This window comes from Bombina bombina, chromosome 1 (assembly GCF_027579735.1).
Source record: "Bombina bombina isolate aBomBom1 chromosome 1, aBomBom1.pri, whole genome shotgun sequence".
In the NCBI taxonomy this organism is placed as follows: Eukaryota; Metazoa; Chordata; class Amphibia; order Anura; family Bombinatoridae; genus Bombina; species Bombina bombina.
Window position 1 is genome coordinate 546973906 of NC_069499.1, and position 72089 is coordinate 547045994.

The following is a 72089-nucleotide window of genomic DNA, read 5'->3' on the forward strand; positions in this document are numbered from 1 at the left end:
ACTCCGTGTTTCCTTGCGGCACATGGCGTGGCAATCACTTCCCCCACCCAATTCATCTTAAGTTTTTTATTTTCTACTTCTGAAAAAACATAAAACCAAAGCCCCCCGCCCAACTCCACAACATACACTGTACATCTCTCATGCACAACATCATAGTGCTCATTAGAGACATAACAAATAACTAAAAATATTCGTACTGGCAGTGTCTACCTGAAGATCTTATCTGTAATCAGCTTTGTATTTAGCTAAAATTTTCATGGCTTCTTCTGGTGAGCCTAAATTAATTATCTAATTTTCTAGATAGATCTTAATCTTAGCTGCAGAGAGACCCAAGTTAATCAGGGTAGTACAATGAGGAGCCATATCTTTGCATTTGGCAGCTTTTTGTGCTGAAAAATCTTGAAATAACAGAATTGTATTATGCTCTATTTCTAGAGTTTGCATTTTCCTGTAGGCTCTTAAAATATTAAATTTATCCTGACAGATTAGGTATTTGATCATGATAGGTCTTTTTGGAACACTATTCTCAATAGAGTTTTTTACAATACCTATCCGGTATGCCCTTTTTTCCACCTGAATTGTATGCTCCTGTGGATTTAACCCAAGCAATTGGGGCAATAGGAAAGAGGCAAAATTAATTCAATCTTGATACTTAGAACTCTCTGGCAAGCCAATCACTTTCAAATTGTTTAGTCGAGACCTATCTTCTAGGTCCTCTAACTTATTAGTTAACTCTAGTAATTTGCTATTATGGTCTTGTAGAATTTGATCCTGTTTTATAGAAGAAATTTCAACATCTGAGATTCTAGACTCCACCTCAGATGACCTAGACATTTTTCATTTCAGCAGCTATTAAGGACAACTCGCTTTTAATTTGGACAAGTTGGGGCATAAGAGAACCAGCCACTTGTTTTGATTTTTCAGAGATATCCGAGTTGCTGATATAAACATTATTCGCCTCCATTTTAGCTTCAGAGCTAGATTCAAAGCTGTTCCTAACTGTTCTGTCTTTATTTTTGACTGGCATTGCTGGTGCTTTCTGTGACAAAAATCTTTCCATATACATACTTAGATATGAAGAAGACCAAAATGAAAAGCTTATGGCTAGATTACAAGTTTTTCGTTATGAGGGGTGCAGTAGTTACTTGTTCGTTATTTCCATTGTGTATCTTTTTATAACGTAGGTATTACGAGTCTCAAAACAACCTTATAACGGTAACACGACTACCGCGTTTATTTTTTACACGTAATCACGGCAGCGTTAAACATTCTCCTATAGAGATCAATGATAAACGAAAGAAGCACAGATTTTTAAGCTAACACTCGATCTCGCGAGAAATACACACTGCTCTGTCATATTACGTATACCACATAATGCACAACAAAAACACAGCTCAAATGTACAAACAACAATCACGCAACATAGCACATAAGCATTCAACATTCACAATCGGAAAAGAAAAAGAATGCACAACATTTACACTAAACAAGGAATACATAAATACGTTACGATCTTGCAACACGGAACAAAACAACACGAAAAAAGATTTGCACACTCATACACAAACAAAACATTCGCATTCAAGATTATGGAACATTAGTACAAAGAAACATTTACACCACTTCACAAATACGACACCATCACAAATATGTTTTTACATTTACAGATAATACTTTTGGACAATGTTATGCAAAACGATCACTATGACATCATCGAATTATACACATTCCACAAATTCACACAACTAATACACATTGCACACATACTAATTACAAACAAAACACACCTGAACATACTTTACTTTGCAAACCGGTACATCATTAAACATTTACATAGGGTATATAAGCACGCTACAAGCATGGCTTCTTTGACTGTGTTGCTGGAGGGTTTTGTGAGATTATAGAGATTTAGTGAGTTACTGTTATTGTGAGAGTTAGTGTTAGTGTGAGAGAGTGAGTTAGTGTTATTGTGAGAGCTAGTTAGTGGTAGTGTGAGATAGTGAGTTAGTGGTAGTGTGAGAGTTAGTTAGTGGTAGTGTGAGAGTTAGTTAGTGGTAGTGTGAGAGTTAGTTTGTGGTAGTGTGAGAGTTAGTTAGTGGTAGTGTGAGATAGTGCGTTAGTGAGCGAGAGTTTGTTTGGGTGAGTGTGCAAGTGGTTTTTCTGAATACTTATATTAATACATTTACACGCAAACACATTCAATACATACATACACTTATTAATAACACTATATACACTCCATACCCCATCACCTCTCATACTACACTCTATACCCCATTCCCTTCCATCACATATCCCATTCCCTTTAAGCCCATACCCCATTCCCTGTAAGCCCATACCCCATTCCCTGTAAGCCCATACCCATCCCACAGTTAGATTTTGTTTACATATCCTCATTTCAGTCTTTTTCTACATTTTTTACCCTTTTTTATTTATATCCCTTTCACACTTTTTCCACTTTTTACTGTTTGTTATTTATTTTGACCCCCTTTCATTTGAGCACATTCACTTTTGTTTGAGTATGTCGGGAGGGGGGGATAGGGGCATATTAGCCCGCAGCTATTAGAGTTCCTCAGGAATCAGTTTAGAGAAGAGATTATAGAGGAGGTCAGGCAGGAGGTTAGTCAGGAGAGAGGGAGGTGGAGAGGGAGAGGGAGAGGGAGAGGAACAGGACAGGAAGGGGGAGAGGAAGGGGGAGAGGAAGGGGGGGAGGAAGCGGTGGGTGGACCCGGCCCCTTTGTTCAAGATGAACAAGTGGCTGGGCCCAGTGGCGTGCAGTGTAGAGCTTCACAGTCCGGGAAACAGAGGCTCACATCACAGAGGAAGCCCAGGCAGAGGGAGGAGAGGTATACCATGGATGAGAAGGAGGCCCTCATAGAGGCTTATATGGAGAGGGCTAGGAGGCTGCAGGCTCAGAAGGCCACCTCTAAGGAGAAGAGGAAGCTATGGCTGGAGATCAGGGATGCCGTTAATGCAGTGGGGGTCCATAACAGGGATGTCAAGTCCATACAGCATCGCTACCGGGACTGCAAAATGGAACTCAAAAGAAAGCTCTCGAGGAAGAACCAATATCTAACAGGGACCGGTGGCGGTCCTGAAATTATCGTGGAATATTCCCGATAGGAGGAAATGTTGCGTCCCAGCATCTCCGAGGTGGCCATAGTCGGTATCGGAGGAGTCGATACCGGGAACCTGCCCCTCTCATCTGCCGGTTAGCTCATTTATTAATCTCTTTACATTAAAAATAAAGAATGTAGAATCATTAACGCAAGTACCCTTTTTTTAGACATTATTATGTAAACGCATTCACAATTACCTTGCGAAAGTTGCATTTCACGAAAAAGCCATCACATTAGTATCTAGTCTACAGATTAAACAGACTTAAACAAACGCAAAAACACATTTAGATTGACCATATAGATATCAGAAACACGGTTTGGAAAATGCGGAAATCGTATTGATTGCTTTTGCTTACAATAGAATTACAAAGGCATTTACATTTACATCTTTATTTGGAACTGTGCTAATATCTAAATTTCTTTCTTTTTACAATATACAGAGTCTAATCCCAGGGAGGAGGCAGCACAGCAACCACAGGCTCCTCCTTCACCCAGGTATGAGAGTGGTGCAGATGACTTGCCACCTCAGGGAGACATGGAAGACATCCCTCTACCCTCATCCTCTGAAGAAGCCCCCGCTGCAGAAGATATCCCTGCAGCAGCCCCTACTGCACCAGCAGCCCGCCGTGCACCAGCAGCATGCCGTGCACCAGCAGCTACTCAGGAGGAGATAGCAGAGCTGCAGATATTAAGAGATTTTCTTGAAGAGATGCGTGCCTCCCGGAGGGAGCAGGTGGAAAGCAGAATCCAGCTGACGGAAGCAATTAATGATATTCGACAAGACCAAAGAGAGCTTCGCCAAGACCAAAGAGAGATCTTGCATACTCTGAAAGATACATTGCAGGTCCTCCGGGAGGCGATTAATGGGCCATCTGCTGCTGGGCCATCTGATCCTGGGCCATCTGCTGCTGGACCATCTGCTCCTGGCCCTCCTCCATCTCATCCTCAATCTCCTCCTCAGCCGGGTGATCCCAGTACTCCTCCTTCCCCTCTTCCCCAAACATCTCAGATGAGAACTCGTCGGAGGGGGCAGTTGCCCCCCCAGAGCCTCAGTCTCGTGGGAAGAGGGGAAGGAAGAGGAAGTAATTTTATTTTTTATATATTTAGTTATTTAATGTGTAATAGATAGGTATGTGATGATGTGGTCTTCTTACACTTGTGGAGCACACTCTGTATATAATCTGCTTCTATGGGACCGGGTCCATGGAGGCAGATTGTTTGCAGAGTGTGTTTTACAAGTGTGTGGAGACCACATCATCACATACCTATCCTTGTTGATTACATTGATTGGTTTCTGTTATGTGATATCCAAACTGTTTCCCTAATCTCAAACAAAATGACCATTACAATTATACATAATGGCATATCACTGTTTTGATGCCAACAGCACAGCTTAAAGGGACAGTCATAACATTAATTATTGTTGGTTACAAAGAAAATACTTTATTACGCATTATCATGTTTGGAAAAACAAGACTTAGAGAAATACATGTTTTACTTCTAATAACATGTTTTACTTCTGTTATTAACCTTGTATCTATGCCTCTGAAAAATGACCACTTATTTCTGTTCTTTTGACAGACCAGCATTTCAGCCACTGATCAATCCAGGGTAACTATACTGCATGAGCTCAATGTTTTCTATATGAAACACAAAAAATAATGCCCTCTAGTGGTCAAAATGCATTCAGATTAGATGCATTCTTCAAGCTCTAAGAAATGAGCAGATGAACCTCCTAGGTTTAGCTATCAACTAAGAACACCAAGAGAACTAAGATAAATTGGTGATAAACATTTGAGATATATTTTAAAAAAAATGCATTTTTGGAGATTAAAATCATTACTGTTTTGCTTGACTTGACTGTCCTTAGGGATTGTTGGTATATCTACACGTACTTGTTCAAACAAGAAAATATTTGAATAGGATACTAAGCCTGTATGCCATATTTCTATCGACGTGTTAAATAAAGTCTATTTTCTTAAAGATACATTATAGTGTTTGAATTATTTAAGAAAGACATTTCATTTACTGTAGAAGGAATCTGGTTTCATGGCCTTTTAAGAGTTACATTAGAAATATATGCTCACAGTAATATATTTGGAGATTAACAATGTGGAAGTCATACATGATACAATACTGAGCATTTACATTAAAGGGACAATATACACTCATGTTCATAGAACTGCATGTAATAGACACTACTATAAACTAAGAACAAGATGCACAGATACTGATATAAAAATCCATGAGAAAATGTTTTAAAGACTTACTTAGAAACTCTCAGTTTAGACATGTTGAAAAGTTAGCTGGAAAGCCCATTGCAAGTGGGAAATAAGACACTCCCCACTCCTCATTCTTTTGCATATGAAAAGACACTTTACACCAACAGGAGCAAGCTGGAGAAGGTAGCTGATGGTACTCACATCAAACTTTGGGGCTTGGTTAGGAGTCAGAAAATCACAGCAACGGTATTTAAAAATAAGCAAAACTATACATTAAAAGAAAATTGGCCTATGGCCTATATAAATAGATCATCTACAAAACATATATGCTAAGAAAAAATGAGTGTATAATGTCCCTTTAAGAAAAAAGACCAGGACATAACATCTAGAATAAGTAGGCATCTCATATATTTATCATATGATAAAGGTCCATGCTTACGCCTAGATTTAGAGTTTGGCGTTAGAAGGGGTGTGTTAGCTACGCGTCTTTTTATTTTAACGCGCACTGTTTTGTTTGTTTTTTGTTTTGTTTTTTAAATGAGAGTAATTTATTACGGTGATAAGAATTTCACGACATTTTAGAAAGAAAATGTTAACATTAACAATAACAAGTGATATAACTAGTGAATGACTTAAGAACATTATACTCTGTTTTGTCCAAACTTGGGAGTCTTTGTTGCAAGATGTACAAATCATTAGAAATATAATTGAAATGAACAAGTTACCTAAGCCATAGAGCAAAATACCTGATCACGAATAGCCTCACCAACATCTGAACATATGCGGCCAAGAGACAAGACATATACAAAAAAAATATATGTAACACGCTGCACAATACTAAGTATAAACCAATGCTGAACTAATAACAAGGCATGTACAGTCCTTTATGGGTGACCTGTTGTTTCTTCAATGTGTGTAAGATGTTAGATGTGATGTCATGCAACATGGTATAAGTACTGTAAGCGGACGATTAACCAAAACCTCTATGGCAAAGTATGTCTCTTGGTGTAGCCTCAAAACTATTACGATCAGAAGATGCTGAGTCCAAAATGAGAAATGATGAGTGTAACAACCAAATGAATGTGTCACATATTCAGAACCACCAATTCTTTCCTTTAGCGTATATAAAATGAAACCCCTGTATGTGTGATGGGCCTTAAGACAAGCTGCTAAGTCAAGGGATATTTGCGCAGAAGAGTAACTATTCCAAGGTAAATGACAGTGAATCGCTGAGGACTCCAATTTAGTCTAGTAGTGTAACTAGCACTAACCAACACTGTCCCACACAAGGCTATCAGGTATTTCAGCAACAGAGGATGTCATTGATAAGAGCTGGTAAAGACTACAGAATGACAGTGCTTGGGATGTGTACATAGCTCCCATAAAACACCTTCAATGTGTAGTAAATGCAAGCAGTACCATGTGAGGCAGTATGGCTTTGAGTCAAAACAAAGGTCTCCATTAGATTTGTTTAATTTTTCAAGTCAAAGATGAGTTTGTAAGATGAAATTGCACACAAAGTATAGCTGGACCACAAGAGTAGATGGTTTTAAATTCAATAAATGATACTGGGACTCCGGGGTTTACAAGTTTGCACCAGGTTATAGTTGTCTAGCCAATATATGATACTGGGACTCCGGGGTTAACAAGTTTGTACCAGGTTATTGTTGTCTAGCCAATATATGATACTGTGTCTCTGGGGTTAGCAAGTTTACGCGCACTGTTTTTAACGCTGGTATTGCGAGTTTCAAAACAAGTTCCTAAAGCAACTCCTAACGCGTATATTTCAGATGCGTAATCACGCCCGCGTTAGACAGTCTCCCATAGAGATCAATGAGAAATCGGCGGAAGGAAGATTCAAGACCCGGCTTGGAAGATGACATCGCCCGGATAGAAGACCTCTTCAGCGCCTCTTTGAAGATGACATCGGCCGGATCGAAGACTTTTCTTCAGCGCCGCCTGGATGATGACTTCATCGGATGGAAGATTTCTTCAGCGCCGCTTGGAGGATTAACTTCTTCCGCTCCGGATGTCCACTTCGGTTCCATCGCTGCTCGGCTGAGTGAAGACAAGGTAGGATGATCTTCAGGGGATTAGTGTTAGGTTTTTGTAAGGGGGGTTTGGGTTAGATTAGGGGTATGTGGGTGGTGGGTTTTAATGTTGGGGGGGTTGTATTTTTCTTTTACAGGCAAAAGAGCTGTTTTCTTTGGGGCATGCCCCCACAAATGGCCCTTTTAAGGGCTGGTAAGGTAAAAGAGCTTTGAAGTTTATTTAATTTAGAATAGGGTAGGGCATTTTTTTATTTGGGGGGGGGGGGTTTGTTATTTTATTAGGGGGCTTAGATTAGGTGTAAGTAGCTTAAAATTGTTGTAATATTTTTAACATGTTTGTAACTTTTTTTTTTTTTTTTTGTAACTTAGCTTTTTTTATTTTTTGTACTTTAGTTAGTTTATGTAATTGTATTTAATTGTAGTTATTTGTAGGTAGTTTATTTAATTAATTTAATGATAGTGTAGTATTAGGTTTAATTGTAACTTAAGTTAGGATTTATTTTACAGGTAATTTTGTATTTCTTTTAGCTAGGTAGTTATTAAATAGTTAATAACTATTTAATAACTATTCTAACTAGCTAAAATAAATACAAAGTTACCTGTAAAATAAAGATAAATCCTAAGATAGCTACAATATAATTATTAATGATATTGTAGCTATCTTAGGGTTTATTTTACAGGTAAGTATTTAGTTTTAAATAGGAATAATTTATTAAAGTATAGTGTAGTGTTAGGTGTAATTGTAACTTAGGTTAGTTTTTATTTTACAGGTAAATTTCTCTTTATTTTAGCTAGGTAAGCTATTAAATAGTTAATAACTATTTAATAGCTATTGTACCTAGTTAAAATAAATTGAAAGGTGCCTGTAAAATAAAAATAAATCCTAAGATAGCTACAATATAATTATTATTTATATTGTAGCTATATTAGGGTATATTTTAAAGGTAAGTATTTAGTTTTAAATAGAATTCATTTAGTTAATATTTAAGTTAGGGGGGCGTTAGGGTTAGGGTTAGACTTAGGTTTAGGGGTTAATAATTTTATTACAGTGGCGGCGGTGTAGTGGGGGGCAGGATAGGGGTTAATAAATTTATTATAGGTGGCGACGGTGTAGGGGGGGCAGATTAGGGGTTATTAAATTTATTATAGGTGGCGACGGTGTAGGGGGGGCAGGATAGGGGTTAATACATTTAATATAGGTTGCGGCGGGTTCAGGGAGCGGCGGTTTAGGGGTTAATACATTTATTATAGTTGCGGTGGGCTCCGGGAGCGGCGGTTTAGGGGTTAATATGTATAGAGTAGCTTGCGGTGGGCTCCGGGAGCTGCGGTTTAGGGGGTAATAACTTTATTTAGTTGCAGCGGTGTAGGGGGGACAGATTAGTGGTGTTTAGACTCGGGGTACATGTTAGGGTGTTAGGTGTAGACAGCTCCCATAGGAATGAATGGGATGTCTGTCAGCAGCGAACTTGTACTTTCGCTTTGGTCAGACTCCCATTGATTCCTATGGGATCCGCCGCCTCCAGGGGTGGCGGTTTGAAAACCAGGTACGCTGGGCCGTAAAAGTGCCGAGCGTACCTGCTAGTTTTTTGATAACTAGCAAAAGTAGTGAGAATGTGCCGAACATCTGGAGTGACGTAAGAATCGATCTGTGTCGGACTGAGTCCGGCGGATCGATGCTTACGTCACAAAATTCTACTTTTGCCGGTCTCGAGCCTTTGATAACTAAGGCGTATCAGCCTCGCCACAAATACGCTGCGGAATTCCAGCGTATTTGAGGTTGACGGCTTGATAACTAGGCCCCATAATGTTATTGGACAATGTTATGGAAAACGATCACTATGACATCATCGCATTCTACACATTCCACAAACACTAACTCAATATTAGCATGCGCAAATTTACACAACTAATACACATTGCACACATACTAATTACTAACAAAGCACACCTGAACACAATTTACAAGGCAAACCGTGACATCATTAAACATTTACACAGGGTATATAAGCACGACACAAGCATGGCTTCTTTGACTGTGTTGCTGGTGGGTTTTTGGAGATTAGAGAGAGATTTAGTGCCTTATTGTGAGAGTTAGTTTGAGTTAGTGAGTTAGTGTTATTGTGAGTGAGTTAGTGTTATTGTGCAAGTTAGTTAGTGGTAGCATGAGTTAGTGGTAGCGTGAGTTAGTGTTAGAGTGAGTTAGTGTTAGAGTGAGTTAGTGTTAGAGTGAGTTAGTGGTGGCGTGAGTTAGTGGTAGCGTGAGTTAGTTAGTGGTGGTGTGAGTTAGTTATTTGTAGTGTGAGATAGTAAGAGAGCTGTAGTGAGCGAAAGTTGGTTTGGATGAGTGTGCGAGTGCTTTTTCTGTATACGTAACACATTTACACGCAAACACATTCAATACATACATACACTTATCAATACCACTACATACACTCCATACCCCATCCCCTCTCATACTACACTCCATACCCCGTTCCCTGTAATCCCATTCCCTTTCATCCCATACCCCATTCCCTTTCATCCCATACCCCATTCCCTGTAATCCCATACCCCATTCCCTGTAATCCCATACCCATCCCATAGTTACATTTAGTTTACATATCCTCCTTTTAGTCTTCTTATACATTTTTGTTTTTTAAATACTCCTTACCCTCTTTTATTTATATCCCTTTCACACTTTGAGCACTTTTTTTGTCTTTTTATTTATTTATTTTGACCCCCTTTCATTTGAGCACATTCACTTTTTGTTGTAGTAGTTAGGGATCAGTGTAGGGAAGACATGGAAGAGGAGGGCAGTTAGGAGATTAGTCAGGGGAGAGGGAGGGGGAGGGGGAGAGGAAGAGGAACAGGACAGGAAGGGGGGCAGGAAGGAGAGCAGGAAGCGGGGGAGGAAGCGGTGGGTGGACCCAGCCACTTGGTTCAAGATGAACAAGTGGCTGGGCCCAGTGGCAGACAGAGTAGGGTTTCACAGTCCGGGAAACAGAGGACACCATCACAGGGGAAGGCCAAGCTGACTAGGGAGGTGAGGTATACTATGGAGGAGAAGGAGGCCCTCGTAGAGGCATATATGCCGAGGGCTAGGAGGCTGCAAGCTCAGAAGGCCACCCCGAGGGAGAAGAGGAATCTCTGGCTGGAGATCAGGGATGCAGTTAATGCAGTGGGGGGCAACAACAGGGATGTCGAATCCATTAAACATCGCTACCGGGACTGCAAAATGGAGCTGAAAAAAAAAATATCTTGGGAGTACCAATATGCAACAGGAACCGGTGGCGGGCCTCCAATGACCGTGGAGTATACCCGATGGGAGGAAATCGGGCATCTACGAGGTGGCCATAGTGGGTATCGGAGGAGTCGATACCGGGAACCTGCCACTCTCATCTGACGGTAAGATCATTTAATAATCTCTTAACATCAAAAATAAAGAATGTATTTAAGGATATGATTAATGCTATTACGCTTTTTTACACATTATTACGTAAACGCATTCACAATTACTTTGCGATTACATTAGTATCTAGGCTACAGGTTAGGTGTGCATTTAAACAGACTGAAAACAAACGCAAAAAAAATCAGATTGACCAGATAGATATCAGAAACACGGTTTGGAAAATGCGGAAATCGTATTGATTGTTGTATTTCAAAGTGGATTAATGAGGTTGCATTTGTAATTCTATTGTAAGCAAAAGCATTTACATCTTTATTTGGAAATATGCTAATATATACATTTCTTTCTTTTTTGCAATATACAGAGTCTGGGGAGGAGGCAGCACAGCAACTACAGGCTACTCCTTCACCCAGGTATGAGAGTGGTGGGGATGAATTGCCACCTTGGGGAGACATCAAAGACATCCCTCTATACTCAGAAGAAGAAGCCCCCACTGCCGAAGACATCCCTGCACCAGCAGACCCTCTTGCACCAGCAGACCCTCTTGCACCAGCAGAACCTCTTGCACCAGCAGACCCTCTTGCACAAGCAGACCCCCTTGCACCAACAGCCCGCCATGCACCAGCAGCCCGCAGTGCACCAGCAGTACCTCAGGAGGAGATAGCCGAGGTGCAGGTATTGCTGGATTTTCAAGAACAGATGCATGCCTCCCGGAGGGAAAATATTCAAACTTTAGTCCAGATGTCAGAAGATATTCGTGCCATTCGAGAAGGCCAAAGAGAAATTATACAAGGCCAAAACCAGCTTGTGCAGATTCTCCAAGATCTATTTCAGTTCCTCCGGGAGGCGCATGCTGGGCCATCTGAACCTGGGCCATCTGAACCTGGGCCATCTGCTGCTGGGCCATCTGAACCTGGGCCATCTGCTCCTGGTACTCCTCAATCTCCTCCTCAGCCTGGTCATCCCAGTACTCCTCCTTCCCCTCTTCCCCAAACATCTCAGATGAGAACTCGTCGGAGGGGGCATTTGCCCCCCCAGAGCCTCAGTCTCGTGGGAAGAGGGGAAGGAAGAGGAAGTAAGTATTTTTTGGAATCTATATTTTTGTTTATTTAATGTGTGTAAGGGATAGGTATGTGAGGATGTGGTCTTCTTACACTTGTGGACCACACTCTGCATATAATCTGCTCCATGAAGGCAGAGTGTGGGTTACAAGTGTGTGGACACCACATCATCACATACCTATCCTTGTTCATTACATTGATTGGTTTCTGGGATTTGCATATGAAAAGACCCTTTACACAAACAGGAGCAAGCTGGAGAAGGTAGCTGATGGTACTCACATCAAACTTTGAGGCTTGGGGAGTAGTCAGAAATCACTGCAATGTTATTTAAACATAATCAAAAATAGACATTGATTATAAAAAAAGGACTATATAAATAGATAGAAAAAACATATATGTGTTTTAAAAATGAGTGTATAATGACCCTTTAATAAAAAATACCATGACATAACAGCTAGACGAAGTAGGCATCTCATATATTTAGCATATGATAAAGGTCAATGCATATTGATTACTTGGTTCAAATACAATAGCGCATCTTTCGAAATTCGATATGTTGAAAATTATACACAACACAGTCATTATTCATATAAAGGAACATATGGTTGATAAACATATTAAACAAGATGGACTATATCCATGGATTCGCACTTGCCTCAAAATATCTTATGCAGGAAAACATTTTTCTTTCATTCATTTTTTCAATGAGACAGCCATCAAAGGAGAATGTTGTGTTCTTTATCAGCTATGGGTCAACAATGTACATGATTCACACAATCCATACTCGCCATGGTTTTAAACTTGGCTTCTCATTCACAAACGTGAGTTAAGTGCAAATTCAAATATTGCGGGACTACGTAATCCAATCAGACGGTTTTTCAACCTTGGCATGTGACGTCTTAATTAACATGGCGCATCGCTGATCGCGTAAAAACGCCATCCAATCAAAGGCGCATCCTTGATCGCGTAAAAACGCCATACAATAAAAGGCGCATCCGTGATCACGTAAAAACGCCATCCAATCAAAGGCGCATCCTTTATCGCGTAAAAACGTCATACAATAAAAGGCGCATCCTTGATCGCGTAAAAACATCAGCCAAAACAAGGACTCATTGGACAGCCTGGCAGGTGACGTCTTAAGCAACATGGCGCATCCGAGATCGAGTAAAAACGTCAGCCAATACAAGGACTCATTTGACAGCTTGGCATATCAATAAGAAACGTATTTATATTTTATAAAGTAGTATGTGCTATATTGCTAGCTATGAATGTCACGCTAGATAACGTAATACTGTGATATATGAAATAGAATCCATTATTGAAAATAAGGAGATATTTCAGTAGAAGCAGAGGATTATTAACTAAACTATTTAGCAAGCAGCATGGTTTAAATAGACATGAAAACAACATTTTAGGTTACACGATTATGTACGACATTGCAATTTGAAATACATTTTAACAATAAATGTAAATCTTTGGATTATTGTGTTTCATGTCCCTTCAACTGAGAAATAATGCTAGGAGATGCATTAGGAAAATAGGGATGTGCTATATATTATATTTTACCTATAGCTATGGTGTCCATCTTTACCATTCAAAAGGTAAACATGATAAATACATATGTTTTCAGATATGTTTATATTTTTTTGGAAGAACAATAATGACACGTATTTATCAAACGTGTCACTTATTCAAGTTTAAATATGGTCAGCCTACCTATAGCCATATATTGGAGGACAATTAAATAGAAAAAATAATAAGAGCATTACACACAGTGATTGATTTTGTTACACTACTACAATAAGATATAAGTGAAATTGGAATACATGTGCTGTCAACATTCAAATAATAGTCTTTTTAAAATAAGATTACATGTCCATGTTCATGTAAAAAGGACAAAAACGCATTAGAAATGCATATCCATTTCTTAACAATTGTGGTCAGCATCACTTAAAGGGACATGAAATACAAACAATTCAGTTTCAGGATTCACAGAGAGGATATTATTTACATCAAATTAAAAATGTTAAGAGATTATCTCATTGTATCAATCCTGGGATCATTTGTTAAAGGTGTATCAATTCACGAATAGTTTACAAATGAACACATGGATGTGAAAATAAAAATATACGGGGCGGAGCCTACAGACGAAGCAAATAGACGCATATTTTTCGAGCTCCTAGAGCATGGCTCAATAAAGTATTCTTTTTCGCAAATGAGTCGGTTAAATTCACGTATGGAATACCAACAACTGACCCATAACCAACGTTTGCTTTGAACATAGTTATTAGCTCAAAGTTTGACAAACCTAACTGGAGTAAGCCTCTGTATTACGAGTAGCGACTTATCGCTGAACGGAACCTGAAACTGCAAGAACAATTGACTATCTGTGACTGCTTTAGTCGACCATGGGAGCAATAAGGGCACTTCTCTACAAGATCGATCAGCAGATGTGCAATCACTTTTCTGAACTCACATCTCTTATCAGAAATTCACATGCCAAAGAAGATTATGCAGTACCCAAAATGGCGGAGAAATTAGTTGATCTGGTGCAAGACAGGAAACTACTCATCCCTGTGGAAATCGACTGTCACACAGTTACTAAATCTGAGCGCTACTCGATTCAGCCTAGGATACCCGAGGCTGATCTTAATGTTGCACTGCCTATTGGGGAAACGAGTGCTATTTATAATATGATCGACGACGGGTCTTACATAAAATTGCACTATCCTAACATTGCCCTATCCCCTACTGAAAGTCTGGATAGTGCGAGTAAAGGTCTAACGCAGAGAGCTATTAAAACTAATGCAAGGAAGATGGGCAGCCAGCAACTAATAACGCATGGAGTGCAAGGTTTCCGACTAGGCAATATATGCCTTGGGCCACATCGGGTTAAAGGACCCAATGCATTGGGAGTGCTGGATCTCTTAGAAGGCAGTTATGACAGACGTAGGTTCGACCAGAGATCATGCCAGACTCTACACTTGTATCCCTACTTGCATCCTGGGACTGAACTTGTGGCTTCTGGAGTAGGTTAAACATACTTTGCCCTCAGACCATGCTCAAGTACTTGAGATAGTTTACTGTCCGTTAACGGAGCTACGTTATAAATTACTCTAGCTACTGTCTATGTTTTTCTTGATGCATGATCTCAACTAGGCGACTACAAATGCATATGGCTCCTTACAAGATTAGGTATAATATGAGTGAGTTATGTTTTGATAGGATCGAGTTGTATGTTGTTGTTTTATTAGTGCATGACAGCTCTGATATTTAATTATACCGCTTACTAATATGGCATTATTTAAATTAGATAATTTCTCTCAGCACTATCACCAGCTCTAATGAATCTGCAGTTGTTGGCTATGTACATTTTTATACTACATTAACAGTTTATTGCTATTTTATGCTCTTCTCATTTAATGCACTAATGTTCATGCAGGTTACTTCTACATTTTGCACCTAAATAGGGATAATACCTAGGGGATATATTTCACCCACGACTGCCATACTTTGGAGCTTTATATCACATTAACATGGGATGCATGTTCTTATTGTGTTCTGTATGTGGTCCTATAGGAAGTGAAGTCAATTTATGAACAGGTAGCTCCACACTGTATTTAGCAAATGCGGAGAGAAGCTTTCAATGTAATGTACAAAATTAACTTTTACTCTCCCTCCCCTTCCCCTATATACATGTAAAAGCACATTCCCTCTTTCTCCCTCAGCCGATGGAGGAGAGTGTAGCCCCGTTACAACCAGTAGCAAAAGTTGCTGGTACCGTCTGCCTATCTGTTTGATATTATTAAATATTTTTACCATGGTAAGCTAAGATTTCCATTGTAGCCCCATATAAGACACTCTATTGCACCCACTAATTCCATGTTGACTTATACTGCATATGAGCCTCAATGCTATTTCATACTATAAAATACCCTTATCCTTGTATAAGAATTGTCATGGGGTAATTACCCTCTGTTTTAGCTATTTCAGGCGTCCTGCTTAAATATGGGTGGCCCTCTTTGTTAGAGACCGAGACATTGGGGTCCACTATGATTAGTTCTGAGTAATCTCTAGCACAGGACCTTCCTCTAATCATTTCACATACGAAATTATGGTCTACTCCTTGTTGCAGGAACCCTATATATAACCCATACATGTTCCTAAGCTTTTATGCCCTATTGTTTATATTGCTCATCCTTTACTTTTAGCTTTTACATTAGACCACTTCCATGTTGTTTGTGATCCTCATATATTTTTAGTAGACAAAGTACATAGCTAAAGCTAAAGTTACTGTTACCCCCTTTCATGTCCTTATGTAGTCTGCCAAATCTCATATGATACACACCGTCATTTTATCCTACAGCCAACTTTTTGATAACAACTGTAGAGATCCTACCATGTCCCTTAAACTACCTTTTATATATATGGCCCCGCCCCTCCATCCTTTCCCTCATTTACATAGCAGTGCTTACCCGCTGAAATTCCCCTCCCCCTTATCACATGCTCATTTCTTCTCTTCTTGTAGTTGCTAGAGAGCTGTCCACCTGACCATCAACTGTCTTTTATATTTCTGGTCCATGTGACCTAAAACTGTGATCCCAACTGGTTAGTCATTTATGCTATTTTATTGTAAAACCGAGGTTTCATTAGCCTACCAACCTGATATACGGCGCAGGTTTCGGTGCAAGCGTGGAAACCTGCGCCGCCGTAGTTTCAGCTCGCTACTTGAGCTATCACATATACGGCGCCGTCAGATGCTAAAGTGCCGTAAGTCGGACAAACTAGCAATGTCCAGAAATTTACGTAAGTACAAATTTCTGGAGTCGCCAGTGACTTACGGCACTGCCGCCGCCTACAAAACCTTACTAAAGTATTAAATCTCCCGTACTGTCTAACACGCCTCCCAAAAATAACCCGACATGTATACCCCTCTCTCCGCAATCCCCCCTCTCACTCCTAATAATAAATATATTAACCCCTAAACCGCCGCTCCCGGACCCCGCCGCCAGCTACATATGTTTTACTCCCTAATCTGATCCCCCTACGCTGCCGCCAGCTACATTAAATGTTTTACCCCCTAATGTGACACCCCTACACTGCCGCCAGCTACATTAAATGTTTTACCCCCTAATTTGACCCCCCCTACACCGCCGCCAGCTACATTAAAATTATTATTACCCCTAATGTGAGCCCCCTACCCCGCCGCAACCTATTTAAACTATATTAACCCCTAATGTGAGCCCCCTACTTAAACTATATTAACCCCTAATCTGACCCCCTTACACCGCCACCACCTATATTAAAATTATTAACCCCTAATCTAATCCCCCTACACCGCCGCCACCTATATTAAAATGATTAACCCCCTAATCGAATCCCCTTACACCGCCGCCACCTATAATAAATGTATTACCCCCTAAAATGTCCCTACCCTAAACTAAATTACAAATAGCCCTGAAAAGGGCCTTTTGCAGGGCATTGTCCCAAAGTAACCAGCTCTATTACCAGCCCTTAAAAGGGCCTTTTGCGGGGCATTGCCCCAAAGTAACCAGCTTTATTACCAGCCCTTAAAAGGGCCTTTTGCAGGGCATCGTCCCAAAGTAATCAGCTCTTTTACCTGTAATCTAATCCCCCTACACCGCCGCCACCTATATTAAATGTATTAACCCCTAATCTAATCCCCCTACACTACCGCAACCTATATTAAATATATTAACCCCTAATCTGACCCCCCTACACCACCGCCACCTATATTAACTATATTAACCCAATTATATTAGGGTAAATATAGTTACTATAGTTATTATATTATATATATTAACTAAATTAACCCTATCTAACTCTAAAACCCCTAACTTGATTATGACTAAATAATATTAATAATATTAACTAAATTATTCCTATTTAAAACTAAATACTTACCTATAAAATAAACCCTAAGATAGCTACAATATAATTAATAATTACATTGTAGCTATTTTAGGGTTTATATTTATTTTACAGGTAACTTGGTATTTATTTTAACTAGGTACAATAGCTATTAAATAGTTAATAACTATTTAATAGCTACCTAGTTAAAATAATTACCAAATTACCTGTAAAATAAATCCTAACCTAAGTTCAAATACACCTACACTATCAATAAATTAATTAATTAAACTACAAATATCTAAACTAAAATACAATTAAATAAACTAAACTAAATTACAAACAAAAACACTAAATTACAAAAAATAAAAAAAGATTACAAGAATTTTAAGCTAATTACACTTAATCGAAGCCCCCTAATAAAATAATAAAGCCCCCCAAAATAAAAAAATTCCCTACCCTATTCTAAAGTACAAAGTAATCAACTCTTTTAACAGCCCTTTTTGCGGGGCATTGCCCCAAAGTAATCAGCTCTTTTACCTGTAAAAAAAATAGAATACCCCCCCAACATTACAACCCACCACCCACATACCCCTATTCTAACCCACCCAACCCCCCCTTAAAAAAAACTATCACTAACCCCCTGAAGATCTCCCTACCTTGAGTTGTCTTCACCCAGCCAAGCCGAAGTCTTCATCCAATCCGGGCGATGTCTTCATCTAATCGGCAAAGAAGAGGTCTTCCATCCGGGCGATGCCTTCCTCCAAGCGGCATCTTCTATCTTCTTTCTTCCGGCTCCATCTTCAGACTTCCTACGCGGAACATCCAGCTGGCCCGACGGACTAACGATGAATGAAGGTTCCTTTAAATGACGTCATCCAAGATGGCGTCCCTCAAATTGTGATTGGCTGATAGGATTCTATCAGCCAATCGGAATTAAGGTAGGAAAAATCCGGTCAGCCAATAGAATGCGAGCTCAATCCGATTGGCTGATCCAATCAGCCAATCAGATTTTTCCTACCTTAATTCCGATTGGCTGATAGAATCCTATCAGCCAATCGGAATTCGAGGGACGCCATCTTGGATGACATCATTTATGTTGAAAAGTCTTTATTTGTTTCCACATTTCAAGGTTACAACAGTTACTGCTTCCCGGGAACAGGTTTTACATAGTCCCCGGGAGAGCCTTAAGTTTTGAAAAATACAGAAACATTTTATGCATATATCGAACAAGAACACAAAACAAATTCTTATCCTCAAAAAAAAACAAAAAAAAACAAAAATAAAAAATAAATAAAAAATAAAATAAAAAAACATCCAACAAATCAAGATCAATGATAGCATATATCAACATATTCCATTGTTGCATTGTCTAAAATCTTTATTTAGTTCAATTCCATCCAGAACACCAATGAAAAGAGTTTATTTATCTGGATACCCTTACTTGTGGTGTATTTTACCTATCGACTATGAGTGGTGCATTATCCAATAGAACCATATTTTGGTAAATTGCTCTTTATCCCCCTGTATCCAAGCTGCTTTCTCAGACATAATATAGGTATCCTGTATTTTATCTAGAACTTCTCTCCATGTGGGGGGGCCCTCCCTCCAATGTCTCGCTATGCAGATTCTAGTAAACGTGCAGATTATTTTTATAAACTTATTAATAGCAGGATTCAAATTAGGAATCCGCTTATGTAGTAGTGCCTGGGCTATTGTTAGCGAGATATCCTCATCTAGGACCTTACTAAGTAGGTCATCAATCTGTCGCCAGATATTTTGGGCATGGGCACAGTCCCACCACATGTGTCTATATGAGCCTCGTCCCCCGCATCCTCTATAACATAACCTAGATTTACTTAAAAGTGGGACTGTTCTTAGGGGTGTAAGGTACCACCTGAATGTCGTTTTTATGGTGTTTTCTCTAAGATCTGCGCTAAGTAAACCTTTACAGGATTCAAAATATATCTGATCCCATTCACTTTTAGTTAGTTGATCTATACCCTCTTCCTCCCATTTTAATGCTATAGATGATTTATGGGTTTGTTGCGTATCTTGAAGAGCTATATACAATCTAGAAATGAGTTGTTTTTCTCTACGTGGTTTCAGGCCCATTCTTTCTACAACTGTAGGTGGATTTTTCCCACGTGATATGTCGTATTTGTTAAGAGCTGACGAGATTTGAAGATATACAAACCAGTGTAGCTTGAGCGGGTGAATTTTGTCTTGTAGCTGATTGAAGGAGATTATTTTTGAGTGTGTGACAAAATCCGCTACCCTATATAATCCCTTATTGATCCATTTACCTACTAGCTTATGTGTGTCTTTTGGCAACAATAATCTGATTGGCCTAAGCCATGTCCCCAAAGGGAGTAGTGTCGAGTGTTTGGATATCTGATTCCAGTGGGAAATGGTATCTAGCGTCGAGGATAGTATAAGGTCGGTTCGATCTTTAGTTTTCCTCGGGACCCATAAGAGATAATCAGCACTATTTAAACCCATTATGTCTGTTTCAATTTGCGTCCAGATAACGTCCCGTATTGGCTTCAGTAAGAGCGAGGCTTGTGCTACCCTAGCTGCTACAAAGTAGTCCTGTAAGTTCGGGACCCCAACTCCCCCTAGCCTTCTATGTCTCGTCAGTATGTGTGATGCTATTCTAGCTTTCCCCTCCCCTCTCAGAAAAGAGATGAGGTCTAGTTGTAATTTTTGAAGGTCAATGTAAGGAATTTTGTTCGGGAGGGCTCTAAAGAGGTATAATATCCTTGGGAGTATATTCATCTTTATAGATGACAAGCGACCATACCATGAGTAAGTTCCTTTTTTCCAGGCTCTCAAGTCCCTTCTAATGGAGCTATATAAAGGGATGTAGTTTAGTCTGTATAGATTTTCATAAGAGTCAGAGAGTTTAATTCCCAGGTAGGTGAGGGAGGTCTCTACCCATTAAATATCGAAATTAATTTCTATCAGTTTTTTTGTGTGGGGGGGAAGTGACAATGGTAAGGCTTCACATTTGTCAATATTTACTTTATATCCCGAGATTTCTGCAAAATCTTGTAAAACTCTATAGAGGTTAGTCAAAGAGAATAGTGGATTTGTCAGAGTCAGCAACACGTCATCCGCGAAAAGTGAAAGTTTATATTCACATTCGCCAATCGTCACTCCTTTGATATCCTCAGCATTTCTTATAACCGCCGCTAATGGCTCAATGCACAAGGCAAACAGGAGCGGCGAGAGAGGACATCCCTGTCGTGTCCCGTTTTTAATGTCTATGGTCTTGGACATGTAACCTGCTGCGCTTATGGTGGCTTTGGGAGTCGAGTATATCCCTCTTAATGCTTTTATAAATGGGCCACTAAATCCCATTGCTGAGAGTGCCTGAAACATATAATTCCAATCTATGCGGTCGAACGCCTTCTCCGCATCCAGAGACAGAAGCAGAGAAGGCGTCCCCTTTTTTTTTAAGTATTCTGTCAGATCTATAGTTCTACGGATATTATCCGGGGCTTCTCGGTCTGTAATGAAACCCACCTGATCAGGGTGGATCAGTCTAGGAAGTAAAGTTTGGAGTCTGTTTGCCAATACTTTTGTTAAGATCTTGAGGTCTTGATTTATTAATGAGATGGGTCTATAGCTTTGACATTTAGCAGGGTCCTTTCCAGGTTTAGGAATGACCACTATTTTAGCCCTAAGTATGTCAGTAGGTCAGTAGGTATTGTATGGATGACATCATTTAAAGGAACATTCATTCGTCGTTAGTCCATTGGGCCAGCTGGATGTTCCGCGTAGGAGGTCTGAAGATGGAGCCGGAAGAAAGAAGATAGAAGATGCCGCTTGGAGGAAGACATCGGCCAGATGGAAGACCTCTTCTTTGCCGCTTGGATGAAGACATCGCCCGGATGGAAGACTTCTTCTTTGCCGCTTGGATGAAGACATCGCCCGGATTCGATGAAGACTTCGGCTCGGCTGGGTGAAGACGACTCAAGGTAGGGAGATCTTCAGGTGGTTAGTGTTTAAGGGGGGCTTGGGTGGGTTAAAATAGGGGTATGTGGGTGGTGGGTTGTAATGTTGGGGGGGTATTCTATTTTTACAGGTAAAAGAGCTGATTACTTTGGGGCAATGCCCCACAAAAAGCCCTTTTAAGGGCTGGTAAAAGAGCTGCTTACTTTGTACTTTAGAATAGGGTAGGAATTTTTTTTATTTTGGGAGCTTTATTATTTTATTAGGGGGCTTAGATTAGGTGTAATTAGCTTAAAATTCTTGTAATCTTTTTTTATTTTATGTAATTTAGTGGGGTTTTTTTTGTAATTTAGCTTAGTTTATTTAATTGTATTTTAGTTTAGATATTTGTAGTTTAATTAATTTATTGATAGTGTAGGTGTATTTGTAACTTAGGTTAGGATTTATTTTACAGGTAATTTGGTAATTATTTTAACTAGGTAGCTATTAAATAGTTATTAACTATTGTACCTAGTTAAAATAAATACCAAGTTACCTTTAAAATAAATATAAACCCTAAAATAGCTACAATGTAATTATTAATTATATTGTAGCTATCTTAGGGTTTATTTTATAGGTAAGTATTTAGTTTTAAATAGGAATAATTTAGTTAATATTATTAATATTATTAATATTATTTAGATTTATTTTAATAATCATTAAGTTAGGGGTATTAGAGTTAGATAGGGTTAATATAGTTAATATATATAATATAATAACAATATTAACTATATTAACCCTAATATAATTAGGGTTAATATAGTTAATATAGGTGGCGGTGGTGTAGGGGGGTCAGATTAGGGGTTAATATATTTAATATAGGTTGCGGCGGTGTAGGGGGATTAGATTAGGGGTTAATACATTTAATATAGGTGGCGGCAGTGTAGGGGGATTAGATTACAGGTAAAAGAGCTGATTACTTTGGGACAATGCCCAGCAAAAGGCCCTTTTAAGGGCTGGTAATAGAGCTGGTTACTTTGGGGCAATGCCCCGCAAAAGGCCCTTTTAAGGGCTGGTAATAGAGCTGGTTACTTTGGGACAATGCCCTGCAAAAGGCCCTTTTCAGGGCTATTTGTAATTTAGTTTAGGGTAGGGACATTTTAGGGGGTAATACATTTATTATAGGTGGCGGCGGTGTAGGGGGATTAGATTAGGGGTTAATCATTTTAATATAGGTGGCGGCGGTGTAGGGGGATTAGATTAGGGGGTAATGTAGTTAAAATAGGTGGCAGCGGTGTAGGGGGATCATATTAGGGGGTAATATAGTTAATATAGGTGGCGGTGGGGTAGGGGGCTCACATTAGGGGATAATAATTTTAATATAGGCAATATCAAGAGCTCCTGCTGAGATCCAGCTAATCAGCCAATTAGTGTCGATACATTGGATTGCTATTAGACTAAAACTTGAGATTTTAAGTTCCCTCTGTGGTACAGTCATCACAGTCCTAACTCCAGTGTTTTTATGACCACAGAGTCTTGATCTGGACCTTTGAGGCCTATGGTGGCAGCCTAATACGAAGCCTCAGAACCCCCCCCAGTAGCTAAGCTGGGTACAACAGTCTCTGACGACTGCTACTTTTTTTACACCACCTAAAGCAGTCTATTGTGGGAGCCGCCAAGCTTATAAACTTATATTTACATTGTGGAGCTGCTTGAAATCTCCTTCAGAAAATGGAGGCCCTGGCCAGGTGGGAAGCCGAGATGACGCAGCTCATCAAAGATCACTATAACAGCTTAGAACTCGAGCTATGTAACCTATTCTTAAATTCAACGCCTAAATACACTGGTCTAACGACAAGAATGACTGAGCCGATAAAGGGGCCGACCTATCTAACTACCAGGGGGCCCAACACCCAACCTCAGCCTGTAATACTGGATGATAGTGACCAACCCTTTACCGCACCTCCAGATGCCCTGCAAAACGCAGAAGTTTCCTTGCAGCACCCCTCTATTGCGGCTCATCTACCTGTTAACCCAGCTGCAGATAAAAATATACCGCCTGTGGTGCTGTGGATAAGGGGCGACCTGGCACCTCGATGGATTAGACGCAGCAGACGGAGGGCGAGGCAGTTGGCCTTGATGGTTCCTGTATTTCACGTAGTCGCTTGCCGACCCAGGGGGTTACAAAGAACGCGACCGGATCAGCCAGGAAGAGCAGCAGCAAGTCGGGTTTCTCTTTCTCTACAAAGCGCCCGACTTCCTTATACTGCAGAGGGTCACAGACTTGAGTTTGTGGACAGATCCCGGGCAGCCCTCTGCAGACAGCGATACTACAAAGAGCTCCTTTACACATCTTGTGCCCACCTGCTCCCACGGCTTGGAGTGGGGTAGAACCAGCTACTTTTCGTCAACGAGCCACATACCCTAGTGAACATTCCTCAGGATAAGGTGAGGTGGGAGGTCTAAGGCTTGGGACTTATAATAGAAAAAACCCAATTTGAGAAACTTCAGTTTGAGCCCTTATGCATTTCTAGATTGGGTCTTTGGGCAAGAAAAACAAAAAAACAAAAAAAAGAACTATTATGTTTATGAGGACTGTGTCTGAGACTTGATAATATGTATTACTTGTACATCTTAGCTTAATGCTGACTTTTGTTTCTATTTATTTATTTTCCGTTTCTTGTATTTTTGTCACCCAAATGCCTTGTCTATTATTTTTATGGGCCTCTAGGCAAACTTTAATAATACCTGTGTGTTTCTTTTTGTCAATTATCGTGCTCATTCTAATCCTGCACTGGTTAGTAGATATACTAGGTTATACAGTATCATAGTGATTAGACAATGCTTAGATCCCCCCTGGTTCATTCAGAGTCTTTATTTTGACATCTAAAATCTATTCCTTGTGTACTCACGAGCAACTATATACCCATATAGGAGCAGGGTTATCTATTTCTAAATATTGAAGTGCTGACCTACAATAAGAAGTATTAGTAATGTTCTTGCCTTACTTTATTCATGTTAGCTTTTTGCTGGTTTCACGTTATTTGTTCTTTTGAAAACTATTGAAAGCTAAATTACAACTTAATCTTAACACCAGCTTTTCCAGTCCCCCTAGCACATTTTTTTTTTCTTTGTATTCAGCTCCTTCACCCATAACTACTAATATCACAGTTCATAGCTATCTTCATTTCTATATGCTATAATAGGCAATGTGTTATACTTTTTATTCTATTAGCTCTCCTTAATGCTGGCTCCCATATCATTATATCATTAAATTTGCTAATATCTACTAATGGACCCACATGTGGTCCGCCTTTTCATTCATTATCCCTCATACACCCTTCTTAATTTTAGCTAACAGTTAGCAGTCCAAAAGTGGCTGTTTTTTATTTATTTTTTTTGCAAAAGGGGGAAATTGTTAATTGTCGTTGAGATCTCCATATAAAGGGATTTATATATAGTAAAAATGAGGTTTCTGACATGTAATTATACTTGTTATTGCATGCATGCACATTGTGTTTCCCAGGATTTTTATGCTATGCTCTACTAATGTGCTGCTGATTATCGCACTGTAAGACATTTTTGATGTTTATGTGTTTGCAAGTTAAACCTCAATAAAAATAATAAAAAATAATAATAATAATAATAATTTTAATAAAGATGGTGGCGGTGTAGGGGGATTACATTAGGGGTTAATAATTTTAATGTAGGTGGTGACGGTGTAGGGGGATCACATTAGGGGGTTAGACATTTAATGTAGGTGGCGGCAGGGTCTGGGAGCGGCGGTTTAGGAGTTAAACACTTTATTCGGAATGCGGCGGGGGATCACGGTTGACAGGTAGATAGACATTGCGCATGCGTTAGGTGTTAGGTTTTATTTTGCAGCCAGTTTAGGGAGTTACGGGGCTCCAATACTCAGCGTAAGGCTTACTACGCCTGCAATTTGTGGCGAGGTGAAAATGGAGTAAGATTTCTCCATTTTCGCCACGTAAGTCCTTACGCTGTATATTGGATACCAAACTGCGCTGGTTTGGTATACCTGTCTATGGGCCAAAAAACTATGGCTGAAGGCAGAAATATACGAGCGTAACTTCTAGGTTATGCCGTATATAGGATAACAATCCAGCGCAAAATTTGGCGTCGCCGGCTTTTGCGGGCGACGATTTTTATTGGATTGCGGTACTTTATAACTGTCGAAATATTTAGCTCAATGTTGTTTGCATTTTTTTCTGTTATCAAAAGGCGTACTATGTTTAATGTTTATTACGCAAAACCTCAATAAAAAAAATTGTTAAAAAATCATAATAATAATATATATATATATATATATATACACACAAACAGCAATATATATATATATATATATATACATACAGGGAGTGCAGAATTATTAGGCAAATTAGTATTTTGACCACATCATCCTCTTTATGCATGTTGTCTTACTCCAAGCTGTATAGGCTCGAAAGCCTACTACCAATTAAGCATATTAGGTGATGTGCATCTCTGTAATCAGAAGGGGTGTGGTCTAATGACATCAACACCCTATATCAGGTGTGCATAATTATTAGGCAACTTCCTTTCCTTTGGCAAAATGGGTCAAAAGAAGGACTTGACAGGCTCAGAAAAGTCAAAAATAGTGAGATATCTTGCAGAGGGATGCAGCACTCTTAAAATTGCAAAGCTTCTGAAGCGTGATCATCGAACAATCAAGCGTTTCATTCAAAATAGTCAACAGGGTCGCAAGAAGCGTGTGGAAAAACCAAGGCGCAAAATAACTGCCCATGAACTGAGAAAAGTCAAGCGTGCAGCTACCAAGATGCCACTTGCCACCAGTTTGGCCATATTTCAGAGCTGCAACATCACTGGAGTGCCCAAAAGCACAAGGTGTGCAATACTCAGAGACATGGCCAAGGTAAGAAAGGCTGAAAGACGACCACCACTGAACAAGACACACAAGCTGAAACGTCAAGACTGGGCCAAGAAATATCTCAAGACTGATTTTTCTAAGGTTTTATGGACTGATGAAATGAGAGTGAGTCTTGATGGGCCAGAGGGATGGGCCCGTGGCTGGATTGGTAAAGGGCAGAGAGCTCCAGTCCGACTCAGACGCCAGCAAGGTGGAGGTGGAGTACTGGTTTGGGCTGGTATCATCAAAGATGAGCTTGTGGGGCCTTTTCGGGTTGAGGATGGAGTCAAGCTCAACTCCCAGTCCTACTGCCAGTTTCTGGAAGACACCTTCTTCAAGCAGTGGTATAGGAAGAAGTCTGCATCCTTCAAGAAAAACATGATTTTCATGCAGGACAATGCTCCATCACACGCGTCCAAGTACTCAACAGCGTGGCTGGCAAGAAAGGGTATAAAAGAAGAAAATCTAATGACATGGCCTCCTTGTTCACCTGATCTGAACCCCATTGAGAACCTGTGGTCCATCATCAAATGTGAGATTTACAAGGAGGAAAAACAGTACACCTCTCTGAACAGTGTCTGGGAGGCTGTGGTTGCTGCTGCATGCAATGTTGATGGTGAACAGATCAAAACACTGACAGAATCCATGGATGGCAGGCTTTTGAGTGTCCTTGCAAAGAAAGGTGGCTATATTGGTCACTGATTTGTTTTTGTTTTGTTTTTGAATGTCAGAAATGTATATTTGTGAATGTTGAGATGTTATATTGGTTTCACTGGTAAAAATAAATAATTGAAATGGGTATATATTTGTTTTTTGTTAAGTTGCCTAATAATTATGCACAGTAATAGTCACCTGCACACACAGATATCCCCCTAAAATAGCTATAACTAAAAACAAACTAAAAACTACTTCCAAAACTATTGAGCTTTGATATTAATGAGTTTTTTGGGTTCATTGAGAACATGGTTTTTGTTCAATAATAAAATTAATCCTCAAAAATACAACTTGCCTAATAATTCTGCACTCCCTGTATACATATATAAATTCATTCCTATGCTAATCATAATCTTGCAAAGATAAACCTTGATGAAAAGTATATCAAGAAAATTAATCAAATTAAATTGGAGATGAAAATATTAAAGTCATTTACAATAGTATTATATTTATGAATCAGGAAAGACCATTATTTGGTTTCAGGTCCCTTTAAGGATTAACAACATAAACTATAGATTTCAATCAATGACATGAATAAAGAGGACAAAGAATAGTGGAATGACATGTATTTTATTATTATTTCATTAAACATAAAGAAATAAGATAACGTTGTCAAAAAAACATGTTGAAAAATCTGAAACATTGGAGCCATTTGACAAGGTGAAAGAGTGCATCACAGTCCTTGGAGGGAGTTGACAAGGGCCAACACAGCCCCATTGGAGCCATTTGACAAGGTAAAAGAGTGCATCACAGTCCTTGGAGGGAGTTGACAAGGGCCAACACAGCCCCATTGGAGCCATTTGACAAGGTAAAAGAGTGCATCACAGTCCTTGGAGGGAGTTGACAAGGGCCAACACAGCCCCATTGGAGCCATTTGACAAGGTAAAAGAGTGCATCACAGTCCTTGGAGGGAGTTGACAAGGGCCAACACAGCCCCATTGGAGCTATTTGACAAGGTAAAAGAGTGCATCACAGTCCTTGGAGGGAGTTGACAAGGGCCAACAAAGGCCAGCACAGCCCCATTGGAGCCATTTGACAAGGTAAAAGAGTGCATCACAGTCCTTGGAGGGAGTTGACAAGGGCCAACAAAGGCCAGCACAGCCCAATTGGAGCCATTTGACAAGGTAAAAGAGTGCAACAGGCACAACAAACAACAAAAAAAGGCCAAATGGCAACAATAAATGCAAAAACAGTAACATGTGGACGGAAGATTCGTATCTGCGCCCTTGGAGCATCTCCAGATCCTCCCCTTATTGGGCATCACCTTCATCGTCCTGTGCATGTCCAGCTCCAGATTCAAGCATTGACTCTACACGCATCATACGTTGTAGAGTCGAACGCTGAACCTGTAGCTGGGCATGCATGGTGTCCTGCATCCTTCCCAGGAACAGCGTGTTCCTCAGCACGGCCTGCTCTATACGTGCTAGAGCTTCTAGCATCAGCCATGCTGAGTCACAACCTAAAATAAATAAATTTAAAAATATTAATGATAATTACACAACATAATAAAAATTGAGCAAAGATACATTGTAACAATAAAGACAAATCATTCTTAAAATTAAATATTCAATATTGATTATTTACACATTAAATATGTTCTTCAGACATAAACCATTAAAGGGACAGTTTACTCAAACATGTTCTCCCCTTTAATTGGTTTACAATGATTCACTTTTCCAGCTTGAGTGTATTACATTTTTTAAAAGTATTTCCATTGTCCTTACATTGGCAATTTAAATAGTTTAATTGTCCTGTGGTATCCACAACTATCCTTAAACCTTTTGGCCTTGAGCCAAGCTGTGTAAACACAGCAAGCAGAAGAAATTACACTCCCAGTGGGTTATAGAAGAGATAAGGTATGCAAACATATTTTTCTATTGTTCTATCCAAGTAGTGGTGATTGGTATATGGAGTGATATGATATTAAAGGGACACTGAACCAAAATTGTTCCTTTCGTGATTCTGATAGAGCATGAAATTTTAATCAACTTTCTAATTTACTACTATTATCAAATTTAATTCATTCTCTTGGTATCTTTATTTGAAATGCAAGAATGTAAGTTTAGATGCCGGCCCATTTTTGGTGATAAACCTTGGTTGTCCCTGCTGATTGGTGGATAAATTCATCCACCAATAAAAAAGTTCTGTCCAGAGTTCAGAATATTTAAAAAAATGAGATGCCTTTCTTTTTAAAAATAAAGATAGCAAGAGAACACAGAAAAATTGATAAGAGGAGTAAATTATAAAGTTGCTTAACATTGCATGCTCTATTTGAATCACAAAGGAAAAAATTTGGGTTCAGTGTCCCTTTAAATATGTTATAATGTTGATTTAGAATGATACTTACAGCTGTGCCTGGGAAGGACAATCCGACACCCAAGACAATGAAGATTGGAACAGGGGGGAGGGATGGGATTGGGCTGGGGAGGGATGGGCTGCCGCTCTGGAGTAGCCCATACAGCTGGGGAGTCAGGGGCCTGGTGAGTTGGGGACTGGGCAGGTGGGTGAGCTGTACGGGCCAAAAGACGGGGAGAGCGGTGAAGGGGGACAAAGGGACGTGTCTTTGGAGGGATAGGAGCAATGGGAAGGGCCGGGAGGGTCTTCTGTCTGGGGAGGGACTTGGGCCTGGGGAGGGGCTTCTACCTGGGCAGGGGGTTCTACCTGGGGAGGGGCCTGGACAGGGGGTTCTACCTGGGGAGGGGCCTGGGGAGGGGCCTGGGCAGGGGCGGGAACATGATGCCCAGAAGTGGAGGTTCCATCTGAAATATATAATAAAAATATATTAACATCTCATACATCATGAAATCAAATCAAGGCATTTCAACATGATTATGTTTTATATATACTTAGAAGTGGTTTTGAATGTATAAACAATGATGACATAAGGATATGGTATGCATATAGGCACTCAGATGAATAGCAATGACGGTCTGTACAATAAGAAGATGATTATTGTGGTTTGGCATGGAATATGCATGTGACATCATGATATCATTAATTACAAATCATACATAAATGAAATAATAATACAAGCATATGTTCATGCTGCATGATATAGAAAGGGGGGCAGTAGTGTATTCTAAAAGAAAAGGAATAATACTTTTTAAAGTGCCAAAGCTGTAGACTTTGATTTTCTTCCAGAGAATGTTTACAAACAATAATACATGTTGGATACATGTTAGATATATTTCACATACCATCAGACTCCAAGGGAGCCTCTTCCTCCTCCATCCCACATGGTACATCAATCTCTGTAAAATATAACATGTTGTGTACACGTTAACATCAGATATTATAACATATGTTACTGTTGCTCAAAGACACACATCAATGTTGCATTAAAGATATACTGAGCCAAATTTATGATTTACATCATTTTGATGGAGCATACAAATGACATTAGATTTGTTATTAACAATGAGTAAGAATTTCATTTTAGTGTCTGTATTTTTTCAAAATTCACAAAAGCAGAGTACATGGAACATTTAAGAGTTCTCATGTGTGTATCACTTGATGATTGTTGTCAAAATTTATAATAAAAACAAACATATGCTATCCATCTTTTGAAGAACAAAGGTGTAGACTAAGAAGCTTTGAGATATTAATCTTTCAATATTAAAATAAAATCAATATATAATCAAAGGGGTAAATTATATGTTTTAGTCAAATGTCATGCTTCATCAGAATCATGATCATAATATTGATTACAAATACACCTTCAATGACATATGAATGAGTCAATGGACTTACCAGAATCCTGCAAAGTCAGCTCAGCATCGGTGCTGGATCCCTTTGGGCTTGTCACAACAACTATATCTATGAATGATATAGATATATATTAGTGAACACAGTTTGGACATCACTAAATCACATCAGTATCGATTTTTCAGAATAACATACTTAGAAATGTGAAGACTAGAGCACTAATATGAAGAATAAATGCACGAGTGAATCAAGGTGATTCTGAAGAAAAATATGTCTTTAACATATGTTTAATTTCTGACTATATTAGACAGACAATTCATCTCATATGATTCTATTGCATATATAAATATACCCATTGATCAATGTTTTTAAAAGAATACACACAAACAACATTTGGAATAACAACTGGTGACAAATCGAAACAAAGCCATGTGTCACATCGATCCATTTGTGCAATGTACAGTAATCTTGTTTAGGACACAACACATATTGATCACAATGCAAAACAGAAGTTATTATTCAAAATATGTAATCATGGTGCTGTTAGAGTATGCTTATATCTATCTATAAAGTAAGTCCAAGAGTGAATATGTGATTTAGATATCAATATTGTTTCATCCAAACAATGTAAGGATGAATGAATATATTGATTATTAAAGGGACACTGACCTCAATTTTTAAATTCATTGATTTAAATAGAAAATTTAATTTTCTTCTAATTTTACATTTACTCCTATTATAAAATTGTCTTTGTTTTTATTTATTTTTTATTTTTTAAGGCAGCTAAGCAATTTTTTGGTTCATTAAATATTGGTCGTTGAAGGTATCCACCAATCAGCAAGAACAACCCAGGTTGCTCAAAAAAATGGACCTGCAGCTAAACTTACATTCTTGCTTTTCAAATAAAGATACCAAGAGAATAACGAAAATATGATTCTAGGAGTAAATTATAAAATTGATTAATATTGCATGCTCTATCTGAATGACAACAGAACTAATTTGTGATCAGTGTCCCTTTAATATTTAAATATCTTGATTTGACAATGTCGCTGTTAATGAATTTTCGAGTCCATATGTTGATGTAATGAATGGGATGGAGCATGCAATTACAATCAAATATGTAATTTAAGGATATCATCAAGATTCTTTAAATATCCTCTCTTAAAGGGACATGAAGCTCAAAATGTGTAATTGGATTCATTTTGAAATAAAATCCAGCCTGTGATTTTAAAAATATTTAGAATAGACTTATTTTGGACTATTTTACTTCATTGTGTTATAATGTTTTTTTTTTAAAGGAGCAACTACTACTGTACTACTGTTATCTGAACACATGAGTTGAAACCTATGAAAATAGTCAATTTTCTGCCTCAAAAAAACAGACGGTTAATCCCAGTAATGCATTGCTTAACCTAAGCTGACCTAGATATGATTTTAGAATAAGGATAACAATAGACTGAAGCAATTTAGCTAATCAAATTTTTTAAAAATTTGTGCAAATCACGTGTCTAAATCCTTAATTTGAAAAGTTTGTTTTCAAGTCCCTTAAATGATAAGAACCCAAAAACGTATGTATTGTATATTTTTAAAATCTAAACATATGCAAAAATGTGTGATTGTTGTCAAAATGTATCCAATAAATGTCAAGCACTACACAGGGGCAGAATATAAATTGGCCATGAAACTAATATTACAGTAAAATGAAGATATCAAGAATAGAAGGGATATCTTCAAATAGTCCTAATTTTAGATTTGTCTTACAATGTAATGCAACATTTGATTTGTTATTCTTAATTTAAACTAACAAGAAAAGAGAATTAGAGTATCCATATAAATATGTAAAGCGATGCCAGTTACAGCAAACACATGTTCATGTGTGTGCACAATTCTATTTTTCGTCATCATTGCGCAATGATTCCTTGCGGAATTGCGCATCCGTGATTTGACCAACATGTGTAAAGCGATGCCAGTTACAGCAAACACATGTTCACGTTTGTGCGCAATTCTATTTTTCGTGATCATTGCGCAATGATTCCAAGCGGAATTGCGCATCCGTGAATCAGAATTGATTTGGATATAGTAGTGTGATGAGTATCATTTCATAAAGACTTCAAATATATTTGCAATTGGGTGTATTACGAGATTTAAATTGTATATTTGTTAATATTGAACAATAACAAAGAATATTTCTAACTGGGTTATGATTCGATAGTCAATGTATGAAATGGCGGATGATAGGGATTTCACGGATGCGCAATTCCCTTTTCGCTCTGTGACGCATATTCTGGAGAGCGCAAGAAACATCATTCCTATTTCATGTGTGACGAATCTAAATTCAGATATCTAAACATCATATGTAGCGTATGTTGTGAGATCTATATAGGTTGAATATATGACTCCAATGAACAAAAGCAAATCCGGCGAATTTCTTTGAAAAAAGGTGTTAAGTTTATTCTTTAAAAGAAAAATAGGACAAAGTATACTCAGAAAACAGGGGAAATTAAAAATAAGAAGAATATGCCGTTACTCAACAGCAGCCAGTGGGTCTTACGCGTTTCGGCTGGTAGGGAGCCTTATTCATAGACCATACAGACTGTTCCGTTAGCACCCTTAAATGGGCTGGTCCATTAAAAAATTAAGGGTGTTCAGCTGTTGAGTAAGGAATAATTAATTCAAAGGATAACGACATAGACATTATGACAACTGATATGCAATTACTTGATATGCATAATACACATGTAGTCACTATAATGAATGACTGTTAGATTGAGAATACACATAAAGTCACTTTTGTAAATGACTATCAAATTATAGATATTGTGTCATGTGTGAAAAGGGGATATTTGCAACCAAAATTAGTTTCAATAAAATGCCTCATGAACCCTCATATTACAGAACATATTACATTTACTAGACCTCGCACTACCAAGTATTCTTTGCTTATAGCTTGAATTTTAGATTTATTTTAAATTTAAGAATAAGGTGCTATTTGGTCAAAGAAATGTATGTGTATAGGTACTGTGTCATATATGCAAAGGGGGACATTTACAACTAAGATTAGTTTCAAAATAATGCCTCATGAGCCCTCATATTGCAGAACTGATTACTTTTATTAAATTTAGCAATACCAAGTATTCATTGCTTATAATTTAAATTTTAGATTTATTTTAGATTTAAGAATAAGGTGCTAATTGGTCAAAGAAATGTATGTATGTATACATGCAACATAGACTAGCTGTCACATATTGTGAACATTTATATATTACATGCTTGTGTAATATATATGCAGAAGAATATTCAGTGAGGTTGGTTCTAAATTACTTATTTGTGTTGCCAATGGTTTATAATATCACCTATTGCATTAAATACCTTTGGACGTCTTGTTTGCAATGTGAAAATCCAAAAAGCCTCTCTGTGTAGTAATTTCTGCATTCTGTCTCCTCCCCTAGGGGTATGTACAATACTTTCTATGACCTGCCATTTGAAACTACTGACTATTTTGTTGTGCTCATGGATAAAGTGGTGTACCAGATCTGACACATCTATGTTTTTATCTATGTTGTTGAGATGCTCCCTAATACGTGAGCGTGCTTCACGTGAGGAGCACCCCACGTATTGTTTGTTGCACAATGTGCATTCAACAAGATAAATAACATATTTGGTGCGGCAATTTGTGCAGCTTGTTGAAAGAAATACTCTCTGGGTAGTCTTAGACTGGAATCTATCCGTTACAATTGCATGACTACAGGCTATGCAATTTAGAAAGTGACACTTGAAGTGTCCCTTAATGAGCAGCCAACTGCTACCTGTTGTAATCGGTTTTCTTAGTGAGCTTGGAGCCACAATATTACCTATTGTGCGTCCCTTCCTGGATATACAGTTTACTCCTTCTTTGGCCACATCCTGTAAACTATCTTCTCCTGCTAATACTGGTAAATGCTTGTTAATAATGTGACATATTTCTCCAAACTGAGAACTATAATTAGTAATAAACTTAGTTTTATTACTGTCAAATTTGGCTCGAGGGTTTCCCTGTACATTTTGTAACATTTGTGACCGATCCAGTCTACTAACCTCTAAGTATGCTCTGTTGATTACTTTGGTAGAGTAGCCTCTGTCTTGAAGTTGTTGTTTTAGCACTTCCGATTCCTTAATAAAATTAGATTCTAAGGAACAATTCCTTTTCAATCTAATAAACTGGCCTTTTGCCACCCCAAAGCCTGTATGCCTGGGGTGGCAAGACTTAGCATGAAGAATTGTATTAGAAGCTATTGGCTTTCTATAAAGTGTAGTACTAACACTATGACTAACAGCATCTCCTATTAAATATACATCCAGATAAGGAATAACTTCCTTTTCAAAGTTGAATGTAAAATGTAAATTGATACTGTTATCGTTAAGATACGCAACAAAATTTTCCATTTCCTGTTTATTACCTAACCACACGAACAACAGATCGTCTATGTATCGTTTATACGATCTTATTAGGTGTCGATATGGATTCATTTCTCCAAAGACGTGGGACCTTTCCCACCAGCCCATGAAGATGTTCGCATAGGCTGGGGCAAATTTAGCTCCCATAGCGGTCCCACGCCTCTGGAGAAAGAAACAATCACCAAACTTAAAATAGTTGTGGCTCAAAAGAAATTCCAAAGTTTTAAGGATATATCTTTTCAATTTTGGGTCATAGTTGCTGTACATATCCAAAGAGTAGGAGACTGCCTCTAAGCCATAAAAATGTGGAATGCAGGAATAAAGACCCACCATATCCACAGTGAGCCAAGAGCATTCCTTGCTCCAAGCAACCTGCTGTAAGCAGGTTAAAAGGTGTGTGGTGTCTTTTAGGTAGGAAGGCAATTGCTGTATAATGGGCTGCAGGAGGGATTCAATCCACCCAGATACTTTTTCAAAGAGCGAACCTATCCCTGAAACAATAGGTCTTCCTTTCACCTCCTCCAAGGATTTATGCACCTTGGGGAGGTGATGGAAGATAGGGATAACTGGACAGTCCACATACAAATAATTGAACGTGTCCTGATCAATAATACCCTCCTGCAGACCATCGTCCAGCAAATCCATAAATTGAAGTTTAAATATATTAGTTGGATCACGGGGGAGAGGAAGGTACACCTCTTCATCTGTGATTTGCCTTTCTGCCTCACCTATATAGGCTTCTCTGTCCAGTACCACGATGCTGCCCCCCTTGTCTGCTGCCTTGATCACTATATCATCCCTTTTACTTAAGGTATCCAAGGCTAATTTCTGTGCTCGTGTAAGATTAGGGGGAGCAGCATTGTGGTATTTAGACAGAGTTAGCAGATCATCTTCCACCCTCCGATGAAAGGCCTCCAAAAAGGGGCCCCTCTCTCTAGTAGGGTAAAAGACTGAACGTGGCTTAAAGCCATTGTTTGTAGTCTTCAGAAAATCATTTTGGATATCAGATTCAAGGTTAAGGCCATGTAGGGAGAGATAGTCACAAGCCTCATCGAAGTCCATAATATCCATAATTGGACTTAATTCATTAGTAAAGTTCCAAACATCAGCATTAGATGGGGTGTCGGTGTCTGGCACATGCTGGTCTCTGCCCCAAAATAATTTTTTGAGAGTTAGATCTCTAATCAAACGATTTAGATCCACAATAGTCTCAAACACATTAAAATTTGTACTAGGGACAAATCCCAGACCCAAGCCAAGAACCGACATCTCATCATTATTTAAAGTGGACTTCAAGAGGTTAATGATTCTTATATTTGGTATTTGTTGTAGCGTCCCCTCCCCCTGCGGTTGTTTTGAGGATTTTTTCCTCGACCTCTTCCTCTTCCTCCTCCCCCTTCTGTTTCCATCCCCACCTGTCCTAAAGGATACTTCATAGGCTGACTATTTTTTAGACATGATTTGGTAGGTACATTCATAATTGGGGTGTCACTTTCAGTATCACTCAGGAATTCCCTTTGTCTAGAATCTATATTATCATGGGCTGTATCTCTTTGACTAATGTTTCTAGTTATTACCGGTTCAGACCTAGTTGTTGTAGTGTCCCCTTTATTACGTGTGATTTTATTTTTCTGTTTTGGTCTAACTATTTGTTCATCTTCCTCAGATTGGTCACTAGAACCACTCCTTGAGGAGCAGCCTGATTGCTCATTCTCAGTACCCTCTGAGTCAGAAAAAGTAACCTTTTTCTCCTGACCACCATGTTTATGCTTGTTGTTACCCCACCTCCTTCTATTTCTGGTATTCTTAGAATTAGTATGCCAGATATAAACTTTATTATTAAGGTAATCTTCATTGTCACGATTAAATTTTCGCAACTTAAAGTTGTCAAGTTCCAATCTAAATTTATCCACACTTTCTTTCAAAACTGTGTCAAGATCATTGTATTTCGGATGGTCCACAAACTCATTCAGCTGCAACAGTATCCCAGCTATATCATCTCTAATTTTAGTGAGTTGTTTGTCCTTGTATTTGATAATAAGACCCATCAATACTTTTGAGCACTCTGACAGTGCTGCATTCCATTCGTTGATGAAAGCGTAGTCATCCACTTGAAAAGCAGGAAATTTACTTAAACGTAGGCCTCTAGGTATCAGCTCAAGTAACAGATATTTCTCTAGCGCCCTCTTATCCCACCAAATGCGGTATTCTTGTATAAGAGTACGCTCCATCAATAAAAAGATGTCACTGATATTAAGGGTCTCATGCTGTCTTATAAAAGTGTCCTCCATTGTCAGTCTATTAGTATCCATACCAGTTAATGGTTGTAATGAAAAAAAATTCATGTTGCCCCTTGAGTATAATTGCCCTTGTGTAAACAAAGAAAAAGAAAATATCCAAATGATAAACACAGAAATAACACTTCCAAAAAACTGTTTCCAGACAGAGAAGGAAAAGCACAAATTAGTCAATTTAACGAAAATGTCTCTCTGTTGTTGGACTCAAAGTTATGGTTGTGTCATAGATTCAGTCATAAGGAATGAGTGTAGAATATATATATAATCGTAACAGGTACACTGCCCAGAAAGATGGATATGAACACAAGTATGCGGTTTCCCAAATAACATGTAACAGCGATATATCTCACCAACCGTTGGTAAGTCTGGAACCAGGCCAGTCCGCTGTGATCCGTGATCCGTCTATGTCTGTGTCAAATCCTTCAGGCGTGTTTCCTTTTTTGCGATCAGCTACAACCCCGTCTCCACCGGGGACGCCACTCCATGCGGCTCTGAACGCTGTACGTGTGCCGTCTAGCACGCTGCACTCGTGTCCTCTTGCTATGACGTCTGTTCCGTGCGCAACCCTGGACCAGGTCGCTCTGCCACCAATCAGAAACTCGAGCCGGAATCAACAAACTACTCCAATGAACAAAAGCAAATCCGGCGAATTTCTTTGAAAAAAAGTGGTAAGTTTATTCTTTAAAAGAAAAATAGGACAAAGTATACTCAGAAAACAGGGGAAATTAAAAATAAGAAGAATAACATAATTTATGCTTACCTGATAAATTTATTTCTCTTGTAGTGTATCCAGTCCACGGATCATCCATTACTTATGGGATATTAACTCCTCCCCAACAGGAAGTGCAAGAGGATTCACCCAGCAGAGCTGCTATATAGCTCCTCCCCTAACTGCCATTACCAGTCATTCGACCGAAAACATGCAGAGAAAGGAAAACCATAGGGTGCAGTGGTGACTGTAGTTTAATGGAAAAATTACCTGCCTTAAAGTGACAGGGCAGGCCGTGGACTGGATACACTACAAGAGAAATAAATTTATCAGGTAAGCATAAATTATGTTTTCTCTTGTTAAGTGTATCCAGTCCACGGATCATCCATTACTTATGGGATACCAATACCAAAGCTAAAGTACACGGATGACGGGAGGGACAGGCAGGCTCTTTATACGGAAGGAACCACTGCCTGAAGAACCTTTCTCCCAAAAACAGCCTCCGAAGAAGCAAAAGTGTCAAATTTGTAAAATTTGGAAAAAGTATGAAGAGAAGACCAAGTTGCAGCCTTGCAAATCTGTTCAACAGAAGCCTCATTCTTAAAGGCCCAAGTGGAAGCCACAGCTCTAGTAGAATGTGCTGTAATTCTTTCAGGAGGCTGCTGTCCAGCAGTCTCATAGGCTAACCGTATTATGCTACGAAGCCAAAAGGAGAGAGAGGTAGCCGAAGCTTTTTGACCTCTCCTCTGACCAGAATAAACGACAAACAGGGAAGACGTTTGTCGAAAATCCTTAGTTGCCTGTAGATAAAATTTCAGGGCACGGACTACATCTAGATTGTGTAGCAGACGTTCCTTTTTCGAAGAAGGATTAGGACACAAAGATGGAACCACAATCTCTTGATTGATATTCCTGTTAGTGACCACCTTAGGTAGGAACCCAGGTTTAGTACGCAGAACTACCTTGTCTGAATGAAAAATCAGATAAGGAGAATCACAATGTAAGGCAGATAACTCAGAGACTCTTCGAGCTGAGGAAATCGCCATTAAAAACAGAACTTTCCAAGATAACAACTTGATATCAATGGAATGAAGGGGTTCAAACGGAACCCCCTGTAAAACATTAAGAACTAAGTTCAAACTCCATGGTGGAGCAACAGTTTTAAACACAGGCTTGATCCTAGCTAAAGCCTGACAAAAAGCTTGAACGTCCGGAACTTCTGACAGACGTTTGTGTAAAAGAATGGACAGAGCTGAAATCTGTCCCTTTAAGGAACTAGCGGATAAACCCTTTTCTAAACCTTCTTGTAGAAAAGACAATATCCTCGGAATCCTAACCTTACTCCATGAGTAACTCTTGGATTCGCACCAATATAAGTATTTGTGCCATATCTTATGGTAAATCTTTCTGGTAACAGGCTTCCTAGCCTGTATTAAGGTATCAATAACTGACTCAGAAAAACCACGTTTTGATAAAATCAAGCGTTCAATTTCCAAGCAGTCAGCTTCAGAGAAATTAGATTTTGATGTTTGAAGGGACCCTGGATCAGAAGGTCCTGTTTCAGAGGTAGCGACCAAGGTGGACAGGATGACATGTCCACTAGATCTGCATACCAAGTCCTGCGTGGCCATGCAGGCGCTATTAGAATCACTGATGCTCTCTCCTGTTTGATTCTGGCAATCAATCGAGGAAGCATCGGGAAGGGTGGAAACACATAAGCCATCCCGAAGGTCCAAGGTGCTGTCAAAGCATCTATCAGAACCGCTCCCGGATCCCTGGATCTGGACCCGTAACGAGGAAGCTTGGCGTTCTGTCGAGACGCCATGAGATCTATCTCTGGTTTGCCCCAACGTCGAAGTATTTGGGCAAAGACCTCCGGATGAAGTTCCCACTCCCCCGGATGAAAAGTCTGACGACTTAAGAAATCCGCCTCCCAGTTCTCCACTCCCGGGATGTGGATTGCTGACAGGTGGCAAGAGTGAGACTCTGCCCAGCGAATTATCTTTGATACTTCAATCATTGCTAGGGAGCTTCTTGTCCCTCCCTGATGGTTGATGTAAGCTACAGTCGTGATGTTGTCCGACTGAAACCTGATGAACCCCCGAGTTGTTAACTGGGGCCAAGCCAGAAGGGCATTGAGAACTGCTCTCAATTCCAGAATGTTTATTGGTAGGAGACTCTCCTCCTGATTCCATTGTCCCTGAGCCTTCAGAGAATTCCAGACAGCGCCCCAACCTAGTAGGCTGGCGTCTGTTGTTACAATTGTCCAGTCTGGCCTGCTGAATGGCATCCCCATGGACAGATGTGGCCGAGAAAGCCACCATAGAAGAGAATTTCTGGTCTCTTGATCCAGATTCAGAGTAGGAGACAAGTCTGAGTAATCCCCATTCCACTGACTTAGCATGCACAATTGCAGCGGTCTGAGATGTAGGCGTGCAAAGGGTACTATGTCCATTGCTGCTACCATTAAGCCGATCACCTCCATGCATTGAGCTACTGACGGGTGTTGAATGGAATGAAGGACACGGCATGCATTTTGAAGCTTTGTTAACCTGTCTTCTGTCAGGTAAATCTTCATTTCTACAGAATCTATAAGAGTCCCCAAGAAGGGAACTCTTGTGAGTGGAAAGAGAGAACTCTTCTTTTCGTTCACCTTCCATCCATGCGACCTTAGAAATGCCAGTACTAACTCTGTATGAGACTTGGCAGTTTGAAAGCTTGAAGCTTGTATCAGAATGTCGTCTAGGTACGGAGCTACCGCAATTCCTCGCGGTCTTAGTACCGCCAGAAGAGCACCCAGAACCTTTGTGAAGATTCTCGGAGCCGTAGCCAATCCGAATGGAAGAGCTACAAACTGGTAATGCCTGTCTAGAAAGGCAAACCTTAGATACCGGTAATGATCTTTGTGAATCGGTATGTGAAGGTAAGCATCCTTTAAATCCACTGTGGTCATGTACTGACCCTTTTGGATCATGGGTAAAATTGTCCGAATAGTTTCCATTTTGAACGATGGAACTCTTAGGAATTTGTTTAGGATCTTTAAATCCAAGATTGGCCTGAAAGTTCCCTCTTTTTTGGGAACCACAAACAGATTTGAGTAAAACCCTTGTCCTTGTTCCGACCGCGGAACCGGATGGATCACTCCCATTAATAAAAGATCTTGTACGCAGCGTAGAAACGCCTCTTTCTTTATTTGGTTTGTTGACAACCTTGACAGATGAAATCTCCCTCTTGGGGGAGAGAATTTTAAGTCTAGAAGGTATCCCTGAGATATGATCTCTAACGCCCAGGGATCCTGGACATCTCTTGCCCAAGCCTGGGCGAAGAGAGAAAGTCTGCCCCCCACTAGATCCATTCCCGGATCGGGGGCCCTCGATTCATGCTGTCTTAGGGGCAGCAGCAGGTTTCCTGGCCTGCTTGCCCTTGTTCCAGGACTGGTTAGGTCTCCAGCCTTGTCTGTAGCGAGCAACAGCTCCTTCCTGTTTTGGTGCAGAGGAAGTTGATGCTGCTCCTGCTTTGAAATTACGAAAGGAACGAAAATTAGACTGTCTAGCCTTAGGTTTGGCTCTGTCTTGAGGCAGGGCATGGCCTTTACCTCCTGTAATGTCAGCGATAATTTCTTTCAACCCGGGCCCGAATAAGGTCTGCCCTTTGAAAGGTATATTAAGCAATTTAGATTTAGAAGTAACGTCAGCTGACCAGGATTTTAGCCACAGTGCTCTGCGTGCCTGAATGACGAATCCGGAATTCTTAGCCGTAAGTTTAGTTAAAAAGTGAAATAAATGAGTTAGCTAACTTAAGGGCTTTAAGCTTGTGTGTAATCTCATCTAATGGAGCTGATTCAAGTGTCTCTTCCAGAGACTCAAACCAAAATGCTGCTGCAGCCGTGACAGGCGCAATGCATGCAAGAGGTTGCAATATAAAACCTTGTTGAACAAACATTTTCTTAAGGTAACCCTCTAACTTTTTATCCATTGGATCTGAAAAAGCACAGCTATCCTCCACCGGGATAGTGGTACGCTTAGCTAAAGTAGAAACTGCTCCCTCCACCTTAGGGACCGTTTGCCATAAGTCCCGTGTGGTGGCGTCTATTGGAAACATCTTTCTAAATATCGGAGGGGGTGAGAACGGCACACCGGGTCTATCCCACTCCTTAGTAACAATTTCAGTAAGTCTCTTAGGTATAGGAAAAACGTCAGTACTCGCCGGTACCGCAAAATATTTATCCAACCTACACATTTTCTCTGGTATTGCAACTGTGTTACAATCATTCAGAGCCGCTAACACCTCCCCTAGTAATACACAGAGGTTTTCCAGCTTAAATTTAAAATTTGAAATATCTGAATCCAGTTTGTTTGGATCAGAACCGTCACCTGCAGAATGAAGCTCTCCGTCCTCATGTTCTGCAAATTGTGACGCAGTGTCTGACATGGCCCTAATATTATCAGCGCACTCTGTTCTCACCCCAGAGTGATCACGCTTACCTCTTAGTTCTGGTAATTTAGCCAAAACTTCAGTCATAACAGTAGCCATATCCTGTAATGTGATTTGTAATGGCCGCCCAGATGTACTCGGCGCTACAATATCACGCACCTCCCGAGCGGGAGATGCAGGTACTGACACGTGAGGCGAGTTAGTCGGCATAACTCTCCCCTCGTTGTTTGGTGAAATATGTTCAATTTGTACAGATTGACTTTTATTTAAAGTAGCATCAATACAGTTAGTACATAAATTTCTATTGGGCTCCACTTTGGCTTTAGCACATATAGCACAGATATCTTCCTCTGAATCAGACATGTTTAACACACTAGCAAATAAACTAGCAACTTGGAAATACTTTTCAAGTAATTTACTATAATATGAAAACGTACTGTGCCTATAAGAAGCACAGAAAAAGTTATGACAGTTGAAAATTAATAAACTGAAAAGTTATAGCATCAAATCTTTGTAAAAAACACAATTTTAGCAAAGGATTGCTCCCATTAGCAAAGGATAACTAACCCTGATAGCAGAAAAAAAATAAAAAAAAAAATACAGAAATAAACGTTTTTTTATCACAGACAACTACAATCTCACAGCTCTGCTGTGAGTGATTACCTCCCTCAAAACAAGTTTTGTAGACCCCTGAGTTCTGTAGAGATGAACCGGATCATGCAGGGAAGACAATAAACTTCTGACTGAATTTTTTGATGCGTAGCAAAAGCGCCAAAAAAGGCCTCTCCCCTTCACACATAACAGTGAGAGAGATCAGTAAACTGTCATAAATTAAATAAAACGACTGCCAAGTGGAAAAAAATAGTGCCCAAAACATTTTTTCACCCAGTACCTCAGAAAATTAAACGATTTTACATGCCAGCAAAAAACGTTTAACATTAATAAATTGAGTGTTATTAAAAAGCCTGTTGCTAGTCCCTGCAAATTAGGCTAAAGTTTTATGCATACAGTATAATTCCAGTGAAGTGCCATTCCCCAGAATACTGAAGTGTAAAATATACATACATGACAGCCTGATACCAGTTGCTGCTACTGCATTTAAGGCTGAGTTTACATTATATCGGTATGGCAGAATTTTCTCATCAATTCCATTGTCAGAAAATAATAAGCTGCTACATACCTCTTTGCAGATTAATCTGCCCGCTGTCCCCTGATCTGAAGTTTACCTCTCCTCAGATGGCCGAGAAACAGCAATATGATCTTAACTACTCCAGCTAAAATCATAGAAAAACTCAGGTAGATTCTTCTTCAAATTCTACCAGAGAAGGAATAACACACTCCGGTGCTATTATAAAATAACAAACTTTTGATTGAAGGTATGAAACTAAGTATAATCACCACAGTCCTCTCACACATCCTATCTATTCGTTGGGTGCAAGAGAATGACTGGTAATGGCAGTTAGGGGAGGAGCTATATAGCAGCTCTGCTGGGTGAATCCTCTTGCACTTCCTGTTGGGGAGGAGTTAATATCCCATAAGTAATGGATGATCCGTGGACTGGATACACTTAACAAGAGAAATGCCGTTACTCAACAGCAGCCAGTCGGTCTTACGCGTTTCGGCTGGTAGGGAGCCTTATTCATAGACCATACAGACTGTTCCATTAGCACCCTTAAATGGGCTGGTCCATTAAAAAAATTAAGGGTGTTCAGCTGTTGAGTAAGGAATATTTAATTCAAAGGATAATGACATAGACATTATGACAACTGATATGCAATTACTTGATATGCATAATACACATGTAGTCACTATAATGAATGACTGTCAGATTGAGAATACACATAAAGTCACTTTTGTAAATGACTATCAAATTATAGATATTGTGTCATGTGTGAAAAGGGGATATTTGCAACCAAAATTAGTTTCAATAAAATGCCTCATGAACCCTCATATTACAGAACATATTACATTTACTAGACCTCGCACTACCAAGTATTCTTTGCTTATAGCTTGAATTTTAGATTTATTTTAAATTTAAGAATAAGGTGCTATTTGGTCAAAGAAATGTATGTGTATAGGTACTGTGTCATATATGCAAAGGGGGACATTTACAACTAAGATTAGTTTCAAAATAATGCCTCATGAGCCCTCATATTGCAGAACTGATTACTTTTATTAAATTTAGCAATACCAAGTATTCATTGCTTATAATTTAAATTTTAGATTTATTTTAGATTTAAGAATAAGGTGCTAATTGGTCAATGATTGGGTTATGATTCGATAGTCAATGTATGAAATGGCGGATGATAGGGATTTCACGGATGCGCAATTCCCTTTTCGCTCTGTGACGCATATTCTGGAGAGCGCAAGAAACATCATTCCTATTTCATGTGTGACGAATCTAAATTCAGATATCTAAACATCATATGTAGCGTATGTTGTGAGATCTATATAGATTGAATATATGACTATATACACATTTCTTAAAAGTCTAATCAAATATTAATATATTATATGAAGTTGGATAGTTACCTGGTTCAGATTCTCCTTCCACTCCTCCCAGGACAGCGGACGGAGAAGCAGCTGCACTGGCCCCCGGGTCCGGACTTTGTGATCCAGCAGCTGGGAGGGAAGAAGAGGAGGCCAAGGATGGAGAGGATCGAAATCTGCGGGGGACCCGGAGATTGAGGAGCTGGCATAAAGTCACCTCATAAGGGAGTAGGTAGAGTTTCCGTGGTGGTTTAAGTTTGTGACCATCCCTCCGACGGGCTTGTACCCACTCCCTTATGAGGTCGACTTTTTTGTGCAGTCGCAACCTCATATCTCCGAACCTCTGCATGATCTGATCCTGGCTCCTCTGGACGTCGAACACCAATTTAACCTCATTGGTGATAGCTGCCCAGAGGGCCTTCTTAACATTTGCATCTGTCAACTTCCTCTTGTTCCCAAACAGCTGCAGATAAAATTCCTGGATGGCGTTGACCAGTGCAGCACTCTCCAGCCTGGTGAACCTGGGAGGTGTCATGCCTGCTAGTCCGAATATAAAATATATATATATACTGTATAAGTATACCAGCAGGCATTAGAGAACTGACAAAGATGGCAACGTGTAATGGACTTTTATATGGTGAAGTAAACATGAGATGCAGCATGGGACATGGTATCTGTACATCTGATTGGATAAAATATAGAAATGCTGTTATCATGTCTGTGAGACCATAATAACTCAAGTTATGTTTGTGTGATGAACTCTGATTGGTTGTTCCTTAATGTTTCATATCTTAGTAACTTCCATACACATACCTCCTGGGGGTGCTGTTACTACATTTTTAATGTAGACTTATTTGTAACTTATGGGGCTGTTATGCGGATATGTGTGACGCAGATTTAATATACGTGATCCAAAAAAATCTAATCCTGTCACATTATTAAATGTTGTAGACATTTCTATGTTTAATATCGTTCTGTTTGTTTAATACAAATACGTTTTAGTAATAAAAATTTTACATTATATGTATTTATTGTTCATTAAATAAATTTCGTGACTTATTGTGAAGTATTGACATTGCTCTATTAAATGTATTTATAATGCACATCGATTGTGTGCTATTGCGTGACATTAGACTAGAATGTTTAAAGATGCCAATCTCGTGTTGCAAGATACGTTTCCCACGCAACATTTCTGAAATGCGTAATTTCTGGTTCTAATGTCCGTAACTTGGATAATCTGTTTATAAATGTTAAACTACACGTTTGTTTCTTATTAGTAAATAAACCTCAAGCTTGTATTTGTCTGAACTGCTCACATATGTTATTGTGCAATGGAGTCTTTATTTTTAAAGAGACATTACAACAAAATATTTTCAAAAAATGACCCATAGAGAGAATAAATGTTTAGACTTTAAAATGTAACTCAATTTATATTTTTATTTAGATATCCTTAACAGAAGAAATTGCAATACACATGGTTGAGCCAATCACACAAGGCATCTCTGTGCATCCACCAATCTTCATCTACTGAGCATATCTAGATATGGTTGGAAAGCAAATAAACACAAAATAATTATTTAAAATAGATGATAGAATTAAAGGGACTGTAAATGTTAAACTAAAATCATTAAAGTATTGCTATTCAAGCAAATAATTAAACATTGACCTTAGTTTGCAGAGCATAAGCGCTATGGAAGTGTTTTAAAATAAATAAAAATAATTACCGAATTTGCCATCCACTATCCGCCCATGCAGCCTGATATTTTCCGATCCGGAGCGCACACTTCCACTCTCTGCGCATGCTCAATTTGAAACACAGAATCTTAATGCACGACGAAGCATTGAGATTCTGTGTATATGGCTGTTTGATGCGTTGAATGCACATGCGCACATGGAGAGGGAACGCGCGCTGTCAAAATTGGAGAAGACGGACGTTCGCTCCACTGTTTGCTGCAGGGGCAATGACAGCAAGTATTGGAAAAAAACTTTGGATTCGTAGGCGGACAGAAGATGCGTTTTTGGATAAGTATAAAATACTCGTTTAACCGCTTCCACTGCGGTTTTGCTCTGCAAACTTGGGCTAATGTATTTAGAAAGTAATAGACTTAAAGCTAAGGGCAATTATATTTTAACGTTTACAGTCCCTTTAAATGTTAATGTTTAAAATTATATTTTATTTCTTATTCCAGAAATAAAAGATTTTTAATTTTCCGTCCCTTTCATGAGGTGATATGCATTCTTGCTCTAAATAAATCTGTGTAAACATTGTAAATATTTATTGTTGGCCAGCCACAATTAAATGGACACTAAACCCAAATATTTTCTCTCATGATTCAAGTAGAGAATACAATTGTAAACAACTTTCCAATTGACTTCTATTATCTATTTTGCATCATTCTTTAGATATCCTTTATTGAAGAAATAGCAATGCACATGGGGGAGCCAATCACACAAGGCATCTATAGATGATATAATAGAAGTAAATGATTTTTTTTTTTTAAATGGCATACTCTTTTTAAATCACAAAAGAAAAGATTTGGGTTTCATGTCCCATTAAGTAGTTATTTCAAAATAATGCTTTGCTGAACATAAACCTATGCACCTCCCTTTCTCAAACTTAGTATAACATGTGACTAAAGCATATTTATATTACCTTATGGATTGTTTGCCCCACTGTGAATGAAAGATCTTCTAATAGCTGTATTTAGCCATATTCACCTTAAAGGGACATTAAGCTATATGTTCTTTACTGATTTCGATGAATAATAGAATATTAAAACAACGTCATATTTCGTTTTATTCTCTCATTAGCTTTTAAAAAATGATATTCTTGGCTGAAAAGCATAGCTAGATAGGCTCTTTTGATGCTGATTGTTGGTTGCACATAGATGCCTTATGTAATTATCTAAGCCATGTGCATTGATATTTATTTAACAAAGGATATTTAAAGACTGAATATAATTAGATAATAATAGTACATTTAAATGATGTTTCAATTAAAATTTGTATTGTCTATAATTCACTAAATGATATATTTATGGAATGTCCCTTTAAAGGGACAGTATACTGTAAAATAGTTTTTCCCTTAATGTGTTTACAATTGCTTTTTTTACCAACTGCAGAGTAAAAAAAGCAATGAAAATTAGCTTTTTAAGGCTTAGTTGTGCATATTAAAGCTCTGATTTTGTGTTTTGAAGCCACAACCTAATAAAATGGGTTGAGCTTGTAGGTATAATCAGATCTCATTACTGTATCACATTGTGCACATATACCTGCTTCTTTATCTTATATCTGTCCGTAAAACAATCACCAGTACTTTGAGAGAACAATGGAAAATCAACATTTTATTGCCTTATCTCTGCTATATCCCACTGGGAGTGTAATTTCTTCTGCTGGCTGTGTTTACAAAGCTTATCTATAGCTGGTACGCGCGGCCACAAACTTTCAGAATAGGTGGGGATACCACATGCTAAATCAACTATTTCAAATGCCTATATAAGGGTAAAGGAGCTACTTGTAAACAATTTAATACACTCCAGCAGGTAAAGTGGATCATTGGGAACAAATTAAAGGGGAGAACATTTTTGAGTAAACTGTCCCTTTAAGGACCAAACCATTAGGAATATGTGGAGTTAACATTGTAGAAAGAAACTAAAGGGGAATGAAAATATATATAGATATGTGATATCTATCCAAGAGTTAAGATGAAATTATATTACGAGCTATCTATAGTTAAATGACCCTTCAAATGACTCCACTAGAACAGAAAAGTAATCAATATGGCATACAATAACTAGCTTGGTCTAAATATGAAATTAACTGACTTTACATTTACAAACAATTTAAAACATATAAAATAAATTGTAAACTATATTTATTGTAATAATGTTTTTGGATACCTAAGGAAGATACAGGATATTATAAAAAAAATCTAACATTCAACTACACTGTCACTTTAATGTAAGTTAACCACTTTCCTTTCTTAAAAGTGAAAAGAACAAAGTTGTTCTGTCTAATTTAGACTACATATCCTCGTCAGAAACATTTTCGAATTTTAACATCTATAAATTACACAATAAAAGCATCGATGGATTTAACTCCAAATTAATTTCTAAAAGATACTTGACTTTAACATTATCTGAATAAGCTGTTTTTATATTATTAATTCAATACATGAGGCAAATTTTAATATCAGGCATGTGCTTGTCAAATAGACAACTAACAGTAATTTTTTTTTACTTGTCAGATTAGATGGATATATTTCTTATTATCTGTTTTTTTCTAAAGATTTAAAAAAAATATATAAATAAAGATATAGTATGAAAAAATATTTATTGACAAGAATTTTTTTTAAAGATAAAATTAAAAAAGGGTAATTTATCACAGATGAAACTCTGAAAAAGAAAGAAAAATATTATAAACATTAGTTATTTCATGAACACGTCTTAAAATATTCAGTAAATCAAATAATTTTTAAATCATCTTGTGTCTATGCTCTAACATGTTTTTTTTTTTGCTCTGGATATTTAACATAAAAAAAGGTTAAATCTATACCTATCCATAATTTAAAATACCATTATATTGTCTAATCAATATTAGATTTAAATATCAGCATGTTAAATTAGACAAAATAATGCATATAACATTTTAACAAACCATTTATATTGTATGCTGAACATAAATGTAATATTTCATGTCCCTTCAAATAATATATATCAACTATAAAATGTATTCCTTTGTCTGATTGGTCAGAATGTGATTCCTCTGTAGCACAAAGTAGGGGTAATGTATGTAAAATAAAAATATTCTAATATAGGACATGTAACTATTCCTAATTCTTAAACATTCTTCCTCCTGTGATTCTTAACTAGCATGCATTGTGCAAACCAACCTGTATGCATGGTCTTTGAAAGTAAATTATCTTGAACATAACAGTTTATCTTCATTAGGTTTTATTCATCATTTTCAAATGAGAGGATTGTGAAATACCATCTAAAAAAAAAAGAAAAAAAAAAGAATCTAAATGTCTCCAATAGGATGCATCCAAACCTTAATACATCAAATTGTTGCCACTTACCATGTGAACGTGTCTTTGTATGGTTTTCAAGGTCAGCACATTTGAAAGACAATGACAGACATGATCACATTGTGTGAGGATACAGGTCTGATTTTTATAATATTATCAGTAAACAATTGAATTTTACCTGGAAACGTTTTGTATGAATACACAATCTCCATTATATCATTACTTAGATATAAGGTTCCTGTGTGTATTCAGTATTAATGGTGGATTTATAGTTATTGACACAACTATGAATCTCTCTAGTTGTGACTGACTCATATGATTAGTTATAAACAGAGATAAATTATAGAATGAGGTATTTATGTTATGAACAAATTTCTCAGAATATAAGGTTAAGAATTGGTGATTCAATGTAAGTAAAAAATATGACAAGTCTGTTAATAGAAAATGAGCAGAGAAAGCAATCGTTTTCATTGAATGTAAATTCTGAATTTTCAATAATGCATTACCCTTTATAATGTTGTCCTAGCATGCTTACATTAATTATCGGTGGTGCACATACCTTGAATAAGTGATATTTGATAAAGATACAGCGTGTCTTACTTGGATATGGTGTTCAGTTCAAAGTCTAAGGAGACAGGAGAGCGGCGTCTGATGCCTGCAGCGTGTGAGCAACTCCGGCGTGCTGCGCAGTGGATTCAGAGAGTCGGAGGTGACGTCAGCACTAGTCTGAGCGTCCGTTGTGAAGTGGTAACGAAGAGAGCTGCAGCTAATCACAGGTGGATAAGTTAAAGAAAAATAGATCTCTCCTTCAACTTAGTAAATTTAGCATTTGCTTAAGGTTTAAACCATCTGGATAAAGGCTTCAAAGTGAGCAATGATTTAGAGAGAGAGTTGATAAGTTCCTCCAAAATATTAGAATGCTCAAGGCTAATTATTCTTAAGATAATAAAGAGACAAGATGCTGTCTCAAAACACTCTTTAATAATCAAGCAATGTCTTATGGGTAAAGTGTGTTTAAATAGTATACCTGAGGGGAGGAGAACTTGTCTTAAAGGCACAGTGAAATGGTTAGTGCTGACAGATCCCCCCATTCAAGAGGGCCTCTCAACAGTCCGAGGACCCGGTTTAAAGGGGAAGCGAACATGAAAGTCCTTCAGCAAGTCAGGTGCATTTAAATCACGGAGAGGAACCCAGGAATTTTCATCATCCCCATAATCTTTCCAATGCACCAAGTATTCAAGGGTTCTTCTACGATATCTAGAATCCAAAATCCCATCTACTTCATAATCCAGTGGATCAGGTATTGGGAGAATGGAAACATCAGTGGACGGAGGTGTAGTTCCCAGATAGGGTTTCACCAAGGACACATGGAACGAGGGATGTATTCTCATTGTGGCCGGTAATTTCAAAGTCACTGCATTGTCATTTATTACCCTGAGTATAGGGAATGGTCCTATATATTGATCAGCAAGTTTTTTGCTGGGTACAGGTAACCTGATATTTTTAGTCGATAACCATACCATATCTCGAGGTTTATATACCGGAGATGGTATCCTCTTTCTATCGTAGTATTTCTTCTGGGCTTCTTTGGCAGAAGCCAAATGATCTTGTAGTGTGTCCATAACTTCTTTCAAAGAGTCAGTGTAATCGGACACTGATGGAGAATGAGAAGAAGTTATAGTATTAGGATACGTACGAGGATGAAAGCCATAAGTTGCATAAAAGGGAGAGACTTTTGTTGAAGTATTGTTTGAATTATTATAGGCAAATTCCGCACTAGGCAACCATTCCAACCAGTCATCCTGTTGAGATGAAATAAAACATCTCAAATACTGTTCAAGTGTCTGATTCAAACGTTCTGTTTGACCATTTGATTGTGGATGGAAGGCTGTCGTAAGTCTGAGTGTAATTTGTAAAGCTTTACATAAATATCTCCAAAAAACCTCGATCAGTTACAATGGAAGCAGGTAAACCATGTAATTTAACCACATGACTATGGAAATATTTAGCAGTGGTAGAAGCAGTTGGTATTCTTTTTAATGGGATGAAATGGGCCATCTTGGTTAAATGGTCCACTACAACCATTATGGTATTATGACCATTTGAAATTGGTAAATCTACAATAAAGTCAATTCCAATAATATCCCAAGGTTTCATAGGTATTGGTAATGGTGTCAAGAGACCATAGGGCTTATGATGTTCTTTCTTTTTCTTTGCACAAATGTCACAATTTATCACATAAGAATGAATGGAAGTTTTCATCTGAGGCCACCAGTATTCCCTGCCTATTAGTTCGGCGGTTTTTTCAATGCCTGGATGTCCAGCTAAAGGGGAATCATGATGTTGGTGGATAATCTGGTTCCTTAAAGTTGGTGGAACATAAATCAACCCATCTTTCATATATAATCCAGATTCAGTGTCTGGAGTACAAATAGGTGGAATTTGATTATCCACGTTTTGTGCTTGGTAGATGTCAGATGTCTCTAGTACTGTTGCTGCAATGATTTTTGTTGGTGGAATTATATAAGTATCAGTTTGGGACTCTTCAGGAGTCTCAAAAGAACGTGATAAAGCATCTGCTTTTTCATTTTTTGTTCCTGGAATATATGTTAGTAGAAAATTAAACCTGTCCAAGAAAAGGGCCCATCTCACCTGTCTCGATGATAAAGTTTTATTTTTCTTCAAATATTGAAGATTTTTATGATCTGTAAAAACTTGAAAAGGAATTACAGTCCCCTCCAAGAGATGACGCCAATGTTCCATTGCGGATTTCATGGCTAATAATTCCTTATCGCCTATTGAATAATTAGTTTCTGCAGTAGTTAAACGTCGAGAGTAATAAGCGATAGGATATAGTTGATTGTCATGTTTATCCGGTTGCATTAATATTGCACCAATACCAACATTTGAGGCATCCACCTCCAAGGTGTAAGGCAATTCTGGATCAGGGAGTCTTAAAATTGGTGCTGTAGTGAATTGTTGTTTCAATTTGTGAAAAGCACATTCAGCATTGGAATCCCAAACAAATTTTTGTTTTCCTGTCAATCTTGTTAAGGGTTGTACAATGGTAGAATAATTATTAATAAACTTCCTATAGAAGTTTGAGAAACCTAAAAATCTTTGTAAAGATTTCAGGTTTGTAGGAGTTTGCCAATTGATTATGGCTGTTACCTTTTCTTGGTCCATTTGTATGCCATTGGGAGAAATTATATATCCCAAAAATTTAATAGTGTCTTTATGGAACTGACATTTTTCTATTTTGGCGTACAATTGATGTTCACGAAGTGTAGAGAGAACCCATCTTACATGTTTTCTGTGGTCCTCTATAGTTTTAGAATATATGAGGATATCATCTAGATAAACAATTACGCACACATCCATAAGTTCTTTAAAGATCTCATTTATAAAGCACTGGAATGTGGCGGGGGCGTTTGTCAAACCAAAAGGCATAACATTATATTGGAATAGCCCATATCTTGTTTTGAATGCTGTCTTCCACTCATCACCGGATTTCATACGTATTAGATTGCACGCACCTTTTAAATCTAACTTGGTGAAGATGTTTGCACCTGTTAGTCGTTCAATTATTTCCGGGATGAGTGGTAATGGATATCTATTTTTTATCGTGACTGCGTTTAAGGCACGATAATCAATTATGGGTCTAAGTGTACCATCTTTGTTTGTAACAAAAAAAATGGCTGATGCAACTGGTGATGAGGATGGGGATATAAAACCTTTTCTTAGGTTTTCATCTAGATATTCTCTTAGATGTTTTAATTCTTTTTGTGAAAGGGGAAATATTTTTCCTGATGGTATCTCTATCCCTGGTTTAGTATCAATTGGGCAATCAAAATGCCTGCGAGGTGGGAGAGTTTCAGCATTCTTAAGATTAAAAACATCATTGAAATCATGATATTCATGAGGTAATGTGGAACTTATATGTCCGATATTGACATATGGGAAACATGTTTTTTGACAATATTGTGATGTGAAAGTGATTTTATTTTGTGTCCAGTCTATGGTTGGATTATGTTTTTGTAACCAGGGTATACCAAGTACTATAGGGTGAATTGAACTAGGAATAATGTCAAATGTAAGAAACTCTTTGTGCCCATCAGGTGTGATGGTTAATAGGGGAATTGTGTGGTGAGTGATAGGTCCCTTTAAAATTTGAGAACCGTCAATTACCCTAACAAAAACAGGAGAAGCTTTCTGCAGAATTGGGCCTAGATTTGGAGTTCGGCGGTAGCCGTCAAAACCAGCGTTAGAGGCTCCTAACGCTGGTTTTGGCCGCCCGCTGGTATTTGGAGTCAGTGATTAAAGGGTCTAACGCTCACTTTTCAGCCGCGACTTTTCCATACCGCAGATCCCCCTACGCCATTTGCGTATCCTATCTTTTCAATGGGATCTTTCTAACGCCGGTATTTAGAGTCGTTTCTGAAGTGAGCGTTAGAGCTCTAACGACAAAACTCCAGCCGCCTGAAAATAGCAGGAGTTAAGAGCTTTCTGGCTAACGCCGGTTCATAAAGCTCTTAACTACTGTACCCTAAAGTACACTAACACCCATAAACTACCTATGTACCCCTAAACCGAGCTCCCCCCACATCGCCGCCACTCGATTAAAATATTTAACCCCTAATCTGGATGGAATCAGCCAATCAGAATCTAGTTCAATCCGATTGGCTGATCCAATCAGCCAATCAGATTGAGCTCGCATTCTATTGGCTGTTCCGATCGGATTGAACTAGATTCTGATTGGCTGATTCCATCAGCCAATCAGAAAATTCCTACCTTAATTCCGATTGGCTGATAGAATCCTATCAGCCAATCGGAATTCGAGGGACGCCATCTTGGATGACGTCCCTTAAAGGAACAGTCATTCGTCGTTCAGTCGTCGGTCCGGATGGATGTTCCGCGCTGGAGGTCTTCAGGATCCTGCCGCTTCGCTCCGGATGGAAGACCATAGAAGATGCCGCCTGGATGATGACTTCAATCTGATGGAAGATCCTCTTCTGCCCCGCTTGGATGAAGACTTTGACCGGATCATGGACCTCTTCAGCCCCCCGCTTGGGCTTGGATCAGGACATCGGAGGAGCTCTTCAGGACGGATCGGTGAACCTGGATGGTGAAGACAAGGTAGGAAGATCTTCAGGGGCTTAGTGTTAGGTTTATTTAAGGGGGGTTTGGGTTAGATTAGGGGTATGTGGGTGGTGGGTTGTAATGTTGGGGGGGGTATTGTATTTATTCTTTTACAGGCAAAAGAGCTGAAATTCTTGGGGCATGCCCCGCAAAGGGCCCTGTTCAGGGCTGGTAAGGTAAAAGAGCTTGTAACTTTTTTAATTTAGAATAGGGTAGGGAATTTTTTATTTTGGGGGGCTTTGTTATTTTATTAGGGGGCTTAGAGTAGGTGTAATTAGTTTAAAATTGTTGTAATATTTTTCTTATGTTTGTAAATATTTTTTTATTTTTTGTAACTTAGTTCTTTTTTATTTTTTGTACTTTAGCTAGTTTATTTAATTGTATTTATTTGTAGGAATTGTGTTTAATTAATTTATTGATAGTGTAGTGTTAGGTTAATTGTAGGTAATTGTAGGTAGTTTATTTAATTATTTTATTGATAGGGTAGTGTTAGGTTTAATTATATCTTAGGTTAGGATTTATTTTACAGGTAATTTTTTATTATTTTAACTAGGTAGCTATTAAATAGTTCTTAACTATTTAATAGCTATTGTACCTGGTTAAAATAATTACAAAGTTGCCTGTAAAATAAATATTAATCCTAAAATAGCTATAATATAATTATAATTTATATTGTAGCTATATTAGGATTTATTTTACAGGTAAGTATTTAGCTTTAAATAGGAATCATTTATTTAATAAGAGTTAATTTATTTCGTTAGATGTAAATTATATTTAAGTTAGGGGGGTGTTAGTGTTAGGGTTAAATTTAGCTTTAGGGGTTAATACATTTATTAGAATAGCGGTGAGCTCCGGTCGGCAGATTAGGGGTTAATAATTGAAGGTAGGTGTCGGCGATGTTAGGGAGGGCAGATTAGGGGTTAATACTATTTATTATAGGGTTAGTGAGGCGGATTAGGGGTTAATAACTTTATTATAGTAGCGCTCAGGTCCGCTCGGCAGATTAGGGGTTAATAAGTGTAGGCAGGTGTCGGCGACGTTGTGGGGGGCAGATTAGGGGTTAATAAATATAACATAGGGGTCGGCGGTGTTAGGGGCAGCAGATTAGGGGTACATAGGGATAACGTAGGTTGCGGCGGTTTACGGAGCGGCAGATTAGGGTTTAAAAAAAAAATGCAGGGGTCAGCGATAGCGGGGGCGGCAGATTAGGGGTTAATAAGTGTAAGGTTAGGGGTGTTTAGACTCGGGGTACATGTTAGAGTGTTAGGTGCAGACGTAGGAAGGGTTTACCCATAGGAAACAATGGGGCTGCGTTAGGAGCTGAACGCTGCTTTTTTGCAGGTGTTAGGTTTTTTTTCAGCTCAAACTGCCCCATTATTTCCTATGGGGGAATCGTGCACGAGCACGTTTTTGAGGCTGGCCGCGTTCGTAAGCAACTCTGGTATCGAGAGTTGCATTTGCGGTACAAATGCTCTACGCTCCTTTTTTGGAGCCTAACGCAGCATTTGTTTGAACTCTCGATACCAGAGTTAAATTTATGGTGCGGCCAGAAAAAAGCCAGCGGAGCGTTAACAGCCCTTTTACCGCCAAACTCCAAATCTAGGCCTTGGTATTTTATTTTGTTTAACTAATGATTCAACAAGAAATAAGCCTTCAGCTCCAGAATCAATGATGGCTTCGTTCTGTAGTTGTTGACTGTCCCACTGTAAAGACAATATTAGTGACAGGTAGGGTGTATTTTTAGATTTTTCACATGAACAATTATATAATAACTTACCCTTCTTTTGACAGGAAAGAATTGGACATGTGGCAACATCATGGTCTTTATTTACGCAGTAAAGGCAGAGATTGCCTAACCTTCTTCTTTGTTTTTCTTCTAAACTTAGAGGACCGCGTATGGTACCTATTTCCATTGGTATGGGATTTATTTGGGTTTTTTCTTGATAAGTTTGGAAATTTCTTTTGGGAGTGCTTTCAAAGAAATGTTTTTCAGTCTTCCTTTCTCGGTACCTTCTATCCATAGCTATGCATAACTTAATTAAAGCATCCAAACTTTCAGGAAAATCCACTCTAGACAGTTCATCCTTTAAGTGTTCTGACAAACCTAGGCGAAATTGGTTTTTCAGACTTACTGAATTCCACTCTGAGTCTGTCGCCCATAGTTGAAAATCTGAAATGTAATCCTCCACGGGCCTTTTTCCCTGTTTAAGGGATCTTAATCTATTTTCTGCGGTTTGTTGTTTATTAATATCGTCGTATAGTATAGCCATAGTTTGGAAAAAAATCTCAAGAGAATTTAAAATGGGATCTTCTGATTCTAGGAATCTATCTGCCCACGCTCTGGGTTCTCCAGTGAGGTAGGAGATTGCTGTGAATACTTTAATCTTGTCAGATCGGTAGGTTCGTGGTTTTAAGGTGAAAAGTAATATACATGCATTTTTATATTCACGAAATTTCGTGCGATCACCAGAAAAAGGAGTTGGGGGATTAACCTGTGGTTCAGGTGTCTCATTAGTTTTTTGGCTTATAAATTCATTTATTACTTGCTTTAGACTACTATTTTCATTTTTCAATTCAGTTAGTCCTTGTGCCAATATTTCCACCTTTTGATTAAGTGTGGTGATTTGGTTTGCCATTTCAATAGGATCCATGTTGTACCTAAAAATATGTGTGTGAATTTTTAATGATTTTGGGCTTGATTATTCTGTGAGGATACAGGTCTGATTTTTATAATATTATCAGTAAACAATTGAATTTTACCTGGAAAGGTTTTGTATGAATACACAATCTCCATTATATCATTACTTAGATATAAGGTTCCTGTGTGTATTCAGTATTAATGGTGGATTTATAGTTATTGACACAACTATGAATCTCTCTAGTTGTGACTGACTCATATGATTAGTTATAAACAGAGATAAATTATAGAATGAGGTATTTATGTTATGAACAAATTTCTCAGAATATAAGGTTAAGAATTGGTGATTCAATGTAAGTAAAAAATATGACAAGTCTGTTAATAGAAAATGAGCAGAGAAAGCAATCGTTTTCATTGAATGTAAATTCTGAATTTTCAGTAATGCATTACCCTTTATAATGTTGTCCTAGCATGCTTACATTAATTATCGGTGGTGCACATACCTTGAATAAGTGATATTTGATAAAGATACAGCGTGTCTTACTTGGATATGGTGTTCAGTTCAAAGTCTAAGGAGACAGGAGAGCGGCGTCTGATGCCTGCAGCGTGTGAGCAACTCCGGCGTGCTGCGCAGTGGATTCAGAGAGTCGGAGGTGACGTCAGCACTAGTCTGAGCGTCCGTTGTGAAGTGGTAACGAAGAGAGCTGCAGCTAATCACAGGTGGATAAGTTAAAGAAAAATAGATCTCTCCTTCAACTTAGTAAATTTAGCATTTGCTTAAGGTTTAAACCATCTGGATAAAGGCTTCAAAGTGAGCAATGATTTAGAGAGAGAGTTGATAAGTTCCTCCAAAATATTAGAATGCTCAAGGCTAATTATTCTTAAGATAATAAAGAGACAAGATGCTGTCTCAAAACACTCTTTAATAATCAAGCAATGTCTTATGGGTAAAGTGTGTTTAAATAGTATACCTGAGGGGAGGAGAACTTGTCTTAAAGGCACAGTGAAATGGTTAGTGCTGACACATTGGTATTCATCACTTTCAATCTTGAATTCTTCACTTTCAATCTTGAATTCTTCACTTTCAGTCTTTAGATGAAGTCATCTCCCTAATGGCAGAAAAAGTGAGAAACAAAATATTAATACAAGTGTGTGAATTATTTCTGCACCCCTCTCCCACCCGCCATTTCTAAAAACGATTTCTGTCACTAGCTTACTAAGCGTGTGTAGCATCTTGTGTTATGTTCTATCAATCAAGTCTGAAGATGATTCATATATTGAGCAGACGTAACCTCTAATGTGTGACTTGGAATCTGACTTTGAAGCGTAGTCTTGCTAAAGGATCCCTTTCTGAGTATCCAAAATTCAAGTAATGTGTAAACTAAATACTAGTTTGTAAAATGTATGCCATATGATGTCTGTTTGTGCCAAATTCCTGCCAGTCGCAGTCCATACATTACCAGCTGATGTTGTCTTTAAAAACCAGGTGGCAAAGTCGTTACAGGACCGAATGACCAGAGCATCACCTATAATAATAAATTTCAAAATTTTAATCATTTGATGAACAATCCTAACATGTTTGCACAATTCTCTACTTGTCATTTCCCTAGAATTCACATATATTGGCAATACTCCTATCTAACTTCTATTATTTACCGTCTAAAGTGGAGGTTGATGATGTTTGCTCTGACATTGAGCCCCTCGTCCCGGAATGGCCCCTCTAGAATAGGCTCGTCCTCCTCATCTCTGAGGAGGCGATGGGGCGCCTGTATGGCCTGCAGCATCTCAGCTCGCTCTGCAATATAATGCAGGACGCTGCAGGCTATAACGATCTTCACCACCTTACTAGGGCTTTATTGGAGGGCTCCTCCCGACCTGTCAAGGCATCTGAGTCTCATTTTGAGGAGCCCAAACATCTTCTCCACTACAGCCCTAGTCCGTTTGTGCGCCCTATTGTAGCGCTCCTGGGCCTCATCAGTGGGGTTACGTATAGGCGTAATGAGCCAAGGCCGGCTCATGTAACCAGAATCACATATAAATTATGAACATAACAAAATGACAAATATTAATAATTTATTTATAATTATTATATTAAAATACTTTTCATTTGTGTACACGAAAATCCCCTAAAATAAACATTTTCCTTAAAAAAGAATTATATGTTTAAATTGCATTCTCTATCTGGCCATTTAAGCTAAGACATGCTACATATCTGTTTGGAGCTAAAACTAGACATTTGTTGAAAGACAATTAAATGGTTAAATTGCATTCACTATCTGCCCATTTAAGCTAAGACATGCTACATATCTGTTTAGAACTAGAACTAGACATTTGCGGAAAGAGACAATGACATGGTTAAATTGCATTCAATCTGGCCATTTAAGCTAAGACATGCTACATATCTGTTTTGAACTAAAACTAGACATTTGCGGAAAGAGACAATGACATGGTTAAATTGCATTCTCTATCTGGCCATTTAAGCTAAGACATGCTACATATCTGTTTGGAGCTAAAACTAGACATTTGCGGAAAGAGACAATGACATGGTTAAATCGCATTCTCTATCTGGCCATTTAAGCTAAGACATGCTACATATCTGTTTTGAACTAAAACTAGACATTTGGGGAAAGAGACAATGACATGGTTAAATTGCATTCTCGATCCGGCCATTTAAGCTAAGACATGCTACATATGCGTATTTCGCATAAACCAGACCTTTGCTAAAATAAAAACAAAATGGTTAAATTGCATTCTCTATCTGCCCATTTAAGCTAATACATGCTACATATCTGTTTGGAGCTAAAACTAGACATTTGCGGAAAGAGACAATGACATGGTTAAATCACATTCTCTATCTGGCCATTTAAGCTAAGACATGCTACATATCTGTTTTGAACTAAAACTAGACATTTGGGGAAAGAGACAATGACATGGTTAAATTGCATTCTCGATCCGGCCATTTAAGCTAAGACATGCTACATATGCGTATTTCGCATAAACCAGACCTTTGCTAAAATAAAAACAAAATGGTTAAATTGCATTCTGTATCTGGCCATTTAAGCTAAGACATGCTACATATGCATATTTCGTATAAACCAGACCTTCGCTAGAATAAAAACAAAATGGTTAAACTACATATCTGTTTGGAGCTAAAACTAGACATTTGCGGAAAGAGACAATGACATGGTTAAATCACATTCTCTATCTGGCCATTTAAGCTAAGACATGCTACATATCTGTTTGGAGCTAAAACTAGACATTTGTTGAAAGACTATTAAATGGTTAAATCGCATCCTATAGCTGCACATTTTGCACATTACACTAGCAACAGTTTAAGACTACAGTGGCAATTGTCTAACTAATTAACCATGTTGTGCACAAATACTCACCAACGAGCCACCCAGGTGGAAACTCTCTTTCCTCAAATGGCCGCCACAGGGACGACTGTCTGAGGATGCGGGCATCATGACAAGAACTGCTGAAATTCGCACACACGTGCATAATATGCATAATCCGTGCGTCACAAACATACTGCATGTTGAGGCTATGGAAATGTTTGCGATTTCGGAAGGGCAAGTCATCGGCTGGAGCACGCAGCACAATGTGGGTGCAATCTATTGCTCCCAAGACATTGGGCAATTCAGCTATTGCAAAGAATTTCCTCTTTAGGCACCTCCAATGACCATCATTCTGAGGGAATCCTATGTAACGCTTACTAACACGTACCATGGCGTCCAGAAAGTTATCATAAACCACCAAGAAGGTACCTTGAGCCAGGCCATGCATGTACATCTCTCCAGATTGAAAACTCCCGGAGGCCAGGACGTATATACAACTTAGCATCTTGGTGATGCCAGGGACAGCAGTCCTTATTCATATACATGGCTCCAGATGAGGTCTAAGAACATCGTAAAGGCCAATGAGCTGTTTGCGATTGAGCCTATACTTGTCATAAACCTCAAAGTCACTCATGTTTTCCAAGGTTGGTTTCACCCTGTAGACACGAGGACCTCTAATCAAACGAGCCCTTTGTCTCTCTCAGAGCCACCAAGCCTGCCTGATTCTATTAATCGCTACTTGTGCAGCAGCACCAGCAGCAACGTCTAACAGATCATCATCCATATTTGCCAAGCTAAGCAGCACAAAGCAAAACAGCAGAGCAAAACACAACACAAGGAGTAACAAGGTATGCAAAACACAGAAGCGAATTGATACAATGTTGATCACAAGGGACGCTTTAGCCATGTTGTTTGGGGGATTTATAGTGCAATTAGTCCAATGGTAGTGAGTTCGTAATGATTGCTGATTGTATACACTTGTTTGTATGTGAGCAGCGCGAATACTTTCAAAGTGGGCGTTTTTTTTAGGTGTTTGCTGAAATTTTGTTTTCCAAAATGAATCGCAATGTGAAAATGTAAAATATAACATATACAGTGCATCTTCGTAATGTTTGTTCATATGCGTAATAAATACTTAATAAACGCGATCTTATAGTAAAAAGCACACGTCCACGCATGAATGAAAGTGCATACTTGTATATAATGGCATAGAATCTGATCGATCAATGTTGCTGCAATATTGTTTGTAAACGATAAAGTAACAGCTGATATCTCTAGTATTGTATATATAAGTGATTGGCGAGATATCAATATTGTACGCGTCCCTTTAAAATCGCAATAATAATGAAGATCTTACGGCTGACATATCTAATATTGTATATATAAGTGATTTGTGAGATATCAATATTGTACGCGTCCCTTTAAAATCTCAATAATAATGAAGATCTTCCAGCTGACATCTCTAGTATTGTATATATAAGTGATTTGCAAAATGTCAATATTGTACGCATCCCTTTAAAATCGCAATAATAATGATGTTCCAAACTCTTGTTTACGTATATGTAGTATTGAGTGCTAAACTTCTGAAAGGGGCGTTACAGTCCTAAAGCTGTAATGTATATGGTTGAAGCTTCTAATGACGTCATCATATTAGCAACCTGCCTGTGTAGTTATCAAATCCTCATTGTGTTGTTGTATTTTACTACATTATTATTGTGTGCTGATTCAAATATAAATGTGTGCTTTGTGGTTGCGTGATGCGTGTTATGTACATATATACGTATGTATTGTGATTCTCTCCCACATATGCTGACTTCTATAAAGCAGTATAGCATTGTTGTTCCTTCCCAAAAAGTGACAGCTGTAATCTGTTCTAATGATGTTCTTATTGTATGTAATTCCTAATGGTATATTGTGAGTGAATCATGATGTTAAAGGGACAGTAAAATCCCTATTTTATGTTTCCTGATTCATAGAGAGAATGTAATGTGTTTTTCCCCCATCATATGAATGCACATGTATGAGTGAATGCTAAAAGTAATGTATGTGCATCCATTAATGATCATGTGTTAAGCCTATGTAGATATGCTGTTCATGCAAGCATATGAGTTTAATAAATGAAATGCTATAATAGAGGTAAATGAGAGGTGTTTCCAATAGTCTACTGTTTGTGAATCAATTTGATGTTGTGAATTTCACAGAAGTAAAAGCCATAACTCCATAGGGAAATAGCCATTTCTTGATCTATTTGTCATTGAGGGACTAACGCAGGAAAACATGAGTTAGTTTCACAATTCTAACGCTGGTATTACGAGTTTTCTTGTCTACGCTTATTGCGTGCGTTAGGGAAATCTGGATGTCACGTGCACAAGCATGTCTTCCCCATAGAAGCCAATGGAGGCTAAAAATGTGTGTAGAAATAAAATCCAAGACTGGTTTTGAGCGTAAAGTGAGTGACTTCATGGTCTTGTGTGAAAAAGTAGCTAAATCATGTTTATTTCGTAATAAAAATCTTATTTGTGTATGTAATGTGGTGTATATTGTTTGTATGTATCGATTAGTGTATGTATGTGATAATATTATTATTTAGATGTAGCTATATGAGTGTCTGTTCCCGTGTGTGTTTTTTTTTTTCAAACACCTGAGATCTCGTAACTTTGATCCTTTCTACTTTGACATGGAAATATGAAAAATTAAAAATAAATATAGTGTAGTGTTTGTAAGAGTATAATTGTACTTTGTGTAATATTTTTTTTGTGATTCGTGGATGTTTATTTTTGCGGTAGATGTTAACTACTGGGTCTAGGTTGTCGGTAATGATTTCAGCATAAAAATATTTTTTAGTGGCGTTAAGGAAACTCGTAATACCAGCGGGCGGAAAAAATCAGCGTTAGGAGCCCTTAACGCAGCTTTTTAACCCTAACACCAAACTCTAAATCTAGGCGATATTGATTACTTGATTCAAATACAATAGCGCATCTTTAGGAATTAGATATGTAGAAAATTTAACATAACACAATAATTATTTATAAAATGGAAAATATTGTTGACAAACATATTAAACAAGATGGAGTATATTCATGGATTTGCACTTGCCTCAAAATATATTATGCATGAAAACATATTGCTTTCATTCGTTTCTTCAACGAGACAGCCATCAAAAGAGATTTTTGTGTTCTTTATCAGCTATGCTTCAACAATGTACATGATTGACACAATCCATACTCGTCATGGTTTTAAACTTGTCTTTTCATTCACAAACGTGGGTTATGTGCAAAATCAAATATTGCGGGACTACGTAATCCAATCAGACGGATTTAACACCTTGGCATGTGATGTATTAAGCAACATGGCACATCCGAGATCGCGTAAAAACGTCAGCCAATACAAGGACTCATTTTACAGCTTGGCATGTGACGTCTTAAGCAACATGGCGCATCCGAGAGCGCGTAAAAATGTCAGCCAATCAAAGTCGCATCTGAGATCGCATAAAAACGTCAGCCAATACAAGAACTCATTTTACAGCTTGGCATGTCAATAATAAACGTATTTATATTTTAAAAACTAATATGTGCTATATTGTTATCTATGAATGTCACGCTAGATAACGTAATACTGTGATATATGAAATATAATCCATTGTTGGTAATAAGGATATATTTCATTAGAATTAGAGGATTATTAACTATTTAGCAAGCATTTTATGTTGCACGATTATGTACGACATTGCAATTTGAACTTCATTTTCAAATTAATTTTAATCTTTTGATGAAATGTGTTTATAGGTAATCTCAAGAGCAGAAAAATACAATGTTCTAACTGCTGATTGGTAGCTACATATATATACCGATTGTCATTGGTTCACCTATGTGTTTATATTTCGAAAACAGTAGTGCCCTGCTGCTCCTTAAACAAATTATACAAAGAGACTGAAGCAAATTTGAGAATTTATGGAAAGAAAATTATTTAAATATTGTATGTTATACATAAATGAGAAAATAGATTGTGTTTCATATCCCTTTAAATGAGAAATAATGCTACGAGATAACTTATGAAAATAGGGATTGGTTATACATTATATGTTACCTATAGCTATGGTGTTCCATCTTTATGCTTTAAAAAGGGACACATGAGAAATAAATATGTCAGGGATGTTTTCAAATATGATGCAAAAAAAGACAGCGCCTCATTGTGCAAGTAGGTTTCGTAAGAGAGAATCACAGTGAGAGTGAAGACAAATAGAAATATACTCACAAGAGTATTGGCACCCTTATTGAAAGTGGTGCGAATAGGCAGACTGACGTTTTAACAGCAGTCAGTACGCTGTGCCGGATAACATCCGAAATCCTGAGCGGACGGCTGTGGGCTCTCCTCAATAGATCGAGTCCAAATCCTCTGTAGCTGTGCTGTGGGAAGAAACAGCGTGCAGCTGCTCTCTGTGTATGATCAAAGCTGGAAGCTGGTAATTAGAAAACAATCCTCGGCAGAGCTACACTCGATAAAAAACTCTGCTGGTGATAGAGAAAACTTGGCAAGCAAAGATAAAAAAGCCAAATGATACAAGGCTTAGTGTATAAAAAAGTAAAAACACTTTATTTGGGGTGAGCTTTTACGCGTTTCTCGGCCACAAGCTCCTGGCCGTTTCATCAGAAAAGGTATATGACACAAATAGTGCAGAAGCACATTTAAAAAGCCTGCCAAGAAAATTGATTGGTCAATGTCAGACCAATCACAAACTAAATGATCAGAAAAAACACGATTATACAAACAAACGGAGTACAATGATAGTACAAACAGTATATAAAATACAAACTGTATCCAATATCTGCATATTTGTTACAAATTGTATTTAACCCTAAGTTACAATGTGTTTATCCTGAGAAATGGATTTTGAAAACACCTTAAAAAATACACAGTATTTAGTAAAATTTGTTCTAGCAATTAGGATGAAAATAATAATAATAAAAAAATAAAAAAATAAATAAATAAAAATAAAAACTAGAGGATAAGCATCTTCTTATGTATATGTTTTTTTAAAAAAAGAGAGAGAAACTAAAAACAGAATATATATCGTCTCCTCTTGTACTGATGTTCTGATCAGCCAATAGAATGCAATAGAATGCAAGCTCAATCTGATTGGCTGATTGGATCAGCCAATCGGATTGAACTTGATTCTGATTGGCTGATTCCATCAGCCAATCAGAATATTCCTACCTTAATTCCGATTGGCTGATAGAATTCTATCAGCCAATCGGAATTCGAGGGACGCCATCTTGGATGACGTCATTTAAAGGAACCGTCATTCGTCGTTCAGTCGTCGGCCAGGATGGATGTTCCGCGGTGGAGGTCTTCAGGATGCTGCCGCTTCGCTCCGGATGGATGCTGCTTGGATGAAGACTTCAATCGGATGGAAGACCTCTTCTGGCCCGCTTGGATGAAGACTTCAGCCGGATCATGGACCTCTTCAGCCCCCCGCTTGGGCTTGGATCAGGACATCGGAGGAGCTCTTCTGGACCGATCGGTGAACCTGGTATGGTGAAGACAAGGTAGGATGATCTTCAGGGGCTTAGTGTTAGGTTTATTTAAGGGGGGTTTGGGTTAGATTAGGGGTATGTGGGTGGTGGGTTGTAATGTTGGGGGGGGTATTGTATGTTTTTTTTTACAGGCAAAAGAGCTGAATTTCTTGGGGCATGCCCCGCAAAGGGCCCTGTTCAGGGCTGGTAAGGTAAAAGAGCTTTGAACTTTAGTAATTTAGAATAGGGTAGGGCATTTTTTTATTTTGGGGGGCTTTGTTATTTTATTAGGGGGCTTAGAGTAGGTGTAATTAGTTTAAAATTGTTGTAATATTTTTCTTATGTTTGTAAATATTTTTTTATTTTTTGTAACTTAGTTCTTTTTTATTTTTTGTACTTTAGCTAGTTTATTTAATTGTATTTATTTGTAGCAATTGTATTTAATTAATTTATTGATAGTGTAGTGTTAGGTTAATTGTAGGTAATTGTAGGTAGTTTATTTAATTAATTTATTGATAGTCTAGTGTTAGGTTTATTTGTAACTTAGGTTAGGATTTCTTTTACAGGTAAATTTGTAATTATTTTAACTATTTTAGCTATTAAATAGTTCTTAACTATTTAATAGCTATTGTACCTGGTTAAAATAAATACAAAGTTACCTGTAAAATAAATATAAATCCTAAAATAGCTATAATATAATTATAATTTATATTGTAGCTATATTAGGATTTATTTTACAGGTAAGTATTTAGCTTTAAATTGGAATAATTTATTTAATAAGAGTTAATTAATTTCGTTAGATTTAAATTATATTTAACTTAGGGGGGTGTTAGTATTAGGGTTAGACTTAGCTTTAGGGGTTAATACATTTATTAGCATAGCGGCGAGATTCGGTCGGCAGATTAGGGGTTAATAATTGAAGTTAGGTGTCGGCGATGTTTGGGAGGGCAGATTAGGGGTTAATACTATTTATGATATGGTTAGTGAGGCGGATTAGGGGTTAATAACTTTATTATAGTAGCGCTCAGGTCCGGTCGGCAGATTAGGGGTTAATAAGTGTAGGCAGGTGGAGGCGACGTTGTGGGGGGCAGATTAGGGGTTAATAAATATAATATAGGGGTCGGCGGTGTTAGGGGCAGCAGATTAGGGGTACATAGGGATAATGTAAGTAGCGGCGGATTACGGAGCGGCAGATTAGGGGTTAATAATAATATGCAGGGGTCAGCGATAGCGGGGGCGGCAGATTAGGGGTTAATAAGTGTAAGGTTAGGGGTGTTTAGACTCGGGGTACATGTTAGAGTGTTAAGTGCAGACGTAGGAAGGGTTACCGCATAGCAAACAATGGGGCTGAGTTAGGAGCTGAACACGGCTTTTTTGCAGGTGTTTGTTTTTTTTTCAGCTCAAACAGCCCCATTGTTTCCTATGGGGAAATCGTGCACGAGCACGTTTTTGAGGCTGGCCGCGTCCGTAAGCAACTCTGGTATCGAGAGTTGAAGCTGCGTTAAAAATGCTCTACGCTCCTTTTTTGGAGCCTAACGCAGCCTTTATGTGGACTCTCGATACCAGAGTTATTTTTATGGTGCGGCCAGAAAAAAGCCGGCGTTAGTTTTTCGGGTCGTTACCGACAAAACTCCAAATCTAGGCCATTGTAACTTAGGGTTAAATACAATTTGTAACAAATATGCAGATATTGGATACAGTTTGTATTTTATATACTGTTTGTACTATCATTGTACTCCGTTTGTTTGTATAATCGTGTTTTTCTGATCATTTAGTTTGTGATTGGTCTGACATTGACCAATCAATTTTCTTGGCAGGCTTTTTAAATGTGCTTCTGCACTATTTGTGTCATATACCTTTTCTGATGAAACGGCCAGGAGCTTGTGGCCGAGAAACGCGTAAAAGCTCACCCCAAATAAAGTGTTTTTACTTTTTTATACACTAAGCCTTGTATCATTTGGCTTTTTTATCTTTGCTTGCCAAGTTTTCTCTATCACCAGCAGAGTTTTTTATCGAGTGTAGCTCTGCCGAGGATTGTTTTCTAATTACCAGCTTGCAGCTTTGATCATACACAGAGAGCAGCTGCACGCTGTTTCTTCCCACAGCACAGCTACAGAGGATTTGGACTCGATCTATTGAGGAGAGCCCACAGCCGTCCGCTCAGGATTTCGGATGTTATCCGGCACAGCGTACTGACTGCTGTTAAAACATCAGTCTGCCTATTCGCACCACTTTCAATAAGGGTGCCAATACTCTTGTGAGTATATTTCTATTTGTCTTCACTCTCACTGTGATTCTCTCTTACGAAACCTACTTGCACAATGAGGCGCTGTCTTTTTTTGCATCATTTCTAGATATTGGGTCCTGATCAGACACCGCCAAGACCAGCTGCCGACTGCACTTTGAACATTTTCTTTTGAACACTTCCACTGGGATGATAAAGATTTCCAGCATTTTATTTCAGAAACACTGACGATTCCAGTTATCAATTTCCATCACCACTTTTGGGACTCATCACGATAAGCTTTTTTCTCAATTTATTCTTTGGTTATATATTATATATTATATTTTATATTATATATTTTATATTTTGTATTATTTTAATCGTTTGATTATTATCACTGATCCAGTAACCCTATTTGTGCCGCCACGTACAAAGGTTCATATATACATCATATATACATTTTTTACAATTTAATATTGGAATTTTACTTAGAGTTATTTTATACACATTATAAAATTTACACCTCTCACACTGGTTACCACACTTAGAGGCACACTTCAATTATTATTGTTTTTTTGTAACTGCACTATCTAACACCGTATGAGGATTAATCAATCATTCTGAGTTTATTACCTGCCAGTTTTTGATTTTGATTTGCTCTAGGCGCACGCTATTACCATTTTTTTATATTTGGTATTCTATCCTCATGTTTTCAGATATGTTTAAAGATTTATTTGGAATAAGAATAACGACACATGTATTTATCAGATGTGTCACTTATTCAAGTTGAAATATGGTCAGCCTACCTATAGCAATATATCGTTGGATCATTAAACAGAAACAATAATAAGAGAAAGATATTAATCAGCTAAAATATGCGCATTACACACAATGATTGCTTTTGTTAGACTACTACAATAAGATATAAGTGAAATTGGAATACATGTGCTGTCAACATTCAAAAAAACAAAATTTATGCTTACCTGATAAATTTCTTTCTCTTGTGGTGTATCCAGTCCACTGGTTCATCCATTACTTGTGGGATATTCTCCTTCCCAACAGGAAGCTGCAAGAGGACACCCACAGCAGAGCTGTCTATATAGCTCCTCCCCTAACTGCCACCCCCAGTCATTCGACCGAAGACAAGCAAGAAAAAGGAGAAACTATAGGGTGCAGTGGTGACTGTAGTTTAAAAATAAAAAACACCTGCCTTAAAGGGACAGGGCGGGCCGTGGACTGGATACACCACAAGAGAAAAAAAATTATCAGGTAAGCATTAATTTAGTTTTCTCTTGTAAGGTGTATCCAGTCCACGGGTTCATCCATTACTTGTGGGATACCAATACCAAAGCTTTAGGACACGGGTGAAGGGAGGGACAAGGCAGGCAGGCACTTAAACGGAAGGCACCACTGCCTGCAAGACCTTTCTCCCAAAAATAGCCTCCAAGGAAGCAAAAGTATCAAATTTGTAGAATTTAGAAAAAGTATGAAGCGAAGACCAAGTCGCCGCCTTACAAATCTGTTCAACAGAGGCCTCATGTTTAAAAGCCCATGTGGAAGCTACCGCTCTAGTAGAATGAGCTGTAATTCTTTGAGGAGGCTGCTGGCCAGCAGTCTCATAAGCTAAACGGATTATGCTTCTCAGCCAAAAAGAAAGAGAAGTTGCCGAAGCCTTTTGGCCTCTCCTCTTTCCAGAGTAGATGACAAACAATGCAGATGTTTGACGAAAATCCTTAGTAGCTTGCAAATAAAACTTTAAAGCACGAACCATGTCAAGATTATGTAACAGACGTTCCTTCTTTGAAGAAGGATTAGGACACAGTGACGGAACAACAATTTCCTGATTGATATTCCTATTAGATACTACCTTAGGAAGAAACCCAGGTTTGGTACGCAAAACTACCTTATCTGCATGGAAGATCAGATAAGGGGAATCACACTGCAAGGCAGATAACTCTGAAACTCTTCGAGCCGAAGAGATAGCTACTAAAAACAGAAGTTTCCAAGATAAAAGCTTGATATCTATGGAATGCAAGGGTTCAAATGGAACCCCTTGAAGAACCTTAAGAACTATATTTAAACTCCATGGCGGAGCAACAGGTTTAAACACAGGCCTGATTCTAACCAAAGCCTGACAAAACGCCTGAACGTCTGGAACATCAGCCAGGCGCTTGTGCAAAAGAATAGACAGAGCAGAAATCTGTCCCTTTAAGGAACTAGCCGATAATCCCTTTTCCAATCCTTCTTGGAGAAAAGATAGTATCCTAGGAATCCTGACCTTACTCCACGAGTAACCCTTGGATTCACACCAATGAAGATATTTACACCATATCTTATGATAGATTTTCCTGGTGACAGGCTTTCGAGCCTGAATCAAGGTATCAATGACCGACTCGGAGAAACCACGTTTTGATAAAATCAAGCGTTCAATCTCCAAGCAGTCAGACGCAGAGAAATTAGATTTGGATGTTTGAATGGACCTTGGAGTAGAAGGTCCTGCCTCAGCGGCAGAGTCCATGGTGGAGAGGATGACAAGTCCACCAGATCTGCATACCAAGTCCTGCGTGGCCACGCAGGCGCTATCAAAATCACCGAAGCTCTCTCCTGCTTGATCTTGGCAATCAGACGAGGGAGGAGAGGAAATGGTGGAAACATATAAGCTAGGTTGAAGGACCATGGCACTGCTAGAGCATCTATCAGCGCTGCCTGGGGATCCCTTGACCTGGACCCGTAACAAGGAAGCTTGGCGTTCTGACGAGACGCCATCAGATCCAGTTCTGGTTTGCCCCAAAGTTGAATCAGCTGGGCAAATATGAAAAGTCTGCTGGAAACCTCCATCTTTGCCAGGGGACTCCTTGTTCCCTCCTGATGGTTGAT